Source organism: Mesoplodon mirus (assembly GCF_964341445.2).
Source record: "Mesoplodon mirus genome assembly, chromosome: 2".
Lineage (NCBI taxonomy): Eukaryota > Metazoa > Chordata > Mammalia > Artiodactyla > Ziphiidae > Mesoplodon > Mesoplodon mirus.
This window is the reverse complement of record NC_138977.1, coordinates 104,739,492-104,810,842: the sequence shown is the minus strand read 5'-3', so window position 1 is coordinate 104,810,842 and position 71,351 is coordinate 104,739,492. Positions and strand designations below refer to the sequence as shown.

Genomic DNA, 71,351 nt, shown 5'->3' with positions numbered 1-71,351 from the left:
TGGATTCAGTTTTGCATTAATTTAACAAATAGATTAAAGATTTTACTTTCTTTACCCATCATAAACTTAATGACATGTCTAATTATAGTTTTAATTTCAGTATTTGATATATAATTGAAGAAATAAATGACATCTATCAGCTTACTGAACTTTTTGAAATTCTTATTTATTTTAATATGGTATATCAAAAATTACTTCCAATTTAAAAATAATTGTATCACCAGAACATACAGGTATTTCCTCTAGAATATGTACATAACTGAATATGCAAATAAATTCTACAAATTTTTTGTGAAGGCTGAAAATGTGTTTGTTAAATGTTTTCTTTCTAAAAGAGTGATTCATACGGATACGTTTTGACTTTTACAATTATGTTTCGAGAAGAGCTGTTTGTGTTTGTTCTATGCTCAATTTATTTTTGGTAATTAGAATGTAGCAAATAGCTAAGATCTAATGAGAGGTGGGCTGGCCATCCCTGGCCCTGAACACTGCCCAAGTGCAGGCACCCATTTGGTTTGACTTACTTCAGATCCATAGCTGTTGCTCACCTGATTTCTCCCTTTCTGCCCTCTGGTCATCTACAGGTTTCTTCCTTTGCCTGAGGATCATCAGGAGTCATCTGGCAAAAATTCCTGGGTGATACTAACTGCATTAGCTAGAATAACTGCAGCATATATTTGGATTTAAAAAAAAAGGTTAAGAACAGACTTTCCTTAGCAATCATTCATAAAACTGTTCATTCTAAGATAATAAGGCAGAAACCAAGTCCCATCAGCCAGGTACTTTTACATAAATCTTACTTTCTCAGACCTTAGTTATGATCAAGAGACTGAACTTAATATTTTTACTTACTTTGTTCATAAATATTCCGCATGCCACTTATCCTCTTGTCAGGGTTCTTTACCTGGTAGGATGATCCAAATCTTTCTCCACTCCAAATCAATGTGAAAATATGTCTTGTCTGACTGGTTTACCACAGCTTTCCACTGACTTTTACTATTGGACATCAGAGTATTGAGATGGATACTAGTCATAATTTTGCCTACACTTATCATGTATCAGCAACCTAGTTTATCTTTGGTATTTTGGATAAATTACCACAGCCAGGAGAGTAAACCCTTCTCTAAGTGAATTCTGATGCAGAGGAGCTCAAAATAATTAAGAAGTATGCATGCTTCCAATCTAAGTAAATTATGTCTATATGCCTGGGTGGAATCACTGCTCTCTTGAGAAATACAACCTCCAAACTGCCTGTCTCCAAGTTGTACTAATGAAAAACAAACTTGTCTAAGGGAAATAGGGAAGCATACTTGTTAGAGGATCCATTCCCACTTTCAACCCCTTGATATCGTAACCCATGTATTCAAACTGAAATACAGAATATATCGTATATCAGGCCATAATTTAAAGCATACACTGCCTTCTTTAAGACAGAACCTAAAATATACAAGGTATTAGCCCCCAGCTAAAACTCTGAAAAGCTTTCATTACCTAATGCGGTACCTGGTAAAATCAGCAAATTCCATGTATATTAGACTTTGTGGAATTTCTTCAGCTGTAAATATGTTTCCTGCTCATACACAATGTTGATATCATTACCATGATTTTTTTTAAGATGTTGGGGATAGGAGTTTATTAATTAATTAATTTGTTTTTGCTGTGTTGGGTCTTCGTTTCTGTACGAGGGCTTTCTCTAGTTGTGGCAAGCGGAGGCCACTATTCATCGCGGTGCGCGGGCCTCTCACTATCGCGGCCTCTCTTGTTGCGGAGCACAGGCTCCGGACGCGCAGGCTCAGTAGTTGTGGCTCACGGGCCTAGTTGCTCCGCGGCATGTGAGATCCTCCCAGACCAGGGCTCGAACCCGTGTCCCCTGCATTAGCAGGCAGATTCTCAACCACTGCGTCACCAGGGAAGCCCATTACCGTGATTTTTATCAAGACTATGTCCCTGGTTTGTGATGCTGGCAGAAATACTATAGAGAGGTTTTAAAAGCATTAGTAGGCTCCACAAAAGTCTAAGCCACCTGCAGAGACAATTTACTTGTTTTCCTGGAACTGCTTTGGCCTGTTCTCATATATACTATATCTATTTAATTGTAGAATGTTGCTGCTAATGTTCAGTTATATTTTTGTTATTGCAAAATAATAGTCATCATAAGTAACATGGTCACTTTGGTACCCATGATCAGGTATTCATTCTCAATCAGAGCTCAATAACAAGCCAGGGACTGTTTCTTCTAATGGAGAAGAGACATCAGAAAAAATAGGTCATATTAGTGCTCCAGAATCCTAGGACTTCTACTTTTCTGACACTTATCAAATGCTTATTTAACTCTCTGCTATCTGCTATAAGCACAGCAGGTACACTTGGATATTCTTTCTTTTTTTTTTTAATTGTGGTAGAAAAAAGATGATACCTACCTTCTTAGGTTTTTATATGTACAATACAGTATTGTTAGCTATATGCACAATGTTGTAAGACAGATCTCTAAAACTTGTGCATCTTGCAGAACTGAACTCATACTTCTTGAATAGCTACTCCCATTGTCCCTTCCCTCTAGTTGCTGGCATCCACCACTCTACTTTCTGCTTCTATGAGTTTGATTATTTAAGATACCTCATATAAATGGAATTACACAGTATTTTATTCTTCTATGACTGGCCTATTTCATTTAGCATAATATCCTCAAGTTTCTTCCCTGTTGTAGCATGTGACAGGATTTCCTTCATTTTTCATGCTGAATAATATTCCATTGTATGTATATACCACATTTTCCTTATCCATTCATCTGTGGGTTTACATTTAGTTTGCTTCTATATCTTAGTTATTGTGAATAATGCTGCAATGAACATGTAAGTGCAGATATCTCTTTGAGATAGTGATTTCAATTATTTTGGATAAATACCCAGAAGAGAAATTGCTGCATCATATGGTAATTCAATTTTTACTGTTTGGGGGAATCCCCTTACTGTTTCTAATAGTGGACACACTATTTTACATTCTCACCAACAGTGTATAAAGATTCCAACTTCTGCAGATCCCTGCCAATACTTGTTATTTTCTGTTTGTTTGTTTGTTTTATAATCATCATCCTAAGAGGTATGAGGTGATATCAAACTGGTTTTTATTTGCATTTTCCTAATTATTAGTGATGTTGAACATCTTTTCATATACACATACATGTTCACCATTTGTATATTATCTTTGCAGAAATATTTATTCAAGTCTTTTGCCTATTTTGTAATTAAGTTTTGTGGGGAATTTTGCTATTGAGTTGTAGGAGTTCCTTATATATTTTGGATATTAACTCCTTATCAGATATGTGACTTGCAAATCATTTTTCCATTTCATTAAATTGCCTTTTAAATCTTCTAATGGTTTCCTTTGTTTTGCAGAAGTTTTTAGTGAGATGTAATCTTACTTGCCTATTTTTGCCTTTTTTTTCCTGTGCTTTTGGTGTTGTATCCAATAAATCATGGTCAATACCAATGTCATGAAACTTTTCCTCTGTTTTCCTCTTGGGGGTTTGCAATTTCAGGTCTTACATTTAAGAATTTAGTGCATTTTGAGATAATCTTTGTGCATGATGTAAGATAAGAGTCCAATCTCATTTTTTTGCATGTATATATCCAGTTTCCACAACACTATTTTTTAAAGACACTATCCTTTCCCCACCGTGTATTCTTGGTGCCTTGTCAAAAATCAGCTGACCATATATGTGTGGGTTTATTTTTGGACTCTTTATTCTGTTTTATTGGCCTTTATGTCCGTCTTTAAGTCAAAACCATACTATTTGCAATATGTTTGAAATCAGGTAGTGTGATGCCTCCAGCTTTGTAATTCTTTCTTAAAATTGTTTTAGATATTTGGGGCCTTTTGTGGTTCCAAATCAATTTTAGAATTTTTTTCTATTTCTGTAAAAATTTGCATTTGGATTTTGACAAGGATTTCATTGAATCTGTAGATCGTTTAGGGTAGTATGGACATTTAATTATGTTAGTACTTCCAATGCATGAGCACAGGATGTCTTTCCACTTATTTGTGTCCTCTTTAATTTCCTTTATCAATGTTTTGTAGTCTTAACTATACAGGTCTTTCACGTCTTTGGCTAAGTTTATGCCTAAATATATTTGGCTAAGTATATTCCTTTCAATGTTGTTATAAATGGGACTGTTTTTTTAATTTCCTTTTCAGATAGTTAATTGTTAGTGTGTAGGAAACAATTTTTTTTAATATATTTATTTACTTACTTTTGGCTGTGTTGGGTCTTCGTTGCTACGTGTGGGCTTTTCTCTAGTTGCGGCGAGTGGGGGCCACTCTTTGTTTTGGTGCCCGGCCTTCTCACTGCGGTGGCTTCTCTTGCTGCAGAGCACGGGGTCTAGGCACACAGGCTTCAGCAGTTGTGGCACGTGGGCTCAGTAGTTGTGGCTCGAGGGCTCTAGAGCACAGGCTCAGTAGCTGTGGCTCATGGGTTTAGTTGCTCCATGGCATGTGGGATCTTCCCATGTTCCCTGCATTGGCAGGCGGATTCTTAACCATTGTGCCACCAGGGAAGTCCAGGGAACAATTTTTATATTGATTTTGTAATCTGAAAACTTACTGAATCAGTTGATTTGTTCTAACAGTTTTTGTGGAATCTTCAGTGTTTTCCACATAGAAGACCATGCCTTCTATGAATAGATTTTATTTATTCCTTTTCAATTTGAATGGATTTTATATCTATTTCTTTCCTGATTGCTCTGGCTAGAACATCCAGTACTAATTAGTAGCTGCACTCGATATTCAATATTCAAAATAGAATTTTGAAAAAGGCTGAGTTGGAGCATAAAGATTCAAATCCTTCCTCCTGCTCCTGCTCCCTCTTTTCCCAAGAGGAAAAGAACATATATCTTTTTTTTCTTTCTATTTTTTTAAAAAACATCTTTATTGGAGTATAATTGCTTTACAATGCTGTGTTAGTTTCTGCTTTATAACAAAGTGAATCAGTTATACATATACATATGTCCCCATATCTCTTCCCTCTTGAATCTCCCTCCATCCCACCCTCCCTATCCCACCCCTCTAGGTGGTCACACAGCACTGAGCTGATCTCCCTGTGCTATGCGGCTGCTTCCCACTAGCTAGCTATTTTATGTTTGGTAGTGTATATATGTCCATGCCACTCTCTCACTTTGTCCCAGCTTACCCTTCCCCCTCCCCGTATCCTCAAGTCCATTCTCTAGTAGGTCTGTGTCTTAAAACCAGTCGTTGAGTAAAAGACCAAAAGAGACCCTTGGGAGCCACGCTTTGTTTCCTGTTAAAGCAGAAAAGGGTGACAGGAAGAGGCATAGGCTTTGAATTTAAGGTCTCTTAGTCCTGCCCATTAACAACTTGGCCTAATCAACATACGGTTATGACCAATTGGATTAACAGCTTTCTCAGAGGTGGGGAGGAAGAGGAGAGGCAAAAACTGGAAAGCATGGGGGTAGTCAGGGTTAACACAGAGAAAATTACAGAAGCGCTCTCTGGTAAAATCCTATAGTTATTTTTATGACAGTATAAATCCATCTGAGCTCCCTCACTAGTTGTGAACTACTTGCCACCTTCAGGCATGATCTAAACTGCCCCAAAACAGCCCACACATTTTTTATCTTCTACAGCCTGGAATCAGGCTAACTGCCTTGACAAGTAATAGACAGCCACCTGCCTTAAAAAACAAAATTGCTCCACTAACCTAGGATTCCTTGGGATTTCATCCCTTTGAGAAGTGAGAATTTCAGCGTCCATGAATTCTTTGGGCTGGATATAGCATATTCGATACTTTCTAAATTAGTGTTTTCCATTGTATAAACTGCAGTTAGATCTTCTGAAAGCATAAACTGCTAATTTGCCTATTTTAGCATATAATGGTCAGTGAAAATTAATGTGACATTGTCTTTGTTTAAATTTTATCACTTGTATTATTCTTCAGTTCCTAGCTTTTTATGAAAACGTGTAAAACTGTGCATGGATAACTCCACTCTTAGGAACTTTAAGGGAAAAAAAACTGAGATAATATCTTGAAAAAATCATACTTAAAAGATTATAGGAGATTGGTTCAAGATGACAGAGTAGAAGGACTTGTTCTCATCTCCTCTTACGAGAGCACTGGAATCACAACTTACTGCTGAACAATCATCGACAGGAAGACATTGGAACTCACCAAAAAAGATACCCGACATCCAAAGACAAAGGAGAAGCCACAATGAGATTGTAGGAGGGGTGCAGTCTCAATAAAATCAAATCCCATAACTGCTGAGTAGTTGACTCACACTGGAGAGCACTTATACCACAGAAGTACACCCACTGGAGTGTAAGTTCTGAGTCCCACATTAAGCTTCCCAACCTGGGGGTCCGGCCACAGAAGGAGGAATTCCTAGATAATCAGACTTTGAAGGCTAGCGGTATTTGATTGCAGGACTTTGACAGGACTGAGGGAAACAGAGACTCCACTCTTGGAGGACACCCACAAAGTAGTGTGCACATTGGGAACCAGAGGAAGGAGCAGTAACCCAATAGGAGACTGAACTAGACCTACCTGCTAGTGTTGGAAGGTGTCCTGCAGAGGTGGTGAGTGGCAGTGTCTCACTGTGAGGACAAGGACACTGGCAGCAGAAGTTCTGGGAAGTACTGCTTGGTGTGAGCTCCCCAGAGCCTGCCATTAGCCCCACCAAAGAGGCCAGGTAGTCTCCATTGTTGGGTCACTGCATGGCAAACAATGAACAGGGAGGGAACCCAGCCCCATCCATCAGCAGACAAGTGGATTAAAGTTTTATTGAGCTCTGCCCACCAGAGCAACAGCCAACTCTACCTACCACCAGTCCCTCCCATCAAGAAACTTGCACAAGCCTCTTAGATAGCCTCATCCACCAGAGGGCAGACAGCAGAAGCAAGAAGAACTACAACACTGCAGCCTGTGGAATAAAAACCACATTCACAGAAAGATAGACAAGATGAAAGGGCAGAGGGCTATGTACCAGATGAAGGAAAAAGATAAAACCCCAGAAAAAACAATTAAATGAAGTGGAGATAGGCAACCTTCCAAAGAAAGAATTTAGAATAATGATAGTAAAGATGATCCAGGACCTCTGGAAAAGTATGGAGACAAAGATAGAGAAGATGCAAGAAATGTTTAACAAAGACCTAGAAGAATTAAAGAACAAACAAACAGAGATGAACAATACAATAATTAAAATGAAAACTACACTAGAAGGAATCGATAGCAGAATAACTGAGGCAGAAGAACAGATAAGTGACCTGGAAGACAGAATAGTGGAATTCACTGCTGCAGAACAAAGAAAAAAGAATGAAAAGAAATGAAGACAGCCTAAGAGACCTCTGGGACAACATTAAATGCAACAACATTCACATTATACAGGTCCCAGAAGGAGAAGAGAGAGAGAGGAAGGACCAGAGAAAATATTTGAATAGATTATAGTCAAAAAGTTCCCTAACATGGGAAAGGAAATAGCCACCCAAGTCCAGGAAGCACAGTGAGTCCCATACAGGATAAACCCAAGGAGAAACATGCTGAGACACATAGTAACCATATTGGCAAAAATTAAAGACAAAGAAAAATTATTGAAAGCAGCAAGGGAAAAATGACAAATAATATACAAGGGAACTCCCATAAGGTTAACAGCTGATTTCTCAGAAGAAACTCTACAAGCCAGAAGGGAGTGGCATGATATACTTAAAGTGATGAAAGGGAAGAACCTACAACCAAGATTATTCTACCTGGTAATGATCTCATTCAGATTCAATGGAGAAATCAAAAGCTTTACAGACAAGCAAAAGCTAAGAGAATTCAGCACCACCAAACCAGCTCTACAACAAATGCTAAAGGAACTTCTCTAAGTGGAAAACACAAGAGAAGAAAAGGACCTATGAAAACAAACCCAAAACAATTAAGAAAATGGTAATAGGAACATACATATTGATAATTACCTTAAATGTGAATGGATTAAATGCTCCAACCAAAAGACACAGGCATGCTGAGTGGATACAAAAACAAGACGCATATATATGCTGTCTAAAAGAGACACTCTTCAGACCTAGGGATGCATGCAGACTGAAAGTAAGGGGACAGAAAAAGATATTCAATACATATGGAAATCAAAAGAAAGCTGGAGTAGCAATACTCATATCACATAAAATAGACTTTAAAATTAAGAATGTTATAAGAGACAGGAAGGACACTACATAATGATCAAGGGATCAATCCAAGAAGAAGATATAACAATTATAAATATATATGCACCCAACATAGGAGCACCTCAATACATAAGGCAACTGCTAACAGCTATAAAAGAGGAAATCTACAGTAACACAATAAGAGGGGGGGATTTTAACACCTCACTTACACCAATGGACAGATCTTCCAAAATGAAAATAAATAAGGAAACAGAAGCTTTAAATGACACAATAGACCATGTAGATTTAATTGATATTTATAGGACATTCCATCCAAAAACATCAGATTACACTCTCTTCTCAAGTATGCACAGAAAATTCTCCAGGGTAGATCACATATTGGGTCACAACTGAAGCCTCAGTAAACTTAAGAAAATTGAAATCATATCAAACATCTTTTCTGACCACAATGCTATGATATTAGAAATGAATTACAGGGATAAAAACGTAAAAACACAAACACATGGAGGCTAAAAAATATGTTACTAAATAACCAAGAGATCACTGAAGAAATAAAAGAGGAAATCAAAAAATACCTGGAGACAAATGACAATGAAAACATGATGATCCAAAACCTACGTGATGCAGCAAAAGCAGTCCTAAGAGGGAAGTTTATAGCTATACAAGCCTACCTCCAGAACCAAGAAAAGTCTCAAATAAACAATCTAACCTTACACCTAAAGGAACTAGAGAAAGAAGAACAAACAAAACCCAAAGTTAGCAGAAGGAAAGAAATCATCAAGATCAGAGCAGAAATAAATGAAATAAAAAACAAAGAACACAATAGCAAAGATCAATAAAACTAAAAGCTGGTTCTTTGAGAAGATGAACAAAATTGATAAACCATTAGCCACACTCATCAAGAAAAAGAGGGAGAGGACTCAAATCAATAAAATTAGAAATGAAAAAGGAGAAGTTACAACAGACACTGCAGTAATACAAGGCATCCTAAGAGACTACTACAAGCAACTCTATGCCAGTAAAATGGACAACCTGGAAGAAATGGACAAATTCTTAGAAAAGTATAACCTTCCAAGACTGAACCAGGAAGAAACAGAAAATATGAACAGACCAATCACAAGTAATGAAATTGAAACTGTGATTAAAAATCTTCCAACAAACTAAAGTCCGGGACCAGATGTCTTCACAGGTGAATTCTATCAAACATTTAGAGAAGAGATAGCACCCATCCTTCTCAAACTCTTCCCAAAAAATTGCAGAGGAAGGAACACTCCCAAACTCATTCTATAAGCCACCATCACCCTTATACCAAAACCAGACAAAGATACTACAAAAAAAAAAAAAAAAAAGAAAATTACAGGCCAGTATCACTGATGAATATAGATGCAAATATCCTCAATAAAATACTAGCAAACCGAATCCAACAACACATTAAAAGGATCATACACCATGATCAAGTGGGATTTAGCCCTACCTCAGCATAATAAAGGCCATATACGACAAACCCACAGCAAACATCATTCTCAATGGTGAAAAACTGAAAGCATTTCCTCTAAGATCAGGAAGAAGACAAGGATGTCCACTCTCACCACTATTATTCAACATAGCTTTGGAAGTCCTGGCCACAGCAATCAGAGGAGAAAAAGAAATAAAAGGAATACAAATTGGAAAAGAAGAAGTAAAACTCTCACTGTTTGCAGAGGAAATGATACTATACATAGAGAATCCTAAGAATGCCACCAGAAAACTACTAGAGCTAATCAGTGAATTTGGTAAAGTTGCAGGATACAAAATTAATGCACAGAAATCTCTTGCATTCCTATACACTAATAATGAAAAATCTGAAAGAGAAATTAAGGAAACACTCCCATTTACCATTGCAACAAAAAGAATAAAATACCTAGAAATAAACCTACCTAGGGAGACAAAAGACCTATATGCAGAGAACTATAAGACACTGATGAAAGAAATTAAAGATGATACCAACAGATGGAGAGATATACCATGTTCTTGGATTGGAAGAATCAACATTGTGAAAATGTCTATACTACCCAAAGCAATATACAGATTCAATGCAATCCCTATCAAATTACCAATGGCATTTTTTATGGAACTAGAACAAAATATCTTAAAATTTGTATGGAGACACAAAAGACCCTGAATAACCAAAGTGGTTTTGAGGGAAAAAAATGGAGATGGAGGAATCAGACTCCCTGACTTCACACTATACTACAAAGCTACAGTACTCAAGACAATATGGTACTGGCACAAAAACAGAAATATAGATCAATGGTACAGGATAAAAAGCCCAGAGATAAACCCACGTACCTGTGCTCAACTACTCTATGACAAAGGGAGCAAGGATATACAATAAGTGGTGCTGGGAAAACTGGACAGCTACATGGAAAAGAATGAAATTAGAACACTCCCAAACACCATACACAAAAATAAACTCTAAATGGATTAGAGACCTAAGTGTAAGACCGGACACTATAAATCTCTTGGAGGAAAACAGGAAGAACGCTCTTTGACATAAATCACAGCAAGATCTTTTTGATCCACCTCCTAGAGTAATGGAAATAAAAACAAAAATAAACAAATGGGACATAATGAAACTTCAAAGCTTTTGCACAACAGAGGAAACCATAAACAAGATGAAAAGACAACCCTCAGAATGGGAGAAAATATTTGCAAACTAATCAATGGACAAAGGATTAATTTCCAAAATATATAAACAGCTCATGCAGCTCAATATTAAAGAAACAAACAACCCAATCCAAAAATGGGCAGAAGACCTAAATAGACATTTCTCCAAAGAAGACATACACATGGCCAAGAAGCACATGAAAAGCTGCTCAACATCACTAATTATTAGAGAAATGCAAATCAAAACTAAAATGAGGTACCACCTCACACCAGTTAGAATGGGCATCATCAGAAAATGTACAAACAACAAGTGCTGGAGAGGGTGTGGAGAAAAGGAACCCTCTTGCACTGTTGGTGGGAATGTAAATTGATAGAGCCACTATGGAGAACAGTATGGAGGTTCCTTAAAAAACTAAAAATAGAATTACCATATGATCCAGCAATCCCACTACTGGGCATATACCCAGAGAAAACCATAATTCAAAAAGACACATGCACCCCAATGTTCATTGCAACACTATTTACAATAGCCAGGTCATGGAAGCAACCTAGATGCCCATCAACAGACAAATGGATAAAGAAGATGTGGTACATATATTAAATGGAATATTACTCAGCCATAAAAAGGAACAAAATTGGGTCATTTTTTGAGACGTGGATGGATCTAGAGACTGTCATACAGAGTGAAGTAAGTAAGAAAGAGAAAAACAAATATCATATATTGATGCATGTATGTGGAACCTAGAAAAATGGTATAGATGAACCGGTTTGCAGGGCAGAAGCTGAGACACAGATGTAGAAAACAAACATATGGACACCAAGGGGGGAAAGCTGCAGCGGGGTGGGGATGGTGGTGTGATGAATTGGGTGATTGGGATTGACATGTATACACTGATGTGTATAAAATTGATTACTAATAAGAACCTGCTGTATAAAAAATAAATTAAATAAAATTCTAAAATTAAAAACAAAAAAACAACTAATATAATACTAAACTTCATTTGGGTTATTTGTATGGAAATATGTTAATATAAATATTTCAGACATTACATGAAATTCCTAAAAATCTTATATATTCTGGTATAATATTATAAGTCATAATTCTACTTATTATTTTAAAATGTATTTCTCAGAAATAATTAAATTTCCTTGTCAATTGCATTATTATGAACTTTCATCAAATCTTTAACCGTGGTCATTTTTAAGTCTTTTGTCATTTACAGACAGTTCTGTGTGTACTCTGATGCTTTTGCAAAAATGTTCCTATAAAAGGGTTTCATCTTCAAGGAATTCATGGAAAAGACTCTGACAAGCACAGGTTTCTGGTAACTGACTATACTGCTGAACTGAATGAATAAGCATTTTCTGAACTCTAATGGAAAACTGATGAATTCATAAAAGTGCTAACAAAAGATCAATATTAAAAAAAAGATTAATTACATGGGACTGAATGAACTGATGAGGATGATTATAATTTTTGTGACTTGCTGTTTGAATTAAAAAAAAAAAAAAGAACTGTTAACGATGAAAACTTACTATGCCATGGCTTAGTATGGCCTGACTTGGAAATTTAGTTTCAGAGGCTTTTGTGAATATACCCAAGAAAGAGGACCTAAATGTATCTTATTCCCACAGGTCACCAATAAATATTTGCTTAACGGAGAAAAAATTAATATATAGTATAGGAGAGAACCTGACAGATGCTTAAATTATTGAGTGATAGTAATGCCCAAACTCATCTGTGATTAAACACTATGTAGTATCCTCCTAAGGATAAACTTATTACAAATAAGAAGTGAAAATTCAATTATGGAGATGCTTTCAGTTTCAGCTCTGATATGCAAAAAGCTTGGAATTTTTCACTGTATCTTGACCTTACAAGATAATGCTGTACAAAATGAAAATCAGTGACTTTTCTCAGACGTGATTAATAAAACATGTAACTACGAAAGAAAAAAAATAGGTGTATAGTGGTACCTCATGGTTTTAATTTGCATTTCCCTAATGGCTAATAATGTTAAGCATCTTTTCTTGTGCCTTATTTACCACCATATATCTTCCTTACTGATGTATTTGTTCAACTCCTCTGCCTCTTTTACAAATGATATTTTTGTTTTCTAATTGAGTTCTAAGAGAGTTATTTATGTATTCTTGATACAAGTCCTTTATCAGACATATGATTTGCAAATATTTTCTCTCAGTCTGTGGCTTGTCTCTCATTCTTTTAAAAGTGTCTTTCAAAGAGAAGTTTTAACTTTGATAAAGTCCAGTTGATCAGTTTTGCCTTTTCTGAACTATGCTTTTGGTGTCATATTTAAGAAATTTTTGCCCAACTCAAGGTCATGAAAGTTTTCTCCTAGGAGTTTTATAGTTATAGATTTTGCATTTGAATTTATGATCCATTTTAAGTTAATTTTTGTATATGATACAAGGTATGATTTGAAGTTCTTTTTTTGGTTTGTTTATTTTTTTGGTTTTTTTGGCACATGCCTATTCTGTTATGCCAGCACCACTTGTTGAAAAGGCTATCCTTTCTCCACTAAATTGTCTTTACACCTTTGTCAAAAATCAATTGTCCATATATGTGTGCCATATGTGTGTGGGTTAGTTTCTGGACTTGCTATTCTATTCTGCTGATCTATTTGTCTGTCTTTGCACCAGTACCATACTCTCTTGATTATTTAGCTTTACAATAACTCCTGAAATCAGGTAATGTTAGTCCTTCAACTTTGTTTTCCTTTTTAAAGTTTGATATACAACTTTGGCTATTCTAGGTCCTTTTCCTTTCCATATGAATTTAAAAATCAGATCATCAATGTCTATCCAAAAAAAAAAAATCTTGCTGAACTTTAAAAACAAAACAAAACAAAAGCCTGCAAGGGACTTCCCTGGTGGTGCAGTGGTTAAGAATCCACCTGCCAATACAGGGGACATGGGTATGAGCTCTGGTCCAGGAAGACCCCACATGCTGTGGAGCAACAAGCCCGTGCATGACAACTACTGAGCCTGCACACCACAACTCCTGAAGCCACGCACATAGAGCCTGTGCTCTGCAACAGCAGAAGCCACCACAGTGAAAAGCCCGTGCACCACAATGAAGAATAGCCCCTGCTGACTGCAACTAGAGAGAGCCCACACACAGCAACAAAGATCCAACACAGACAAAAATAAATTCAAAAAAAACCCTGCAAACTTGAAGATAGATCAATAAGATAATACAACTCAAAGAACAGAGAGAAAAAAGAATGAAGAAAAATGAACTGAGGGGTTGAGAATTGTGGGACATAATTAAGCACAGTAACATACACAAAATGAGAGTGTCAGAGAAAAAGGAGCAGAGCAAAATATTTTTAAAAATAATGCCTGAAAACATCCCATAACCTATGTATCCCAATTGTTCAACCAAGTCCAAGTACGATAAACATAGGAGAGCCATACACAGACCTAATGAAATGTTGAAAGCTAAAGACAGAAAATCTTGAAGCACTAAAAGAAGAGTAATTTATCCATACAAGGGAACTCCAATAAGACATCACTTATATCTCATCAGAAACAGTGGAAGCTCTATGGCAGTGGGATGACATATTCAAAGCGCTGAAAGACAAAACTGTCAACCAAAAGTTCTATATCAAACAAAACTATCTTTCAAAAATGAGGGCAAAATACAAATATTCCTCTCCCTCCACTCTCCCCCAAAAAATTCATTGCTGGGAAATAAGCCTTAAAGGAAAAACTAAAAGAAAGTCTTCAAACTGAAGGAAGTAAACCCAGATTGCAATTCTAATCACCATGATAAAACAGAGAGAACTGGTGAGATAAGTAATTATATGACGGTATAAATGCATATATCTTCTTTCTTCTCTTAATAAATATAAAAAGTAAGCATGTAAAACATGTATATAGTTGTAGTCCTAGGCATTGGCATATGGTTAATATATTTGGGGGGGTGAGTGGGATGCAGCAGTGTTACAGGCCCTGAGATGACAGGGTTCTACAATGGTTTATGTCCAGGGGTCCAGGGTCCTGTAGCTGCACAGCCTGGAAATGGTGGGCCAAGATTCCAATTCTGGCCCTAGTAGAAGTCACAGAGCAGCAGCAGTGTGTGCCCAGCAATGGCCTGTTAAAGTCACAAGTCAGGACCCATGGGTTGGGGTGCAGAGCCCCAGCAGTGTGGCCATGGTAATTGTGGATCAGGACCCTGACCCAGGGTGAGGTACAAAGTAGCAGCATTTTAGCCCCAGGAATGATAGGTTAAAGCCGTGACTTAGGCTCCAGGAATGGTGAGTAACTCAGCAGCTCAGCCTAGGTAATGACCAGTCAAAGCCACAACTAGGAATACACAGTGAAATCCAAGAAATAGCAGCATTGCCCCAGTTATGGCAAGACAAAGTACTGACTTAATACCTCTGGGCAGGGCACAGAGCAGGAGCTCCAGTCTCATAGATAGTCAGGCATTGTGGCAACTCAACCAGGGAAAGCAAGGTACCGGAGTGATGGGGCCCCAAGTGTCAGATCTCACCACAGCAACATTTCCAGCCTCAGGAAAGACACAGAAGCAGGGAATCTGGGCAGCTCTGTGTCTGCTGTAATCAGTGTTGGTGAAGACTGTGGAAGTCCTCAGTAGCAAATACTGCAAACCTCTATGATGGTGAAGCTTGCTGAGATTCTCCTGCTCTTCTTCTCCCCATGGGGTGAAATCCATTTGAAGGAATTTCTGTGGGTGCCAAGCTGCTCTGAACTGGAGGATGAGGTGATGGAGGTAAAATCTTTCCCAAGTTTTTTACAGGGCCATCCTCAGTTTTTGCAATCGGCCGGGTTTCTGCTGCTTCTTTATTGTAATCCAGAGCTTTCCCAAAGTAATTTACATTGGTTTGTAGTTGCTCATTTATTGTCTTTGTTGCTTTTGTGGGCGATACAAGTGTTGGGACCTCCTAACCCTCCATCCTGTTGATGTTACATTATCTCTAATTCTGTGTCAAGGGGACTACAGACACAAAAGCCTCTCACTTGCCACTGTTGTTACACTATTTTTCTCTTTTACATAACTGATTTGCGTGTGCAAGGTCATCAACTTTTAGATGCATAATAGCACTGTTGAAATAATATTAAACACCAGTATAAACATGAAGTGTTCTATGCTTTGCCCTGTCACTTGATTTCCACAGCTGTGACTATTCATATAATGTAGTTATTTGAGGCACAGGAGTTATAATTTAACATCCTGATTGATTTCTCCTTGGATATAAGCATGAGCAATGGCAAAAGGATAATGTAATTTTTGAAAAGTATTGCATATGAACAAGATGTCTGTGAAATGCCTCTCACTTCTGCTGCTACTACAGCTGACTTGCTACTTTAGCTCTGGAAGTTGTGGAAAGGTGCTGGCACAGCCAATGAAATACAGTCATTGGATGAATATGAAGACAATCCTGGATGAACTTGTCATGAGGGGTCATAAGGTGACTGTTCTGACAACTTCAGCTTCCATTCCTATTGATCCCAACAAACCATCTGCTATTAAGTTTGAGACTTTCCCTATGTCTTTAACTAAAGATAATTTGAAGCATGCCATCAAGCATTTGGTAGAGAAATGGACATATCTGGCAAAAAATTCGTTGCGGACATATTTTTCATCATTGAGAAGTTTATTTTGGGAACTTTCTGATATGCTTATGAATATCTGTAAAGATGTTGTTTTGAACAAGATGCTGATGACAAAACTACATGATTCAAGGTTTGATGTTGTTCTTGCAGATGCTGTTGGACCCTGTGGTGAGCTGCTGGCTGAGGTACTTAAAGTACCTTCAGTGTACAGTCTCTGCTTCTCTCCTGGCTATTCAGCTGAAAAGTATAGTGGAAGACTTCCATTCCCAGCATCCTACGTACCTGCTACGTTTTCAGAATTAAGTGATCACATGACATTCACGGAGAGGGTCAAAAATATGATATATGCAATTTATTTTGACTTTTGGTTCCAGACATTTAATGAGAAGAAATGGAATCAGTTTTACAGCCAAGTACTAGGTAAATCATATTTTTAGTTGGTAGAATGAAGTCCTAACTTTCCTAGTGCCTTGGAAGGTGAGTTTGTATAAAGTAACAGAATTTTGTCTCTTATAAGTGAAACAATGAAATGAAAATATAAAATGATTTCATAAATATTATCAAAATATTAAATTATAGGGTAAGGTATAACCCTGTTTCCCATTACTCATACAGATTCTCCTCCAGGAAGTCATAAAACACAAACTGAAGCCCTTAGGTCTTCTCCAAGCAATTATATATCCATATTACTAACTTCTTTTTTTAACTTAAAAACAATCTCTAGAAACCTCATAAGATGCCTTGATAAATGAAGACAGGTAGATTGAAGAGTTACACACATATTTGTAGCACAAGTATCTAGGCAGCATTTAGAAATTGTTTCTACTTGTGTAGCTCGGTTTCTGTATTATATGATATGATATGATATAATATGATACAATATGATGTACACTATACACATACATATATATTTGCGTTATTAGAGAACACTTTCACACATCTTTGGCTATATCATTCCAAGCTCCTTTCCAAAAACTACCTACTATATCCACATGGCAATACTATCATTTGATCTAACTCTTTTTGTTTTGGTTTATCCTTCCAGGAAGACCGACTACATTATTAAAGACAATGGGGAAAGCTGAAATGTGGCTCATTCGAACATACTGGGATTTTGAATTTCCTCTCCCACTGCTACCAAATTTTGAATTTGTTGGAGGCCTCCACTGCAAACCAGCCAACCCCCTGCCTAAGGTTACCTATTCCTATTTATTTTGTTTTGCTTACTTTGCATTTTCAATAGGAATAATCCTGTGTTCTTTATTTAGAATATTTAATTACAGTGAGAGAGATGTGGGATGCTAGATAAAGTGACTTGCCAATTAGAAACTCATATATTTATTTCTATACCAACGCAAGTATCAGAATTTCATTATCAATGCCAATGCAGGGGACATGGGTTCAAGCCCCGGTCTGGGAAGATCCCACATGCCACGGAGCAGCTAAGCCCATGTGCCACAACTACTGAGTTTGTGCTCTAGAGCCTGTGAGCCACAAGTACTGAAGCCCGCATGCCCAGAGCCCATGCTCCACAACAAGAGAAGCCACTGCAATGAGAAGTGCGCATGCTGCAAAGAGTAGCCCCTGCTCACCACAACTAGAGAAAGCCCATGCACAGCAAGGAAGAACCAATGCAGCCAAAAATAAATAAAAGAAGATGTGGTACATATATACAATGGAATATTACTCAGCCATAAAAAAAGAACAAAATAATGCCATTTGCACCAACAAAGGCTAAGATAAGTGAAAGTTCTATGCTATCTAACCCTAGTTTTTGAAAGATTTCACCGTTCTCATTGCAGGAAAGTGATAGTGTTAGTAAGAAGGGAGGTTAAGAGGAGAGAAATAAGGACAAAGAAAAGATGAATAGTAGGATAATGATAATAATTAGTAACAGTAGCTGTTGCTATTAAGTTGCAAAACAAGATTTAAATACGTCAATGATTGTGAAGATTTCATTATATAAAGAAACTATTCCTTCAAGCTACTAAATTTTCCATTCATTATTAGGTTCTCAGAAAATTTCTGTAATTTTTAAAGAATTAAGACATTTGTCAAAATGCTTCAAGAATCTTAAAAATGCTATAGCCTTTGACTTCATAATATACTCCTAAGAAACCATGCAGAGAAAATTAATCAAGATGTGCAAAAACAATATTTTGGGCAGTAATTCATAAAAGACAACACTGGAAGTAATGTAAATATTCAAAATTAAGCAATAATTAAATAAATTATCGTGTGCACATCACACCATTACAATTGTTTTCTCAAATAATTTTTTTGTTACACTAAATCAACTATAGTATGAGGTTTAGTTGGAAAATAATAGCTATAATAAGATCACAATTTTCTTGTAGGATAAAAAAATATAAATTAGAATTACAATTTTCAAAATATATGTCACAATGTATATTTAGTTATAGGAGTAAATAAGATTAGAATGAAAGCACTAATTTTAGCATAATGCCATCAAAGTCCATTCACGTTGTCAAACAATGGCAAGATGTCCTTCTTTCTCATAGATGAATAACATTCAGTTCTGTGTGTGGGTGCATGTGTGTGTGTGTATTATATATATCACATCTTTATTATGTTGAAGTATGTTCCATCTACACCCAATATGTTGAGGGTTTTTATCAGGAAAGGATGTTCTATCTTGCCAAATGTTATTCTACATTTATTGAGATGATCAAGTTATTTTAAATTTCATTCTATTAATGCAATGTATTACACTTACTGATTTGGGTACTTTGAACCATCCTTGCATCCCAGGGATAAATCCCATTTGGTCATGGTATATAATCCTTTTAATATGTTCTTGAATTTGACTTGCTGATATTTGGATGAGAATTTTTGCATCTATATTCATCCTGGATAATGGCTTATATTCAAGGTAATACTGGCCTTGTAGAATGAGTTTGGAAGTGTTCCCTCTCTCCTCTTTAATTTTTTTGGAAGAGTTTTTGAAGAACTGGCATTAATTATTCTTTAAATATTTCATAGTATATGTCAGTGAAGCCATCTGGTCCTGGGGTTTTCTGTTGAGAGGTTTTTGAAACTCATTCAATACCTTTACTTATTATAACTGTCCAGATTTTCTAATTCTTCCTGATTCAGTCTTGATAGATTGCGTGTTTCTAGGAATTTATTCATTCTTCTTGGTAATGTAATTTTTGGCATATAATTCTACACAGTAGTCTCTTACGAGCCTATGTATTTCTGTAGCATCAGTTATAATGTCTCCACTTTCATTTCTAATTTTATTTATGTCTTCTTCTTTCCTTAGTTAATCTAGCTAAAGATGGTCATTTTGTTATTTTTTTAAAAGACAGAGAAAGACAAATACTAGATAATATCCATTTTATGTGGAATATAAAAAAGTCAAACTTGTAAAAACAGAGAGTAATATGGTGATTACCAGGAGCTGAGGGGTAGGAGAATAGGAGAGATATCTTTTAAGGGTACAGATCGGCATCTCATAGAAAAATAAGTCCTAGAGATCTGAGGTACAGTACAGTGAATATGGACAACCATATTATATTATAATCATCAAACTTGCTAAGAGACAACATCTTAATTATTCCAACCACAAAAAGAAATGATAATTATGTGACATGAGAGGTGCGAACTACCATGAAAAATGACAATCCTATTACAATATACTGAATATAAATGTATCAAATCAATACATTATACAACTTAAATTACATAATGTTTTATGTCAAATATATTTCATCTTCAAAATGTACATATCTCAATTTAAAAACGCCTTATTGGCAATAAATACTAATCATCTTGAGCCTTCAGTGAATCATAATCTCTTTGCAATAGTAACATCAAAGATCACTGATCAGAGGAAGATCAAATGGTGGTGGAGCAAGATGATTTGGAGCTCACCTCCCCCCACAAACACATCAAAAATACATCTGCATGTGGAACAATTCTCATGGAAAACTAACTGGAAAGTGGCAGAACTCCTACAAACCAAGGCTGTAAGTAAGATACACACATAATTGAGTAGGACAGGAAAAAAAGAACCGGTTTGGGACCAATACCCCTGGGAGGGTACTAAGAGGAAAAGAGAGATTGCACAGATGGACACTCACCCTGGGAAGTGAGTGGGTCAAGTCACAGACTGGGCATCCCAGTTCTAGGGTCCTTCAGGAAGGAGACAAGTTCCCTTGGCTGCTTGGAGAGCTGCTGGGACAGATAGAAAGTCTGGAGAAGCCTAGACTCCACTTGTGTGGAATGCAAGGGTGCTGGCTTGCCAACAGACAGGGTGGAGAGAGGTCAGCCCTAGTGGCTGCTGCCTCACTGGGCTACCCAGTCCAAGCCAAGCAAACACTCCTACACCACCCACTCCACACCACAGCTTGGCCCTGGATCTAGGGAGATTCCCCACCAACTGGGAAAAGATTCAATCTTGGGATGCAGAGGTGACCTGGGGCCTGGGGTGTTTGCAGGTGGGATGGCGGAGGCCGTTGTTGGTGCTTACTAAGACAGCACCCCATAAGCAGCCCAGACTTCTGATGGCAGCACAGCTGCCTGAACTCCTGTGACCACAAGTACACAATCCCAGATGAGCAAATGTTCCAGCCTTGCCCACTTGATGCCACAACCTAGCACTAGATCTGGAGTGACCACAACAGGGGAAGAGATGTGAATGTGAGCTGTGTCTGTGGTAGCCACAGATGCCTACATAAGCAGTGCATCAGACCACTGTAAGAACAGGAGCCCCACTTGCTTCAGTACTCCCCTGCTTTGGGGAAAAGACCCCAGTGCAGGGAGGAGGAAAAACACACACTTAAATGGAACACACAACCAGCTCGAGCCAGATTCTCAACATTCTGCTCCAGCACCTTGGGAGCAGACTCCACCTGTGAAAGGGTAGAGATGGCCACTGAACAGAGTGGAAGTTCCACCTCACACCCTGCACAGGCTCAGGCTTCTCCATCACCAGCCACAACCCCTACACCAAGGTGATAGCTACCATACCAGCACACCCTAAGGAAATGTGTGACTGGAATCCACATCAAACACAGCCCTCCCACCAAAGGCACACAAGGTCTACATAAGGATGCTTCCACATAAGAACACCACTTCAGGACCACAAGAGGTAACTGTTTCACCTATATTCACAGAGACAGGGCAAGTAAAATGAAAAGGCAGAGAACTACTCTCAATTGAAAGAGCAAGACAAAAGCCCTGAAAAAAAAATAATGAACAGAGATAATCAGTCTACTAGACAATGAATTCAAACTGTTGATAATAAAAATGCTAACTGAATTAGGAAAGAGAATTCATCTAAGCACAGATCATTTTAACAGGGAACTAGAAAATATAAAGAAGACACAAACAAAAATAGATGATTCAATATCTGAGATAAAAAGCACTTTAGAAGCAATGAATAAAATACTAAATGATACAGAAGAATGCATAAGTAATTTAGAAAATAGAATGAAAATCACCCAATCAGAACATCAGAACAAAAGACAAATAAATAAAAATAAAGTAACATATGAGGTCTTTGGGATAACATAAAACATGCCAACATTTGCATTTTAGGGGTTCCAGAAGACGAAAGAGAGAGAAAAGTTATCGAGATGTATTTGAAGAAATTATGGCTGAAAAATTCCCAAATCTAGAGAAGGAAACAGACATCCAGGTATAGAAAGCACAGAGGATCTGAAACAACATGAACTCAGACAGACCCAGAATAAGACATATCATAATTAATGACAAGAGTTAAAAATAAAGAGAGAATTCTAAAGGCAGCAAGAGAAAGACAAAGAGTCATATACAAAAGAATCACTATAAGGTTATTATCTGATTTCTCTGCAGAAACTTTCAGGCCAGAAGGGGGGCAGCATGATCTATTCAAATTCCTGAAAGGGAAAAATTTGCAACCTAGGATACTCTACCCAGCAAGACTGTCATTTAAAATAGGAGAGATAAAGAACTTCTCAAACAAGCAATAACTAAAAAAATTTGGCAATAATAAACCTACCCAAAAAGAAATGTTGATGGGTCTTCTGTAAATGAAAAAGAAGTAAGAATCTATAGGAAAGGGATAATCACAGTAGAAATGGCAAATATAAAGTAAGGATTGAAGATCACTTTTTTTCCTGAAGAGCACTTAAATAAGCCAGTACATAGATTAAAAGACAAAAAAATATTGCAAAAGCAACTATAACTACCATAAACAGTAAAGGGATAAACATGAAGATGTAAAATATAATATCAAAAATACAAAATATGAGGGAGAGGAATAAAAAATTAATCTCTTAGAATGTGTTTAAACTTAAATGACTATTAGTTTAAAGAAAGTAGATATAATTATGGGTTAACATATATGAACCCCACGATAACCACAAATCAAAAATGTACAATAGATACACAAAAATCAAAAAGATGGATCCCAAGCATACTATGAAATAAGATCGTCAAACCATAACAGAAAAATTAAAAGAAGAAATGAACAGAAACTACAAAACAACTGGAAAACAGTTTTAGAATGGCAATGTCATTAATAACTATCAAAAATTCCTTTACATGTCAATGGACTAAATGCTCCAACCAAAAGACATAGGGCAGCTGAATGGATAACAAAGAACAAGAGGGCTTCCCCGGTGGTGCAGTGGTTGAGAGTTCACCTGCCGATGCAAGGGACATGGGTTTGTGCCCCGGTCTGGGAAGATCCCACATGCCGTGGAGCGGCTGGGCCCATGAGCCATGGCCGCTGAGCCTGTGAATCCGGAGCCTGTGCTCCACAACAGGAGAGGCCACAACAGTGAGAGGTCCGTGTACCACCAAAAAAAAAAAAAAAAAAAAAAAGAACAAGAGCCTTCAGTATGGTGCCTTACAAGAGACTCACTTCAGGGCAAAACACATACACAGACTGAAATTGAGGAGATAGGAAAAGATATTTTATGTAACTGAAAACAACAAGAAAGCAGAGGTAGCAATACTAATAACAGACAAAATAAACTTTGAAAGGCCATAATGAAAGACAAAGAAGGGCATTATAGAATAATAAAGGGAAAACAAAAAGAGGATATTACACTTGTTAACATATACACACCCAATACAGAAGCACCTAAATATATATATAGCAAATACTAACAGACACAAAATGAGGACTTGACAATAGTACTATAATAGCAGGAGATTTTAAACCCCCTCTGACATCAATGGGCCAATCATCCAGACAAATATCAATAAAGCAACAGTGGCCTTAAATGGCACAATAGACCAGTCGAATTTACTTGGTATCTACAGGACATTACTTCCAAAAAAAATAAGAAATACATATTCTTTTCCAGTGCACATGGAATGCTCTCCAATATAGATCACATACCAGGTCGCAAAACAAGCAGCAACAAACTTATGAGGATAGAAACTATACCAAGCAGTTTTCTGACCACAGTAGCATGAAACTAGAAATCAGCTAAAGAAAGAAAATCTGGAAAAGAACAAACATATGGAGATTAAACCGCATGTTACTACCAAAAATGTGGGTCAACAATGAAATCAAAGAGGAAAAAGGAAAACACCTCAAGACAAATAAAAATGGAAACACAGCTTTCCAAAATCTAGGGGTTGCAACAAAAAGCAGTTCTAAGAGGGAAGTTCATAGTGATGCAGGCCTTCCTCAAGAAATAAGAAAAATCTCAAGCAACCTAATCTATCAACTAAAGGAATTAGAAGAAGAAAAAAGAAAGCTGAAAGTTGGAAGAAGGAAGGAAGTAGTAATGATCAGAAACAAATGAAATAGACATCAAAAAACAATAGAAAAATCAAACCAAGAACTGTTTTTTTGAAAAGATAAACAAAATTGATTAATCTTTAGCCAAGCCCACTAAGAAGAAAGAGAGGACCCGAAAAAACAAAAGAAGAAATAAAAGAGGAGAAATAACAACCAATTCCACAGAAATTCAAAAAATCATAAGAGAATACTATGAACAATTATATGCCAACAAATTGGACAACCTAGAAGAAATGGACAAGTTTCTAGGAGCATATAGCTTGCCAAGACTGAGTCAAAAAGAAACAGACAATTTGAACAGACTGATCACTAGAAGTGAAATTGAATTTGAAATTTAAAAAGATTCCCAGGAAACAAAAGTCCAGGACCAGATGGCTTCACTGGGGAATTCTACCAAACATATAAAAAAGAATTTATACTTATCCCTCTCAAACTATTTCAAAAAAGTGAAGAGAAGGGAACACTCCCAAATTCATTCTACAAGACCACAATTGCCCTGATACCAAAACCAGTCAAAGACAAAAAAAGAAAATTATAGGTGGATATCATTAATGAGTATAGATGCAAAAATCCTTAAAAAATATTAGCTAATGAAAAATATTAGCAAACTGAATCCAACAATACATAAAAAGAATCGCACACCATGATCAAATTGGATTCATTCCAGGGTCACAAGGATGATTCAACATATGCAAATCAATCAATGTGATATACCACATTAACAAAAGGAAAGATAAAAATCACATGAATATCTCAATAGATGCACAAAAACCAACTGATAAAATTCACCCATTCATGATAAAAACTTTCATCAAAGTGGGTATAGAGGGAACATATTTCAACATAATAAAGGCCATTTATGACAAACTCACAACAAATATATTACTCAACAGTGATCAGCTGAAAACCTTATCTCTAAATTCAGGAACAAGACAAGGATGTCACTCTCACTGCCTCTATTTAACATAGTATTTGAAGTCCTAACCACAGCAATCAGATACAAAAAGGAAACAAAAAGTATCCAAATTGGAAGGGAAGAGGTAAAACTGTCACTATTTGCAGATGACATGATAGTCTATATAGAGAACACTAAAGTCTCCACACAAAAACTATTAGAATTAATAAATAATTTCAGCAAGGATGCAGGATACAAGATCAATACAAAGAAACCTGTTGCATTTCTATAAACTAATAATGAAATGTCAGAACAAGAAAGTAAGATAAAAATCCTGTTTAAAATCACATAAAAAATTAAAAAAATACCTAGGAATAGACTTAATCAAGGAGGGGAAAGACCCACAGGCTGAAAACTCTAAAACACTGATGAAAGTAATTGAAGATGATTCAAAGAAATGGAAAGATATCCTGTGCTCTTGGGTTGGAAGAATTAGTATTATTAAAACTCCCTTAGGACCCAAAGCTATCTACAGATTTAGTGCAGTTCTGATCAAAATACCCAGGACATTTTTCACAGAACTAGAACAAATAATACTAAAATTTATATGGAACCCCAAAAGACCCTAAATTGCCATAGCAGTACTGAGGATAAAGAACAAAGCTGGAGGTATAGTTCTTCCAGACTTCAGACTACATATACGACAAAGCTACAGTAATGAAAACAGTGTGGTATTGGCACAAAAACAAACACATAGATCAATGGAACAGAATAGAGAGCCTGGAAATAATCCCACACACCTATGGTCAATCAATCTCTGAGAAAGTCAGCAAGAATATGTAACAGAGAAAAGAGTCTCTTCAACAGGTGGTGCTGGGAAAACTGGACAGCCACATTAAACACAACGAGATTAGACCATTCTTGTATGACATTATACAAAAATGAACTCAAATGGTTTAAAGATTTAAATATAAGACCTGAAACTATAAAACTCCTAGAAGGGAACATAGGCAGAACACTCTTTGACATAAATCACAGCAATATTTTCTTGGATCAGTCTCCTAAGGCAAAAGAAATAAAAGCAGCAATAAACAAATGACACCTAATTAACGTAAAACCTTTTGCACAGGAAAGGAAACCATCGGCAGAACAAAAATACAATCTACAGAATGGGAGAAAATATTTGTAAATTATCTGACTAACAAGTGGTTAATATCCAAAACACACAAACAGCTCATACAATTCATTATCAAAGAAAACAAATAACACAATCAAAGAATGGGCACAAGTCTCAAATAGACATTTTTTCTAAAGAAGATGTACAGATGGCTAACAGGCATTCAAAAATATACTCAACATTGCTACCTATTAGATAAATGCAAATCAAAACTACAGTGAGGTATCACGTCACATCTGCCAGAATGGCTAGCATCAAAAAGTCTATGAATAACAAATATTGGTGAGGATGTGGAGAAAAGGGAACACTTGTACATTGTTGGTGGGAATGTAAATTGGTGCAGCCACTATGGAAAACAGTATGGAGGTTCCTCAAAAAAACAAAAATATGATCCAGCAATTCCTCTCCTGGGTATATACCTGAAAAAAATAAGAACAGGCTTCCCTGGTGGTGCAGTGGTTGAGAGTCCACCTGCTGATGCAGGGGACACGGGTTCGTGCCCCGGTTTGGGAGGATCCCACATGCCACGGAGTGGCTGGGCCCGTGAGCCATGGCCGCTGAGCCTGCGTGTCCGGAGCCTGTGCTCTGCAACGGGAGAGGCCACAACAGTGAGAGGCCTGCGTACCGCAAAAAAAAAAAAAAAAAAAAAAGTGAGACTACAAGCAACGTTGTTTTATTGCACTGCCCTTTAATGTGCTTTACTGATACTGCATGTTTTTTTTACAAATTGAAGGTTTGTGGCAACCTTGCATTGCTAGATGATGGTTACCATTTTTTAGCAATAAAGTGTTTTTTACCTAAGGTACATACATTTTTTTAGATGTATTGCTATTGCACACTTAATAGACTATAATATAGTGTAAACATAACTTAAATGCACCGGAAAACCAAAATATTCATGTGACTAGTTTTACTGAGATATTTGCTTTATTACAGTGGTCTGGAATTGAACCTGCAATTATCTCCATAGTATGCCTGTACATCAAACTAAAAAGCCTCTGCACAGCAAAGGAAATCATCAACAAAATGAAAAGGCAGCCTACAGAATGGGAGAAAATATTTGCAAATCATATATTTGATAAGGTGTTAATATCCAAAATATATTTAAAAACTCATACAACTCAATAGCAAAAAACACAAAACCCCAAAAAAATCCAATTAAAAAATGGTAGATCTGAATAGCTATTTTCCAAAGAAGAGAAACAGATGGCCAACAGGTTCATGAAAAAGTGCTCACGATCACTAAAGCATCAGGAAAATGCAAATCAAAATATCACCACACACCTGTTAGATTGGCTATTATCAAAAAGACAAGAAATAACAAGTGTTGGTGAGGATATGAAGAAAAGGGAACCCTCCTGTACCGTTGGTGAGATTGTAAACTGGTGCAACCACTATGAACAGTATGTAGGTTCCTCAAAAAACTAAAAAATAGAACTACCATACAATCCAGCAATTTCACTTCTGGGTACTTACCCAAAGAAGACGAAAGCACTAATTCAAGAAGATATATGCACATCCATGTTCATTGCAAATTTACAATAGCCAAGATGCAGACATAACCTGAGTGTCCATTGATGTCTGAATAAAGAAAGTGTAGCATACATACTATGGAATATTATTCAGCCATTAAAAAAGAATGAAATCTTGCTATTTCTAACAACACAGATGGACCTTGAGGGCATTATGCCAAGTGAAACAAGTCAAAGATAAATACTGTACAATCTCACTTAAATGTGGATGGAATCTAAAAGAAAAATCTTTAAAATAAAAATTTTATAAAGCTCAAAAATTTTATACAGAAAATAGGTTGGTGGTTACCAAAGGTGGCGGGTGATGGAGGTGGGCAAAATGGCTGAAAGGGGTAAAAAGGTACAAACATCCCGTTATAAAATAAGCAAGTCATGGAGAGGTAATTTTAACAGCATGGTGACTATAGCTAACATCATATTGCATATGCAAAAACTGATGAGAGTAAATATTAAAAGTCCTCATCACAAGAAAAAAAATTACACGTGGTGATGGATGTTAACTAAATTTACTGTGGTGACAATTTCACAATATATAAATACCAAATCATGTTGTACACCTCAAACTAATATAATGTTACATTTCAATTATGCTTCAATTAAAGCACAAATTAAAATGAATTTAAAATTTTTAAATGTTTAAAAAAATATTTTGATATTTTTTTTCTTCATTCCAAATCAACATCATATCTCGACTCTTTTGCCAGATTGCACCAGGAAACACATTCCCAAACAGAGGAGAAATAATCTCTTCCTTCCTCCTCTCAGAAGATTGTGGGCTACTGAGTTAAAACAATGTGGCTCAAAGCCTGACTTTATTGCATACTAGCAATAAATTCTGAAGTGCCTACCAGAGAGAGATGATGTAAAAATTAAATGTAACATCATTAAATTTCTCCCTTCCCTTTTCTCCCTTTACCAGATTTTTACTATAAACTCCAATGTGCTTTGAGCACCTCTTCCCCACATCAGCACTTGGGTCAGATGAGTTGAAGTGCAAAGCATAACCCTGTGTCACTTTTTTTTTTTTTTGCGGTACGTGGGCCTCTCACTGTTGTGACCTCTCCCACTGCGGAGCACAGGCTCCGGACGCGCAGGCTTAGTGGCCATGGCTCACGGGCCCAGCCGCTCCGCGGCATGCAGGATCCTCCCAGACCGGGGCACGAACCCATGTCCCCTGCATCGGCAGGCGGATTCCCAACCACTGCACCACCAGGGAAGCCCCGTCTCACTTTTTCATGAGCTGAAATGTACTTTGTTTTACCAAGATGTTTGTCCATATTGATCCTGCACCCTCACTCACCCTCTGCTTTACTCAGATCTATGACCTCTTCCCAATGATTTTTCCTTATTTCTGTAAATCCTTGACTGTACTTACAGCATCTTTGGTTCAAGGCCTAGTGAAGTAGAAAAGTTCCTCAAAAATTACAGAAATTTCTACCCTATTCTATGATGCAAGACAGAATGGGTTGTCCTATTGTTTGTTGGATTTATCCTTAAACCAGTTCCCTGAAGCTGGTAAAATAGTTAAAACATTTCCACACTTCACATTCACATAATTTAGTCCCAGGAGGTGAAATAGTATCTATTTCAGTGACTCTCCGAAGAGCAGGCAAACCTTTCCCAGAAATTCTCAGAAAACCTCCCATGGCATTTAATTGGTCTAAGTATGGTAAACTGCCTAATTTTAAGCCAAGTCCTGGCAAAAGGAATGCCATGCCCTGATTCATGAGTTCCTAAAGGAATGGGATAACCCTGGCCAATCAAGTCCACTCTCTAAGGATGGGTCCAACTAATCCTGAATCACATGGGTTCTAGCAGGGTGGGATACTTGAGTGATAATTGAAGAACTGTTAGGATGGACAAAACAATGAATGAAGGCTATAAAAGAAATCAGTAACATTCACTATAACTATTATTTAGAATTTATTAGAGTCAATGGATCTGTTCTCAAATTCTCTCTCAAGCTGTATGACCTCACTGCAGTGATGAAAAGCAGCTGCTATAGTACAGATAATGTACGTTTCTAAAGAGGTCTGCTTACAAAGCAGTTCTTGTACAAGTTTTTCTACAACAGAATGATTTTGAAACAAGAAATGACACAATTGGAGATTTAACCTTATCCAAAATCCTAAAAGTTTATATATAGTAACTATTTTATGTGCATTTAGTTTTGAAAACAATAATTTAAAAATTGAGTATTTTGAGCTTAAAATTAATCCCAATAGTATTCTATCTCCATAGACGTCAGTTAAAAACTCTCAGAAGGGGCTTCCCTGGTGGCGCAGTGGTTGAGAGTCCGCCTGCCAATGCAGGGGACGCGGGTTCATGCTCCGGTCCGGGAAGATCCCACATGCCGTGGAGCGGCTGGGCCCGTGAGCCATGGCCACTAAGCCTGCACGTCCAGAGCCTGTGCTCCACAACGGGAGAGGCCACAACAATGAGAGGCCCGCGACCGGAAGAAAAAAAAAAAAAAAAACTCTCAGAAGTTAGAGGAAAAATACGATTACCCCCATGGTAAAAGAAACACCTTTAATCTAAATAGTATGTTCCCATAAAAACCACTTACATTTCCTAATTTTGTATCAAAATTCTCATCCACTTCTGAAAACCACTACAGATGAAGTGGGTAGTCGGAATATTTGCATTCTTATAAGTCAGTTGTTTGCCCATTGATTATTTCCAACCAAAAGTACTGAGCTCACATTCCAAAATCATTGAGTCCTTTGAAAACTATTTGAGGCTAACTGCAGCCTCCTGTCTTTTGCCACGTAATTTAAAAACAAAGTTCCTTTGCGTGAGTTCAGTGGACGCCAAGACCTGGAACAGTTTTCTGACCTGTTATACCCTGAATATCATTTGTAGGATTGAATAGTCTTTCAGATGTCACAGACAAGTTTAGGACATAAAGAAACTGAAAGGGAAACACAAAGACTTAAAAGCATGAAAAGGAGAAAAAACTTAGATGACCCATAATACAGAGGATAGAATACTATGAATTGTTTAAGTTCTAAGATACCTATTCCTACTACAAGGAACTTGAAGTCTAAAGGCTTGGATGAATAGTGTCACGTGCCTCAATTTTTAATATGTACATCAAATTACGTTTGGAATGTTTTCTATCCAAATCAAACAAAATCTTAAAAGTTGAGATAAAATGACCCACGTGTGAACAGTCACCCTTACCTTGCGGTCAGGGAACTCTAGCATAGTCAGTGAAATGCTGGCAACAACTCGTATTTCCTTATTATTACATACATCGATGCCTTAAGATCATAATTTTAGTGATATGACAAAGCAGGATCTATGTCCTTCAGGTGAGTGACCGAGGCATTCTACAGCAGGATGAAAAGAGACATCCAGGAACAGAAGGAAGCTATGCCTACGATGACAAAATACTCTGAGTGAAAAATCAGACATAGCGATGTTAGTTCTATGAGAGAACACGCATTTAACAGCTATCTACTTGTCCATGTCATTTGGCAACTGTCCCTCCTGATGTAATTCTAGTGGCACTGACATATGCCCAGCTTCTCTTGCCTCCAATGCTGGCTAGTCAAAGAACACCATTTCCCTGGACACACACATTGGATCAGAGCTGGCTCCATGAAACCAGCATGGCTATTCAGAGTTCTTTTGTGGAATTGATATGGAAACTTGTTGGAAAAATGGTCTCTCTCCTTCTGACACTGAGAACTATATGGATAACAGAAGCCTGGAGATGGTAATGGCCATTTTTGGAATACTTAAGACTATGCCGGAGAATAAAGTCATTATAGAGGAAAGCAAAGCCAAAAGAGAAGTGACATATACCTGAATTACATTCCCCTCCCTTGAATTCTTACTCCACCTAATAAAAACCCTGTATTTCTAAACTCTGAATAGGGAATTCCCTGGTGTCCAGTGGTTAAGATTTGGTGCTTTCACTGCGGTGGCCAGGTTCAATCCCTGGTCAGAGAGCTAAGATCCCATGCTGCCAAAACAAACAAACAAGAAAACAAAAAGAAAACCACTCTGAATAACTGAATTTTGTTTGACTTGAACATGTTGCTGATGTATAGATTTTTACAGTCAATATTGTAGAATACATGGAAGAAACTATGCTTCTCACAATAAGGAAGGCTGTCATAAATGTCTTCAAATAGCTAATCAAAATTTCCATTTTACACTTCTATTATTTTGATTTCTTTGCACAGGAAAAAAATTATCAATCTTTCACACCACGTTCCTCTGTCAGTTTTTTCATTCAAAAAACTCAGGAGAAAAAACAGTTATTGTGAGGAGTAAATCAGCTAACATTAAGTATACAGAATAATACGTGATAACATAGTAAGAAATCAATAAATGTTAGCTTTTTAGATTAACTGGATACTAAGCATCTTAACACCTAAAATACAAAGCACACGTTAACATGTGATTGGATATTTCTTTTAATAAGGAAGCTTGAAATATGTTTAACATCCTTAGTAGAACCCAGCACCATCATTTAAAATATTTATTATTTTTCTACTTTTTCCAAATGATGAGATGGCTTCTTCAAAAACACCAAACTGGATGAAACATATGGGTGGAATCTTGGCTCCATCAATTACCACCTTTAAAATCTTGAGCAAATTATTAACCTCTTTGGGCCTGTCTCTCCATGTATAAAAATAGAGATGCTATATGAAGATGAAGTCAGTACATGAAAGCACAAAGTGACTTTAAATACAAAGTGCTCAACATGATGTATATTTATTACTATGATTATTTCAGAAAGATGACTTTAATATTACCTACTTATCTCATAAAGTAACATTTTTGGTGATTCCTCTATATTTTAGAAATTCTTCAGAGTTTAAGAACTTGAAAAGAAAACCTTAGATATCAACTTGTAAAACATACTGATGAATACAAACAAAATGTCAGTGAAATGACTTACCATATATTACCAACTGGTTTAATCAAAGGCAATGCTGAAACTAGAACCCAGGTTTCCTAATACAGTTAAATGTTCTTTTCTTCTCTACCACACTGCACAGATTTAAAATAAATCCTTATGCTTTATTTTTGAAATAGGTAAATATACCTACTAATTTTAAGTGAATGGAAAAATATTCTAAACATCAGTGAGCATATGAAAGCAGTAAACAGTTTTAAATATCCTTCAACAGTGAAGTTCCTGTGTTCTTAAGACTAATATAAAGTAAATATAAAACTGTAATCATAATCTGGTACAGAACACAATTATGACAATGTATGAAAACAAAAAAAATGTGGTCAAATATTCAAATATCCCAAATATTTAATATTCAAAGGCCAAAACTATAGGTATAACTCAAAATAAAGTATAAAAAAACTCTCTCATAAACTGTATTTTATACAGCTTGTTACTACTGAGAGGGATTGATGATTAACTTGATTAACTTAAAATAAGTAACTATAAGAGGGTTAAAATTTAAAAGTGTATTCTAAAAGTAAAATAGAAAATACCTAAAGTAGCTAACTTATCAAAGTTACACACAAACCAACACAAAACCTGAAAAAAGAAAACAATCCTATAACCAGAGTAGATCCAAAAATGTCAGCAGATGAACACTTAACCAAAATACTAAGGAAACTCCATTGTGTACCATTAGTTCTTATATTAGAAATAGAAGTAAGCTTTTAATATAATTGACCTAAGTTAATCATTTCTGATAAAACATGCAAAAAAAGACAAATGGGGTTCCCACAATTCCTGAACACAAAGCATTCTTTTATGTCCACTAATATGTAAGGAAACAAACCTGCATCCAGACAAGAAAGAAATACAAGACATAAGTGTCAATCTTTACCAATTTATTTTATACAAAACAGTAGCAATGTAGAATATGGGAATTATCTTCTGCTGCCACACACGCAAAGTTGTGAACATTCCAAGCCAATGTATACAGTTTGGAGGGGAAGGCTAAACAATAGCATCAACCATGCTACTGAACATAGGAATTTTTTATCTAAAAAGACTAAAAATTAGATAGCAATGCCTTCTTAATATTGCTCTCATCATTGAAGATGGAAGAAACATAAAAAGTGACTTTTTTTTAAGATTAAAAAAAAGGAAAAACCAAGAGGCTGCTACAACACTGCCATACAGTCAAACCATCTTATTTCAATATTTGCATAATTGATAGCAGCATTATTTTTACTGAACCGTGTGCACCTACATTTAGAAATACATCAAAGCAAAATATTGTGGCAGTCATCCATCAAGATCCAAAAGAAAGAAAACAAACAAAAAATAACTCTAGGATGAACATACTATATGTAGATGAACATGTATGGAGACTGAATCAATATCTACATTCTTGGACTGTTCCATTCTGCCCCAAATAAAAGTCTCAACTCAAATTGTCAACGGTGCATTTTTTGGAGGATTTGAGTTTTTCCAGTTCTTATTATACTGCATGCTTGGAACAAAGAGGGTCATAATAAATCCTTCTACACAATGAACTTTAAGTAGACAGTTGAAAATAAATTTACTACTTGTAAACACACACAAAAAGAAAAATACAAGATTCTTTTTATTTTTAAACAATCAGTGCTTCCAAAAGCACATTATCTTCTGTATCGACCTCTCTCCCCTCGGTCTCTGTCCCGATCACATAATCGCTCTCTTTCTCTTTCTCTATCACGTCCTCTATCTCGTTCTCTGTCTCTTCTGTTATCTCTAGGGCGGTCTCGCTCTCGCTCCCGATCTCTTTCACGAGGTCTACTTCTCCGACCACTGACAACAGCTTGTGTTCGACGAAGGAAATCATCCACCCTCATATCATAATCATGCTAGAAAAGGTAAGAAATGGGTACGGTATGTCAAAAATCAAACGGAATTTATGTGTCCCTTCATTGTAGAGAAAGAATCTAAATAAATGCCCTATTCATTAATTCACAGAATGTAATCCTGACATTGTTTAGAAAAAGGATTTTGATGTCTTACTAATTAGACACCTACAACAGAGGACTATACAAATCTCATTAAAAAATCACTTCATGCAGTTTTCTATTTAACTTTAATGATTTCTCCATCCAATCCCTTTAGTAAGATTTATGCCAGGGCTTCCCTGGTGGCGCGGTGGTTGAGAGTCTGCCTGCCGATGCAGGGGACACGGGTTCGTGCCCCAGTCCGGGAAGATCCCACATGCCGCGGAGCGGCTGGGCCCGTGAGCCAGGGCCGCTGGGCCTGCGCAACCGGAACCTGTGCTCCGCATGACCTCTCCGGGAGAGGCCACAACAGTGAGAGGCCCGCATACCACAAAAAAAAAAAAAAAAGATTTATGCCAAAATAATCACCTAATGATGACCATCAACCACATGATCAATACATGATCAATACATCAATACATGCTGTCAACTACGCTAAATGTCATCAATGTTTTTCTGCAACTGGTGAGCTCTACTTATTTTTCCTCCTTTGAGTCCACAAACTAAACCAAACCAACTCTGCCCTCTAAAGGTGAAATTAAGAATTCTTCCATTCCTGATTTTTTTTCAAACTAAATCACTGTTAATGACAATTTATGGAATTTGACAGAATTTTAAGAAAATATGTACTGCAGTAAGATTGTAGTCTATTCCACACAGAGCTAATAATACACAAAAGGTTGAGGAGGACGCGAAGGGTAAGATATGCAACTGAGGTGCAAGGTTGTTACCGTGGATATTTCTAAACTTGACCCCTGCTCTAGATTTCTACTCTTAGTTCTCAATTCTTCTTTACTTACTGAACTTGGTCTCTTCAAGAGTCAGCTTAAATATATAGAATATAAGGTTCAAAAACAATTCCACACTACCTTTCACATATAATAAATATGTGAATATTACCTAATTATGAAATATATACATAAATACTAACAAAAAAGCTACAATAGAAATATAACTTGTTTAAAAGTACATTTTGATAAAAGAATCTCAGAAAAACTTCCTTTTTTGAAAATGTGATCATTTACAAAAGGCATTTTTAAAAACACAACCCAGCTAGTCAACTAAGATTTCATCATACATAGGCTGTATATTTCTTCTTCTGTGACTGAAAAACCAAACCAAACAAAAAAAACCACTACTAAATTAAAGTCTATTAGTCAATTAGTATTCTCAAATTGTTTAACCGAACATTAAAGATTTGAAGGATTAGTATCTTTGAGGATAAGGAAATAAATGACAGATGAAAGTATCTCAAAGATAGGCTAGGAAACCACTGCTCTGACTGGTCCTCTCAGATATGCATGCTCTTTATCATGTGGGAAGATAAAAGGATGTTTATGTGGCCCAGCACAGAGAGAGAGAGAGAGAGAGAGAGAGAGAGAGAGAGAGAGAGAGAGAGTGTGTGTGTGTGTCTGTGTGTGTGTGTGACATTTAATAAACTCAGCCCAACTACTACACTGAAGACCCAGAAATCTCAAAGTCAAATATAGTCTGCTTAAATAATCAAAGGGGCTAGCCATTTTTAATAAAAACAAGTTGTGAATTACTTCAAAAACAGCCTTCAATAAGAATATGAAACCGTCTACCACTCAACATAATCTGGTATCCCTCACATTCAAATTATCTACAGAATTCTAAGCAGTTCCCTCATACTTCTGCCTTCTCATTCACTTACTACTCGTTTATCTCTGTATCTTGCTTCATGTGGTACTGGGTGATGTCCTGAGTACGGGGGATGAGCTTGAGGAGGTGGAGCATGGTGCTGATAGTAAGGATGGTGTGGAGGTTGTTCCATTCCAGGATAAGGAGTCTAAAAAAAGAAAACCACTTCCATAAGCATCTACCAAACAATCTTGTAAACAAACCATTCTTAGAATTCCCCTATCCAAACCACCCATCCCAAACAAATAATTTACTCTGTACAAGCCATTTACTTTGATGGCATTAGGATTCTTCAAAATACCCTCTTTATTTGCTTGTTGAAAATGTGTGTAATAAACTCTCTAATTACATATCTTCCAAAATTTAACATTTATACTTTTATACATACAATTTACATACTAATAAAAACAGCGAGCCCTCACTACAGTGATTACTATGGACCAGGCACTGTCCTAAGCACTTTACATGGCTCATTTAATTCTCACAGCAACCCTTCAGATAGGTACTATTTCGTAATCCTAGTTTACAAAAGGGAAACTGAGGCACCAAATGGTTAAGTAACCTGCTTAAGATCACACTGCTGGTAAAGGGGTGGAAGTTAGACACAATATCAGGCATTCTGGCTCTAGAATCAATCATCTTAACCACTATGCACAACTGTATTCTTAAAAAAAAAATAAAAACTCAGGGGCTAATGAACTTTTATATGCCATTATAAAATAATGGAAAATAAAAGGTACTTCTCCCCCTAATCAGTGCCAAGATAATATTATTAAATATTTTAATTTCATAGAATCTAAAGGAAAGAAACCTCATAATTCATCTATCTGTACAGAGTAACTAAGTGAAACAAAAGTCAGATGGAAATGCCACATTACAGGCAGCATTTAAGATAAAAAAGGTAAGAAACAATCAGAACTACTTAAACTTCCAAGTTTTTTATTTTTTAGGGATTAATGCTTCAGTTATCCTCAATACCTTAAGATATATTCTAAGAAGAATATCCAGTTTTTTTAAAGAAAGGAAAAAACATTAAAGTTTAGGAACAGGGTTTAATTAACCTTATTTAATATAGAGAATTTACTGAATATTAGGGTCAGGCACTATGCTAAACTTAACTTGTATTTTGTTTATTTAGCTTCTTGACAATCCTGAGGTTGACATTAAATGACATTAATGACTACTCCATTAAATTTTAAGCCTTTAAAGGATAGACATAATGTTCAATTTATTCACCAACATACACCCAGGGCAAGCACAGTGCCTGCAACGAGTAGGTACTAAATATTAGTTTGATGAGCCAAAGAATGAATGGATGCTTATCGAGTTTTACAGATAAAGAAAACTATAAGAAAAAAAATACATTATGAAACGTGTCCAAGGTCAGAGTTGAGAAGGGAAGGTATTTGAACCCCGAAGAGTTTGCACTACTAGCCACTACAATAATAAATCATAATACTCATCAATTAAGCGGGTACTATTAATATAAATCAAATCATTCATTAGCCTTTAGTTTTAAAAACAGCATGCAAGTATATATCACCAAAGATATGTATTTTAAGTCTCCTAATGGGTAACTGTAACAATCATATTCCAAGTAAGCACTCAAAATGTATGGAACTGCAAATGAAGTTAAATAACTTGCAAAAACAGAATAATACAAACCATTCCTTGCCAAGGTGGTGGTGGTCCCATGTTATGAAATTCCCTCACATAATCATTGTAGGACTAAAATGAAAGATGATAATGTTAATAAATAAATAAAAAGCCCAGAAGTTACAAAATAAATCAGATACAGATTTTATGTACATTAAATTTAAAAAGTGAGATGCTTACCCCATTTAAAAACACATCTCGGCGAACTCCTGAAAACCGTCTGTTGGGAATAAGATTTGTGAAACTAAATTCAGGTAATTCATAAACTAGTTCCAAGAATGTAATTCAAAACTAAGCAAGAGTGAACCCAACTTACCTATCTACTTCCTGGTATCGTGGATCCTTTAAATACCCTGTTTAAACATCAAGCATTTTAGTATATCAAATATATGTTTTTTATTATGGCATTATAATTAAACCTTCCTTACCACTCAATTCAATTCTTCCCATGAAATAATAATGATGCTATTATTGTATTATTCCACTTTCAGATTTTCTTCTCAGATTACATGATAGAAGTAACTAAATAACTTACTGATATCACAGAATTATAAACTGCTAGAGAGATTTTCATATGGATCTTCTAAATTCACACCCCAATTCTTGCTAGACAGAAACTTCTTCATGCTGCACCGTAAGGAAGGTAACGGCAGAGGAATTATCTTGAGGACACCGTAATAGGTCTTAAAACAAATGTTTACCTCTACCTTGAGTATACACAAGCCTTGCTAAGTCAACCATAGTTTTAAAAAATGCAAACGTACAGGGAGAAAAGCAAAATTAACAAAAGTTGCAAAAATGAAGATATATACATTTTATCAATAAGTGAAAGAACCATGGTAATAAGAGAAATATTCTACCTCCTTCTTTTCATAAGTACTCAGTAAATTAAAAATGTAAAAAAATCTGAGTGGCCAAGTTACCGGGGAAAAATTTAATTATATTCTCTGGAATATCCCATTTTGGAGAAGAATGAGGCTTATCAAGCCACCTGTCACATACAGTGCTTTAATGCTAACACCAACTTCCAAATTGCCTAATTTTTATACGTGTATCACTGACTGTTTTAAATATCTTCTCTTAAATACACTTTGCCTTTTTCAATTCCAGTAAGGGAAAGACTAACTGAAAAGCTGCTTTTAGATTAAACCAAGCATTCCCCATTCCTCTCTAAAAAAATGATGTCAAAGGTATTTTTATTTAGAAAATATAGCGTAATTTCCGTTTCCATTTAAAGCTGTATACACATGAAATATTAAGTATCAAAGGGAATCAAAAGCTTAATAGAGTGTAAGATCACTGCTTTCCCTAACTACATTTAATCTTAAAAGCACAAGTGCAGTTTCCATTTGTGCAATGATAATTAGTAATTTCAGATAATTAACATTATGATAATGAGTCACACTAGAATAAACAACCTTAACAAAGTAGAGGAATTACTACGTGATTAATAATTTCCTAAGGTTTAAGTAGTCACATCCTAAAATTTTCTCACTTTTAAAACTATAGGGTCATGATAGAAGTTTGTGTTGTTGTTGTTGTTTTTAATAATTTCAAGTCAAATATCTGCAGGATTATAAAATATTAACCTGGTCTCTGATGAAACTCAGGGGCATAGTCAATCCTTGGTTTCTTTCTGCTGTTATGAATATCATAATCTTCTGGTCGACGCCTACACAAATTAGACACATTAGAAATTAAACCAAAAACTGCTGGGAGAACAAACAGCAAAGCAAGTGTTTCTGACAGAAATAAGCATACAAAAAAGCTCATTATTTCCTTTAAAAGAACACCCTCATTTTTGGTGAGCAAATATCTTAAAATTTCTAAATTCTAATTTCTCAAAGTAATTACTATACACCAATCCTTAGATGAAGCGCTGGAATAGATATTCTGTGTAATCCTCATGCTATGACGAGGCACTTGCAAAGAGTAATCTGCTCAAAATACGTAAATCACATTTTAGTAATCTAAACAAAAGTAAGTGAGCTGCCCTCAAACTAATATAAATATCCAGTTTAACAATTAAAACACTTTCCCAAATAAAGTCTCCATTCAGGTAAAAGAAAGGGGGGAAAAAACTATCATCATTACATAACAGGTAACTCTAAAATCTATATATTTATACGTATTAATGTCATTTTAGGCTAAGTCTAAAGAAAATTAAGAATTTCTTAAATATTTTTCTTCTGCTTTGCACAAAATTACACTTTTCACATGATCATACAGAAAATTTGATACTTATTAAACGTGACTTTACAGAAAAGTTTTGAAAATCTTAATACTTTGAAAAACCAATTTCTAAAGTTAATAACATTTAGGAATTATGGGAATGTTTTCCAGAGACAATGCCTTAAAATAAAACTGGCACGTAATGGGGCAGAGTTTTAACAGAGTTCATAAAACGAGTTCAAAGTGTATTCTTTAGAAGGTGACAACTTTACTATCTGAAGAGGGCTGCTCTTCACTATCTTCCATAAATCTCAATGGTTAATGTAAATACATCATTACACTTCATTTTACTTAGTATTTAATAAAGAGCTACATAAAAGAAAAACAAAAATCCAAGTTTTTAAGGTAATAATAAATACACCTTTTTACCCTTAATGTAAAAAACTCCATAATAACCTGGTATCACTAGTTTTCCAGCTATTTCTCTGCATATCAATTGCTATCATTAACTTTTGCAACACAAGTTCACTCAAACTACGAAGCTGCAATAAACCCAAGCCCCCCCAACAGAATAAAAACAGTTGCATCTACAATAAATAAGACTAAGAAAATTAAAAGCTGGTTTAAAAAAATAAACATACCGCTTTCTTGTAGTTTGGGGAGTGCATTTACGACCGGTATAAAACATGATAGTAACAGTTCATAAAGTAGTCCAACTACTGACTTTAAGCTGTAAGCCACATACAAATATGGAGGCCCTGGCAGGCTTGAGAGAAGGTGTAGTGTAAGTATAGTTTACAGTCCATTGCAAAACTGAGGTAAAAACTTCACTTGTATGTACTGCATTGCACTGGAAACCTCTTAGCTTAAAACTTCAAAAGACATCTTGGTGCTCAGTCCTTTTAGGCCAAAAATAAGGGGGCTCTGCCAGGTTTCCTCCTACCTACTTGACAGTGTCCTTCTTAAGCTCAAAGAAATGGGGACTCTTGTTGGATTATCTGTACCTACCACAGGATGTTTCCACCAAAAGGAAACTTAACCAAAGGTTTCATCCCATCAACCACACATCCAACAGTCTTTAGCAGAATATTTTAGATTTAGCTGTATGCAAATCTATACAGGGGAAGGTGTTGGGTAGAAGGGCATAAATCAGTCCTTTGCAAAGACTTCTCCAATTCTGTAACAAGTTAAACCCCCTTTTCCTGGAAAATGCTGTTTAGTTCATAAGTAGTGATCAATAACCATGGCGATCCTCTAAAAAACACTTTAAGTCCACAGGTACTGCCAGCATCTGGAAAAGCTGTAAACAGACACAGCAACAGCCCTTCTTTTTGGTTTGTTGCCGGGTCTCCCAGGGCCACTTGATCCCCTTTGGAAAGAACCTATTGTGTTCAGAAGCTCAGCAAGATGTGTGAATTCACTGGGTACAAGTTAGACAATATTTGACAATGGGGTTAACACATCACGATGGTAAAATCTGAAACAGTCCCAATAATGCTCCTCTTGAATATCAAAATAACTTAAAATATTTTATCCTCTAAATGAGGCGTCATCTTCTGAAAAAATATTAGTGATCCTTTAAAGAAGTCCCATATCTGATAAGGCTTATCCAGAGACACACCTGAAAGAAAAGGCTTTTTACAAAATATTAACAATTTTTGCAAATAAAGACTTCCTCCTCTTCCTCCTTTCTAGCCTGTTCTTAGCAACAAAGGCCTACCTCATTTCAATGGTATACATTGTATTATCAGATTATTATCTAATCTAAACTGGTTATCACTCTTTAGCAGATAATTTTTTCTGCATAAGGAAAGATCCCCATTTTCCTCTTGAAAAATGACTGAGACCAAGGTGACCATGTGAAATCCTCAATGAAGCCACAAACTAGTCCATGCAGCTTGATTTGAGGATTTTCTCTTTCTTCTTTACCGCAGGACAAACTTTTGACGAATCACATTCCTCCATCATGTTATTCTGATACATGTGCCTATTATCAGTCCAAAGAACGTTTCTAACCTTCCCACATCCCGGACTGGTTCTCGACGGGATGGACGTCCTCTTGACCGGGGCTGAGAATGCATTCTTCTCTTGTGACGCATTTTATGAATGACCTGATACAAGTCAATACTTTCATCAGGGGGAAATAGAAGACAAAGCTGGGTTCCACATTCAAGTTCAATTTCCTAGAATAGGAAAGTAGTAATTTACAAGATGAAAAAAAAGGAGAAACTTTCAATAGACTTGTATTTTCCTGATGTACAAGAACAAAAACAGATTGACTTGGAGGCTTCCTTCCCAAGGCTGATGATCGTATGAGATTCCGATAAATTTCCTTGAAAGGTTTTAAAAAAACCTTTTAAAAGTGTTTCACGTATTTATATAAGGGGAAAAATTAAAAGTGTAGAATCTCCAAAGTTAACTACACAAAAAACTCTGTGACAATCACCCTCTGCAACAAAGGAATATTTCTTTGTGCAAAACACAGAAGTATCAGGACAAAGTCATCCATCTCAATACAGTGGAGGAAAAACATATGTTAGTGTGTCAACAATTTTCATAATCATAAATTGCTAAATGCACTTAAATACATTATATTAACTAGAAAAACAGACTAATCTACAGACTTTTTAAAATTAAGTTTTATTTTCAATTACCAATATTTTCACTTATGAGCAATGAAAACCTGGTTCAAAATTACATGTAGAAACCGTAAGGTTCACAGGTTTGGGTTTAAGTCACAGCACACTTTTAATTTCACTTGCAGACTTGAAAACCTGACTACACATACTTATCTCCTTTTCATAAAGCTTCCTTCTCCTCAGAAAACTTCAGCAGACATTAAATGGCATTTGTAAAATATACAAAGTTCAGAATCTGTTAAACAGTAGTAACATAATGAAAAAGCATGTAAAAATCATGTCAACTCTCTTTGAAAACTTTTCCTTCAATTGTATTAATGAAGTACCATATAAAGCTACCTATCTTTCAACATTAACGGAGGTCAGATTAATCAATCAAAATCACAGTAATCACAAACTCCAAATAAGAATATTTTCCCTTAATCTTTCCCACAAATTCAATCAAAATGGTTTTAAAATATCCTTCAATAAAGATCTCTAAAAGGGTTGATTAAATGTATGTTTTTTAAAGAATCAATTAAAACAACAAACCTGTCCATCACGTCCGATCTTTACTGGCTTATGTTCATTCCAAGGATTGGTGAGATGAGCCGACTTAGTGAAAGGTAATTCACGCCTAAATACAAAGTAATATTAATTATATTACTTTGCAGAATCCTTATACTACTTTAGTAGTGAATTCCTGTTAATCATGATTTAAATATGACTAAAATTTAAGATTGATAGAGCTTATTCCCCAGAAAGGGAGCCCCCTTCAGAGACACACTCTTTCTACATTCTCACGTGTTCTCAAAATTTAAAAAACCTAAATAATACGCTTAAGATAATGAGCTTGAAACCAAGACAGTTTGGAGTTTAATCCCAGCTCTCTCTCAGCTTCTCTGAGCCTGAGTTTCTTCATCTTATAAACAAGGATATCACCACCTTCTTCATACTTGTTTTAAGCAGTTTGCATATGAAATAACATATCAAATGTTTAGCATATTTCTTGCTTCTGTGTACTGAAAATCTTGTATTTTTTTAAAAAATAAATTATTTATTTTTGGCTGCGCTGGGTCTTTGTTGCTGCGCACGGGTTTTTCTCTAGTTGTGGTGAGTGGGGGCTACTGTTTGTTGCCGTGAACGGGCTTCTCATTGCGGTGGCCTCTCTTGTTGTGGAGCACAGGCTCTAGGCATGCTGGCTTCAGTAGTTGTAGCGCACACGCTTAGTTGCTCCGCGGCATGTGGGATCTTCCTGGTCCAGGGCTCGAACCCGTGTCCCCTGCATCGGCAGGTGGATTCTCAACCACTGCGCAACCAGGGAAGCCCCTAAAAATCTTGTATTTTTAAATAACTGATCAACAAAGAGATGAAGCTTAACCAGGCAGTTAATACCAAATGAAAATACACGCCCCCTATCCTTGGTTCAGGGCTGCTTTCCCAGATTCAAATGTCCTCCCTCCTTTTGATAAGGCAATATTCCCCACCACATATGGAATGGCTCTTGACAACACGTTTTTATTCATAAATTCCTATATTTGTATGTATTAATTATGCCCTCCACTTACACTACAGTGCTATACCTAAATAATTTAAACAAACTCTGGCTCTAAGTTGAGCCATAGGGCAAAATGGTCTCACCAAGTTAAAAAAAGATACCCTGTATTTTTATAGTTCTTTATCAACCCAGCACAACACTGAACACAAACATGACACACAATAAGTATTTGTCAAAAAAAATCGAAAATTAATATCATTCAATAAAGTTTCATCTATTTGTGCATAAGGTAATACCAAATTAAATAAATGCTTTAATTAAAGATTATATATATATATATATATACAATACAAATGAAACTGCTCAAAGGACATACAAAGATGAATAAAATAAAGAGCTTGAATTCCTAACCTTTCTTCCACAGCTTTTATCCGAGAGTAAACAAGCACACACAATTATTTTGTAAAAGAATGGGTACCATAAATAGAGTATAAAAGTTTTGTTTTTAATGTGCATGGTCATATCTATTTTGGAAAGAAAGAAAAAACAATCAGAAAATGCTTCCTGGAAAAGGTGGCATATGGGATAAGCCTGAAAGAAAAGTGACTCAGGAAAAGCCATATGTAGAGAGGTAAGGCAGGGTTACATTTGAAGCAATGAAAAGGACCTGAGCAAAGATATAATGGAGAAGAAAAAATACAAGCAAATAACCTGGTCCAGTGGACAAGCTATATAACCATTTATTCTAACCTTACGTGAATTTTCTTAAAGATGAATATTAAACGCCCAAATTTTACACAACTATTTTTAAACCTCAGAAAATATTTCAACATTTACAGGAAAAGAGAAGTATATATCTAAAATTAAAGTATCAAGGTGGCATGATCTGTGGTGGTGGTGATGTGAATGTATGGGAGAAGTGGGCAGAGTGTGACAGAAATGCCTACTAGGTACTACTACTTGATTCCTCATCTAAAAGACATCTTACCTCACACATTGAGAGTGGTTCAAGAGTGTATGTACATACATAAAAATATGTGTGTATGTATATATATCTACACACACACACACACACACACACACACACACACACACACACACACACACCCTTTACAGGGAAGGCAGGGGGAAAGAGACTATCATTAAGCTAGAGTAAGTCCATACCAAAGGCCTAGAATATCCAGATGCAGATCTATAGTTAAAACTGTACTTTAATGGCTTCTCAGATTTTTCCTCAGTTGCCAGTTAAAAAAAGGTTATGGAAAGGAATCAATAACCTACAACTACGAAAGTGCAGGACGGTTACAAGTTATTATTGCACAGAGTTACCACTGTTATTTAAACATTAGCAATGGAATACCCTAGGTCCAAAAAAAGGCATATGTTGAGCTGTTTGAGTCACTTAGGGTTAAAATTCTTTGGTGGCACTGATTCTAACTAGATTCTAGAGACCTCTGCCCACTGTTTTGACAAACTAGTTAATCCCAGACTGAAAAGCACAGAGAACTGTAAGGCCTTAGGAAAAACAGGGCTTAGATTAAGACTAAGAGAAACTGCACATCTGTGGTCATCACAATTATAGAGCAGGGATCCTAAAAATGAGCTTTTGAGCAGACATGTAATGAAAAAGCCTACAGATGATTATCTTTACTGTGAGTACCCTAGGTAACATGGCAGTGATTCTCTGACTTAAGGAGCTTAGAAAATGGGGCATATTTATTAACAAAAGAACATGAAACTCTTCAGAGGCTCTTATGTACTGACAGCTGTTTTGGTTATTAAAACTAAAAGGAATAATATCGAGAAACTATGAAAGAAAAGAGAAATGGGTTATCTGGAATGGACAAGAAAGGGGTGAGATTAAAATACAATATAGTCAGTAGATTTAATTCTGGTTGAATGACATTCTATAGATTTTAGCCTTATTTTGATCTAACTCCCAGCAGCAACTTAAGTCACTTTTTAATGCTTCCTTTCATATCTGCTACCATGCACCATCTAGTTTTAAACTCCAGTGTGCCTACAGGTTTGAGGTGCATGTAAGGATTCTGCATTTTAATAATCAGATACTACTGATGCAGGTGATCCAGGGGCCACACCTCAAAAAACTTAAGGCTAGTTATTATTAAATCCAAAAGGTACTTAAATAAAACTCTAATAACTATCATATCTGAAAAGAAAATATATTAATAGCAGTTACTATTACTGATAGCAAAGCCTTCAGGGTTTATATTAAAGTTTAATCCTTTTAACACTGAAGGTCAAATGTAATTCTCATTTCACACAGAAAACTTAGAGTTCAAGTGACTTACTCAAAGAAATGTCAATGTAATAAGAACACGTGCCCCCTCAGAACTCTGAAGTATTTTAATATTACTCTTTAACGCACTTATGAGTATTTAAAAAAAAGTGACTTTTTTTTTTAAATTAAGAATATTCTTTCCAGGTAAACCTAAAACTTACTTAACAGTAATAAAAAACATTACTACCCAAAATTTTACACAAAATCTTAGCAGAATGGACTATTTGGGTTTGTACCTCTTCTGATGCTAGCTATATATATTTCAAATGCGTTAGTAAAAGAGCCAGTAAGTCAATGAAGAAGAAAATGAAGATGATAATCTGTGAATAAACTCATCTTCTAAAATTAAGAAACACATTTCCTTATCAATAATCTGAAATGAAGGTTCATAAAACAAGTAACATTCTAAAATTTGCTACCACCAATCTAAAACTGGGTAATTATTTTCCTCCTAAGAAAGCATCACCTCCAAATATTTTCCAGTAACACCAGTAATGTTTCTAGTCATAAAACCATAGACTTAACAAATCTCTCCTTTGGCCTTTACAGTTATCCATCCAAAAAAATAAGTAAAAATGTCTATCTCTGCTAAGAAATAATTGGCACCTTGTCTTCACTATAAACTGCCACCAGATTTTTAAATTTTATAATTTTGATTATGATTTAACTTTAGAAATTAAGAACTATAAATCTATATTTAAAAACCCTGGGTACAGGGGAGTATGGGAATATCATCGATAGTCTCACCACCCTGACAATGCATTCCAACATTATAATTATGTATCCTTTCATTTGTTGTATCTTTCCATGTTACTACATGGACAATTATTTTTGTGTATTACATTTAAGTGACAAATCATAATTTACTTAACCAATTTCCTATGAGAGAATTTAGATTGCTTCTAATTTTTCCCTATAGAAAGTAATGACGGGGGGCTTCCCTAGTGGCGCAGTGGTTGAGAGTCCCCCTGCCAATGCAGGGGACATGGGTTCGAACCCTGGTCTGGGAAGATCCCACATGCCGCACAGAAACTGAGCCCATGCGCCACAACTACTAAGCTTGTGCTCTACAGCCTGCAAGCCACAACTACTGAGCCCACATGCCAAATCTATTGAAGTCTGCGCGCCTAGAACTCGTGCTCCGCGACAAGAGAAACCACCGCAATGAGGAGCCCGCGCACAACAAAGAGTAGCCCCTGCTAGCCGCAACAAGAGAAAGCCAGCATGCAGCAACGAAGACCCAACACAGCCAAAAATAAAAATAAATAAAATAAATTTATTTAAAAAAAAGTAATGACGGGATGAATAATGGTGATATATTTATATGCACATATAGCTTTTTGCTACTCTATTAAACATCAACCTAATACACTATCTCTGCTGTATCACTGCCCATTTTCATAGTTCCTCACTGTCCCACAGCAAAGGTTTATTAACTCCTTAGACTGGCCCGCATTACTACCCATCTTTGCCTTTTGTTCTTCTCTTTACTGACTATCTGCTTTATTAAAAAGGTGGTTCCCTATCCCATCCACAGACCCCACTCAAACCCCCCACCCCATGGTTTCTGATTTCATGTTTCTTCTTTGTGCTACTTTGCCTCCTGAATATGAACAGCATTTTTCTTTCTTATCCAGCTCCTCTATCCTCATCAAAAATCCACCTAAGCCGACTTAATGATACAAAAAAATCCATATGGTCCCTTTCAGGTGATTCTTATTTAGCTAAAGTTAATTTTACAGGTAGTAGATTTGTGCATGCCATATAAAGTTCACTTAAATAATTAGCTTTTCATATTGTTGAAATAGCTTTCTAAGTCCAAGATGGAGCCACTCCTGCCCAAGGTGCTAAGCCAGCAAACTGAAACTTAGATAACTTTCACATCCCTGTAAATGCTCCACTTGACCAGAAATGCAATATATCCAGTCAGTCAATCCCCAAACGCCAAGCCAACTCTGGGCTTCCTCATCCCAAACAAGGTTGACTGTGTGGCCCCATCCAATCAGCTATTTTCTTATTTGTCTGTTTCTTTATCCTATGAAAGTTTTCTGCCTTCTGCCCCATTTTGCAGTTCTCGACAAGAGATTATCCACTTGCTGAAGTGTTAAGTCTCTCTGTATCATCTAAATTGACTTCTTTAATCATTTTTTTAAACAATATACAATCGTTCAGTAAGGACAAAAAAAGTGGTAAATAACTCGGATTCAAAGTAAGTCTACGTTTCTAACAAACATTTAAATCTTAACTACTGCAGTTTCAAAAGGTCACAATGCCAACTAACATGATTTGCTAACTTCCTTAAAAAACACTAGTTGTTCACAACTAAATTAGTCACCTCCAAAATGTTATATTAGCCAAGTCAAAGGGTGACTATTTTCCCACTCCACAGTAATAAAATGGCATGTTAAATCACTAAACGTAAACGTGTGCTAAATAACATAAGCAACTGTCTGATTTGTAAATTTACTGCCATAATACTAATGCAGAGAACAAATGAAATACATAAAACTCCTGACTAAATAAATCTTTGCCCCATGCATTCTATATTAATTATAAAGGTGGTGAACAATACAATCTAAGCATATTAATGTTACTTTTACTTTTTTTTAACATTGTTAAATAAACTCTATAGGTCCCAATCAGCCTAGGAATGACACCAAAAAAAGGGGGACAATAATTAGAATAAATTAAAACTAAATAACTGTGGAGCTTTAACATTATTCTCAACTGGTAGCCCATTCAAAACAAGAGCAACTTTAATTATCTACACTGAAGTGTGTAATTTACCTGCAAATCCAGTCAATTTTAAAGACACCTCCGAGCATTTTAGCATTCATTCCTGCTGGAAGTACCCAATGTATAGGAGATCCTCCATGGTGTGATTCTGAAGAAAGTCTTGCAAATCCTAGGGGAATAAATCACAACATAATATATAGATGCAAATATAATTAGTGTTTTTACATATCCAAATTATTTTTACTCTTACCTTGAAATTTTCCACTCTCTCTCACAGAAAATATTAAGATAACACTCCTTGCCGATCTGAATGCAGCATTTAATTTCTTCTCATTTACTGGCAGTGTAGACCATACACCCTATATAAATGATGTAAAGATCAAAGATTGAAATTAATGTAAATATTTTATGTTTCCAATTACATTTGCAGGAAACCAAGGTTACCAATAAGCTATAATGAATAAATGTCCTATTTATTCGTAGGACATTTATGAATAATGTCGTATGTCAAAATAATGGAATAATCTATTAAAAACTTGGGAAAAATATGGAGAAAATTACCAACCTTAACAAAATCATTAAAACAATTAGTAAACAAACACATGGGGGCAGGGGGCAATCAAATCATATGGGCTAGAATTTTAGATAATAAAAACAATCACCTACAATTTAAAATCAGAACCATTTACTGTGGTAAAAACATTCTGTTTGAAGGTGAATCACAATGTGTACATTTTTTTTCTTTAAAAACTGTGACTAACCAAATAATTAAAAATGATCATGTTAGTAAATCCGTAAGTGAAGAATTTCTGTCAAGTTTCTAGCATTTCTCTCTTCTTTCTATTTAAGTTCAAATTTTCATGTATCAATAGTTTGACTGAAGAGACCTGTGTTTTATGTAGAGCTGGAACATAGTTATTATTTCCAAAGCATTTTAAACAATTCTTTCGTCATGAAAGATTCAGAGGCAGGAATGCTAATGTAAACCAGAACCTCTAATTCAGTTTAATCTGCTGATACATACTAGACCTCATTCTCACTAGGTGCTTAACTACTTCTGCCTAAATCCACTCCAGCTAAAGAACAGAATAAACTTCCACTATTTAGTGTATTATTCCTTCCAGCTGTAAAATTTAGTGGGTAACCCTCAACTTAAGTTAGAAATATAGGATTATTAATATTGACAGAAATACAGTTTAAAAAATGCTTAACTTTAGTTTTAACTTTCTCAACGTCAGTAGAAACTCTCTTAAAACAAAAATACAAAAATGTTAGAATAGTTGGTATAAAAAGTAGATGCATTTTTGTAACAAAAACATTTTTTAAAAAATTAACCTTACAACATCCTATAGCAACTGGGCATATCCCTTTTGTAAAGCCCAGGGTGGGGCTTTAAACTAAAATGAACTCTTCCCTTTTCTTCTAAATCCAAGTGATCTTACTTCTAAAAGTAAAAGAAACTCTCCGTAAAAGAATGATTTCTTTTCAAGAAAATCTCAAGGTGTAAAACAAGCAGCAATATAAAACAAAACTGGTTAACTAAAAAAACTTTATAAAATGTATTAGTATAATAAACTAGCAATTGAGTATAGAAACACAAAAATCCAAAGAAACACGGCTTTTGTTGTACAACGTATAATTATATATTCTTCAAATATTGAACATTTTTATTTCTAAACTCATCTTCAAAAGATTTAAAAGAAAACTCAAATTACTACTAGGTTGCCTAACCAGTCAAAAAAGCAGACCCTACATGTCAACTGGACTATGGATCTCTAAAGCTTTAATGAAAATTACAGTATGTCATGTACTCAAGTGATACTCAAGTCTACCTTCACATTTAAATTTTCAAGATTAGGATATTTCAACAGAACTGATGCTAATACCTTAGCTTTGGCAAGGGACACATTCTCATGGTTGTTACTCTTTATGAGAAAAAATCTCGCATCCTGTAGGACATATTTGAGTTTACTGGTTTGATCTGAAAAAAAGAAATCCAAATTGATTAAACAGAAGCCATTATCACACAGAGGGAAATAAGTTGTACTAACTGAAATTAGCCCTCCAAAACCCAGCTAAACTTTTAAAATTCATAATCACCCATTCAACCTAGAAAGCTAAGCCACAACACATAATAAAGCAAAGCTAAGAAAGACACCAGCATTTTGCAAGAAGGCAAACCTAATATAGTAATGTTCTAATATATCAGATCCATATTTTTTAAGTGTAAAAATGGCTATAAATTTTATAGATCTTTATCACATTAACCATTTAAAATTTGCTAATAGACCATTATGCTACTAAAATAAATATAACATCCACTCTGTCCAAAAACTGTTAAGATGTCCTAAAATGTCTGCTACTGTTCTAAAAGATACCCAGTAAGAAGTGAACATGGAGCTCTGTGTAAGACTAAATTACTTTTTTCCCTTAATGTAATATATCAGAACATTACTACATTAAAACCAACTATTAATGGAGAACCAATAAGGCAAAATAATGACTTTTAAGGAAGCATGCAATGAAAACAATTTCAAATTTAAATGATACCTTTTCGGACAGCACGAACGGAAGATGATAATTTCTCATGCTTCTTTTCTGAACCTGTATTTAGCCAAAGTACATTTGTTCAGATTGAGCTTTAATAGAGATAAGACAAAATTTCTACAGTCTTGTCACATAAAGTTCTCATTCAAGACAAATTATTCTTCCTGGCGCACCCACACACACAAAAAAAAATACTTCTCAATGTGTACGAGTGTTTTGCTTTTTGGGTTGTTTGGATGTTTTTAAAAATATTTGAACAGTTTCTCACTCAGAAAACTAGTCACTGAATCATCATCTTCCAAGAAAAAAAAAAGTGAAATTCCACTTAAGCAGTAACAGAACAGGATTAAAATAATAAGAAAAAGCTTAGTTTCCTCTAGATTTATTACACTGAACATGCCAGAAATCAATACTAATGAATATTAACAAGTTCACGCTAAACTACAGCCTTCACACACTTTTTACAGCAGATTACATTAGAATCAGTCAGATATTATCACAAATAAAAGTAAAATGAGAATACCTGCATATGACTCTGATGCAGAGCTTCCACTTCTATCAAAAACAATAGGAGATATTCCTCTAGCTCTCTTCCTTTCCTTCTTTTTCTCATCTAAAAAAGAATTCAGACAAGATTTTTAAAAACATTACAATAATATAGGTACAGTTAATCAAATAAGAATGTATCATCATGCATCTGGATTTTGCATAATTCCTAAGTATTATTCATTATTAATCCTTCCTGACCCCCTCAATTTCCTAACATGTTCCAATTCAGACAGTGTTCAAAAACTAAGGACATTTTGTTAGTTCTCCCACCAATTTTAATCAAATAAAAATACACAGCTATAATTAAGAACTACTTATCCTATATATAAAAGGTCTTAAAGTTTTAAAAGGGAAAAAAATTTTGCAAAGCAAACACAACTTTTCTTTCAATTAAATTTACGGTGTTCCCTTCTACGAACCAAGTACCACTGTTTTAAGTCCTCTTTTTAAAAAGTATACTATCATTCTTCATCACAATTCCAGCTCTATCTTAGATGTCTGATGAACCGCAGAACCCAAAGCCTTTCAATTTTTTTTTTTTTTAATTACACTATAGTAAATTAGCAACTCCCTTCTGGTTGCCACTGCTTGCTTTTATATCTTCAATTCCATTCTTACTGACCACTTCCTTCCTGAATTACTGCTTATTTTCAAATTCAATTTAAAATTTATCTCTAAAATCTCAGCGACAGTCTATGTATTCTATTAAAAAGCTGGGAATCTTCAGTAGACAGAAGAGGTTTGCATTACCTATAAGAACCATTTCAGGCTTAATTTGGAAGCATATAAGTGAGGGCCTAAAATGGAATTAGACTCTCCTATTTCTATTGGTATTTTAATTACACCAATATAAGCACCTTTACTTTTCAGTTAGAAAAAGGAATATGATGGGAGAAAATGCATATACTTATTTTTATAAAAGTTAACAGAATGTTGAAAAATAATAATCAATGATCTTTCATACAAACTCCTATTTTAAAAGCTTTAAATAAATTATTTCCCTTAATCCTCATAACAAACTCATGAGATACATAATACCCATTATTCTCATTTACAGAACAGGAAACCTCAGCTTAGTGGTGTGGTTAGGCAACTTGGCTAGGGTCCCACAGTTCCTGAGTGGCAGAACCTAGTTTCTAACTTGAAAGTACAAGCCATGAGCAAGAGAATAGAAAAGATATTTTACTTCTATTCTTGAAAGGGGATTCTAGGTTTAAACTAGCTTAAAGATGGAAAACTCCAAGGACAAAAGTTCCTTTTCTTTTAGTTTAAGCATTTTTCCCTTTGTAATTTACTACTAATTCCTTCTCCAAATAGATGTTAACAAGAAGCTTGTAAATGATGCTAATTTTCCTAACTTAAGGCAAAAAGGAAGGGCAAAGCAGTACATATTGGCACAACTACAAAGCCAGGCCCATTTAAAGCTAGCAGCTTGGGAACATAATGAAATTTATATAACTAGCTATAGAGAAAAGCATTTATTTACAGGTTTGTTGGCTTTGAATGATACCTGACCTTTAAGTTTTAAAATCCTCTCCCTCAGAGTAAACTATAAGACTTCAAGAGAATAGACTGAAGCCTTTTAGTGTAAAATGAGTGAGAATCTCTCCCAAACAGATAACAGGATTTTTTGTCATATCCCAAATCTCTTTCTCATCCATGTCTGTTTTGTTCACTGACTACACATTCTTATATAGTGTTTGGCACACAGAAGGAACTGAATTCATTGAATCAATGAGTATGGCATGTACATGAAAGAGATTAGAAAAATAAAACTGTTAAAAAATTTTTTTTACATTATTTCTTTCAAAAATTCTAGCATGTTTCTTTTATTATTTTCCTCTTTGAAAAGTTAGGGATCTAAGCATTATAAATTGATCACAAAGGTAATACATCTCTTGCTGCTGTTTAAAAATAATACTTTATGGTTCTAAGTACTAAAAGAATCTCTCAACAAGATGATGCAGGGACTTCCCTAGTGATGGAGTGGTTAATAATCCACCTGCCAGTGTAGGGGACACAGGTTCGAGCCCTGGTCCGGGAAGATCCCACATGCCGCGGAGCAACTAAGCCCATGTGCCACAACCACTGAGGCTGCGCTCTAGAGCCCATGCGCCACAACTACCGAGCTCACTCGCCTAGAGCCTGTGCCCCACAAAAGGAGAAGCCACCACAACGAGAAGCGCATGCACCACAATGAAGAGTAGTCCCTGCTCACAGCAACTAGAGAAAGCCCGCACGCAGCAATGAAGACCCAACACAGCCAAAAATAAATAAATAAATTTATTTCAAAAAAAAAAAAAGGATGATGCAGGAAATATAATAGAAGCAGAAGTAAGATCTCGCCCAACAATTTTTATGTAATGTTAAATATAGCATTACCATGAAAAATCTCCAAGGATTTTTTATCTTTTTTGTATAAATAACTTTCACTGCTGTTAAGTTTATGATCTCCTCTCCTGACTATTATTCTCAGGTCAAAAAAACAATTGAAAGTTATCTAACAAATAAACCTTTAACAACCACCAAGTGTGTCACTTTTCTAAGGAAATTACTGAAATTTTGAGAAAAAATAAGGTAAAATAAACTGGAATCTAGAAAGTTCATGACACAGAAACTAAACTGTGATCCCTTGTATTTAAAACTCTTGAAAAACATTTTTTACCTCTGGTGGAGTTCCAGATCCACCCCATTTTTCTCTCACACATTATTATAAAGAGAAACCACTCCAAAATAAAAATAATAATGTCCTGCATACTAAATACAGTCTTTAAAAAATGTTCCACATAAGAGCTCTTCCAAAGAAAAGCCACAAATTTTCCTTTAATATGGAAAGTAAGAGTTTCAGGCAGGTATCTCTTTTATAACAGTAAGTCTCTTAACAGTTTTAATATCCAAGTTTTATAAAACTATTGGCTACCATTCAATCTGAAATGTCTAATCCACAAAAAACATAAAGTATGAATAAGTATCTTGCTAAGTATCAGCATCTAGGAACTTACTAAAAATATACATTATTACAGGCCCTACGTATTTATATAAGTCTCCCTCGTTTGACTTAAACAGGATAAACGTTCAAGTCTAAGAAATATCGTTCTTAACATGGACACCAAAAAGAAGATTCCTATAATAAAATGTTCCCTACTTTTACAGGTTTCACACATTCTCCACAATAAATGAACATTCATTCATATTGCCAATGCAATTTTTGTTCTCTATCCATTATCATAAATTATAAAATGTATATCCCATCAGTTTGCAAAAAGTATGATGGGATAGTAGAATTAAAGATTCCACAAGTTTTTTTTTTATATCAAACCCAACTACTCATCTATTCAGTTTAACTCTTTAGCCCCCTGTCAAAACCTGTCTAAACTCCCAAACCTAGAACTCTAGTGAGCAAAAGGCTAAAAGCACTTCAGCTGACAATTAGAAAATACCTGGTCATTTGCTCTTATCATTTACACTATATCAAAAATATGATTTACTAACAATGTACTACATTAAATGATAAAATTCTATAATAATGACATTTAACTATCATATACATCAAAAGAATAGAATTTTTCTTGTATTCCAATATTTAGTACATTTGGCCTATGTAGGAGATCTGGCTGCATCTTTACATAAGACAGCCATGAGAGTATAATCATCAGAGTGGCCAGCAGTCTCTAAGTACCCTGGCCTCTCGTTGCTCTACCCTCTGAATTTCCCCCCAAAAGAGGGCTCCCTCAGCCTAATGACTGCAACTATCTACCATTCTCAAATTCAAGTCTCATGGGTCAGATAAAGTGGCAGGGCATGTAGTACTGAAGGAATGACCCAAGATGCCTCTTACCCAGTCTCTCCACAATAATTTTATACTCTGATTTTCCATCTGGTACCTTTACACCCAGCCCTCTGGAGACCCTGCCCATCAGTCAACCCACAGGTACAAAAATGAAAGAAAAGTTTGTGCTCCCAAGAGAAAAAGAAAGTTATTTTGGTTTCTGTTGCCACATGATGGAAATCTAGAGGCATTTAACATGAAAATATTGTAATACCTAGCAGACAGGTTCCATATGAATATACTTCAAGTACATCAGTGTTTAAATAAGCTGTTGTTGACTAGTATGGAAATCTAAAAATTTATAACATTAAAACCTCAAATACATTTCCTTATAGAGAAACAATCAGACTAGTGTATTTATAATACACTCAATTTGTAGCTGGGAAATGCCTTTACTAAGACATGTAAATCTTATTCAAGTGCACTTATAATACTCAAAAGCACACTATAAAAAAAAATCACAGGACAGTCGTACTAACATCCCCCCCATTGCCTCAAAAATTTTATAATTCAATTTAAACATGTTCAAGAAAAAAAAAAATCAGGTCAATTAAAAAAAAAAAAAGACAAACCTTTACACATAAAAATTAGTACCTGATCCATCTGTTCCTGAACCAGATCTGACAGACCCATCCGTGAAGGAAACAGATTCAGAATCAGAGTCGCTAGCCTCACTTCTGGTGTCATAATCATTTCCCTCTTCCTTCTGGTCTCTCTCATCCTGCTCATATTCTTCTTCTTCTTCCTCCTCCTCTTCCTCCTCCTCCTCCTCTTCCTCTTCTTCCTCCTCTTCCTCTCCTTCGTCATCCACCTCTTCATCTTCCTCTGCATCTTCTTCTACTTCTTCATCTTCCTCCACATCTTCCACCCCTTCCTCCTCATTCTCAGTATTGTTGCCTTGCTCATCAGAAGAACCACTGCTGCCAGTCTCATGGTCAGAGCCATATTCTTCAGAGTTCACTTCCTCCTTAGAAGACTGGCTGGATCTGCTTGCACGTCTATCCACTTCAAGCCCAATTCTCTGATGTTTAAAGAAAAAGGGAATCAGCAGTCATATAACAGACAAGGTCAGAGTGAATAAACAGTTCTAGCCTCAAAAAGAACTGCCTTCTGTATTATATCTGCAATAATATTTACTACCTCAGAACCATCTGGTGTAGGGGATTTGACCCTCCTTTCAGGATCCCTTTTCCGCAGACATGTTTTCTCAGGTTGACTCTTATAAGCTTCTCTGGAGGCACTACTTGACAAACGAATCTTCCGATCAGCTTCTAGACGTTTGTTTCTTTCAGATCTTTGATATTCCTCATTTTTATACTCTGTGACTGACTTTCCTTTTGCACTAACCATTCTTTTGTTATTGCTAACTGATGAGCTCAGTGGCTTAGAAATCAATTGTCTTGAATGAACAGAAGGCTTTTGTCGCTTTGTGTCAGTAGATTCCATTCGGTCACTTTTTCTTTTTGAACCTTAAAAATACAATGAAAAAAATATATATAAGAATTTGGGTATTAGACTTATTTCACCAAAGTTTAACAGGTAAATATATCAGAGAATAAAAGCCTCATTTCTTTAAAATGTCTTCTGAAATACCTTTACTCCAAAGTTAATCATAAAGAAAACACAGCTTTCAAACACTGGAATAAATACATGAGACATTTCACACGTTTGGAAAAAAATATATTACTCTCATTCATATGGAATTGGGTACCACTGCTTCCTATGATTGTGCTTTTGGTGGTAAGTGCCTCAAGGAACAAGTACAAAAGCAAAGACTCTTTCTTAAGAAATTGATCTCTACTTTGCTATTTTAACAAAAATAGAAATCTTACATACCCTTTTTCTCATTTTTATCTTGTTCACTCTCTGGATTATAGAGTTCATCATCTTGTTCTGGTACTTCAGTCAAAATATCATCTAGAACATTAAGTTCTCCATCTGGAAGCAAAAGATTAAAAAGTAACAGGGAAAAATCATTAACATTAAGCATTTATTTTTGAGTACTTACTGTGTTGAGGTTACGGAAGTATGAGAACATAACCTTCAAGGAGCTTTTATTTCAGGATCAAGACACAAGAATAATTCCTATAAAACGATATAAAGTAAAGGATACGATGCACAGCTCTGGTCTACAAAGCCAGGAGTATATATCCCATAGGGTATGAAAGGATATACTGGGGTACAAAAAGAAAAAGTGAGACCTTCTGTATTTGTAGCTCATCCTTTAATGTCTAATTTTTGTAACTGCTTTAAAATGTGCACAACAATAAAAATACATGTGTATAATTTTTAAATAAACATACATTTATCAAATATTGTGTACTCCGGGCAGAATACTTATTACCATTTTACAGTCGAGAAATCTGGCAGACTCCAGCTTAACCAAGTAATCAAGGTTAACATCACTAGCAGTGGGTCAAATCAACAACATGGACCCCCTGGAATGATGCACTATGAATAGAAAAATTCTGTGATATTCCTATGCAAAACCTAAACCTATACATGAGTAAACAAACATCAAACCAATCCAAACTTAGAGGCATCCAAAAATGTCACAGTTCATTCATGAAATACAAACACTAAGGAAATACTTCAGATTAAAGGAGACTAAAAGATACAATAACTGACACAGCACATGATCTGAGACAACTGAAAAACTAGTGAAATCTAAACAAGGTCTGTAGATTACAAGTATCAATGTCAATTTCCTGATTTTGATAGTACTACAGTTAAGTAAAAGAGAATTCTACTTTTTAGGAAATACATACTTAACTATTTAGGGGCAAAGAAGCATCATGTCTATAACTGACAAAAGAGGGAGAAAGAATGAATTAGAAAGACAAATGTGGTAAAAATGTTGACATTTGTGGAACGTGGCTGAAAAGCAAAAGAATTCTTTGTACTATCCTTACAGCTATCCTGTTTGTCTGAAACAATGTCCAAGTTAAGTTAAAAGAAGAAAATTACTGACGGGGTACACAATCAAAAACACTTGAGGCTGCTGGCATGGACTATAAAAGTATAACTTGTTCAGACAAGGAAACTATTGACTGTAATTGATACAGTCAATGATCGTGAAAATTTAGAACTCAGTTTTATCACCCCATCACCTTCCCTACACCCAACCCTGTCCAACTGGACAAAATAAGTCTTAGAAATACATGCAACTATGTATTTACTACTTTAAACTGATTTTTTTTCAAATAAGGCACTAAAGCTAATGGTAAATGTTTTGAACACTAAATATCCTGGCATCAAAAAATATCTTTCCAAATCTAAGGTTCCGTAAAGAGAGGTATAAAATCATAAAAACTGATGAGATAGGACAATTGTATCACGGCTCCAGCCAAAAAGCAAAGCCCACTAAAGTATAGCAAGGATTATTAACCTGAGGTCTATGAATAGATTAGATGGAGTTCAAATATCCCCCAAGAGGGACAGAAATCAGTGACTCAAGAGAACTAAAACTGATAATATAGGCATAATAAGAAGGAAAGCAAGGTTACACAGGATATGGAAAAGGTAACAATGCATCTTCCTCTGTGCTTGGAGTCATTGCTGCTACTTAATAACACTGACACATACACACTACTATGTATAAAATAGATAACTAATAAGGACCTACTATATAGCACAGGGAACTCTACTCAACACTCTGTAATGGCCTATATGGGAAAAGAATCTAAAAAAGAGTGGATATATGTATTTGTATAACAGATTCACTTTGCTGTACACCTGAAACTAAGAAAACATTGTAAATCAATTATACCCCAATAAAAATTAAAAAAAAAAAAAACACTGAAAATTACCTGTGCTTGGAATAGCATCGTAACTGATTTCTTTGAGTGGTAAGAATGCTTTTCTGTACTTTACCATTTTTCTAAAATGAATATATACTATACAGACTGTTATCATTTTTGCTTACTTATTTTTTTAAATGGTACTGAAAATCAAGATACGCCAACCAGAAAGGCTTCTCTCATCCTCTGGGTTCATGTTTTCACTGAAGAAATTCCCTCAAGACCTGAATGGTGGCAAACACAATTTCTGGATGCTATATTGTAAATAAAAAATAAAAACATACAATTTGATTTTTTAAAAACCCAAGCTTTATGAGATATTCAATGATTCTTAGGTCAAAGCTCTCTAGTCAGTAAAAAAGTGGGTCCAACAGATCTTGAAGAATAAGAGATCTGTAGAAGCAAAAGAAAAAAAATAGAACTAGGACAGCAAAATAGGCAATTAAGTAAATACAGCGTTACACAAATCTTTTCATGAAATCACTAGTTCCTGATTAGAAATATCCACTTCAAAAGCCTGAACATTCACATGAACTTTTATACATGCTAAATCTAGACATGCTAAACACAGAATGAAATAACTGTGCAGGTTAATTATCAATTTAAATTTCAGACATGCCTAAATCATGGTTTCCCTATAAAAAGGGTATTACTGCCTTTTAAAAAGCTTTAACAAATAATTTTATTAGTCAAATTCAAAGATTGGTTGCAGTTTTAGAAAGCATCTACAGAATTTTAAAATAATCAATACTTGCTTTTCTAACATTTTATCACTTTCACACATATCATACATGACACACACAAGGTATGTTTTAGATCCAATACTCTGCAGATAAAGAAACAGAAGCTCAGAAATTCAAGTTGAGCAAATTCACTCGTCTAGAGTTCAGGCTTTCTAAATTTACGGTTAAATTAGATGGGGGACATTAAAAGCACCTTTTTTTTTTTAAACATCTTTAATGAGGTATAATTGCTTTACATTTTGTGTTAGTTGCTACTGTATAACAAAGTGAATAAGCTATACATATACATATATCCCCATATCCCCTCCCTCTTGGGTCTCCCTCCCACTCTCCCTATCCCACCCTTCTAGGTGGTCACAAAGCAGAAGCTGATCTCCCTGTGCTATGGGGCTGCTTCCCACTAGCTATCTATTTTACGTTTGGTAGTGTATATATGTCCATGCCACTCTCTCACTTTGTCTCAGCTTACCCTTTTCCCCTCCCCGTATCCTCAAGTCCATTCTCTATGTCTGCGTCTTTATTCCTGTCTTGCCCCTAGGTTCATCAGAACCCTTTTTTTTCTTTAGATTCCATATATATATGTGTTAGCATACAGTATTTGTTTTTCTCTTTCTGACTGACTTCACTCTGTATGACAGACTTTAGGTCCATCCACCTCACTACAAATAACTCAATTTCATTTCTTTTTATGGCTGAGTAATATTCCATTGTATATACATGCCACATCTTTACCCATTTATCTGTCGATGGACACTTAGGTTGCTTCCATGTCCTGGCTATTATAAAATAAGCATCTTTAAACAAAATATAAGAAAACAAAACTACAAAGTATCACTGAAAGGTCATGTGCACTAGTAGATTAATTCCAAATTAGTGCACCAGAGAGCTCCATATTACCAACATTATAGCACCTTAAATTTACTTTAAGATCAACCATAACATCCTCACTTGATGGTCTACAAATTTTTATCCATATTATAGTCTATGACATCAAAAACCTAACTGTGATTTTATCACAATATTAGCCAACTAATAAGACCTGCAGGACAAATTCAGCCCATGGCCTATTTTTGACTGGCAAGATATGAATGGTTTCTGCATTTTCAAGGTTGTGTTTTAAAAAAAAAAAGGAAAGAATATATGACGAAGACCTTATGTGGCCCACAAAGCCTAAAATATTATTTTCTATCTGACCCCCTGACATAAAAGATCACATTTTAATTTACTTCCCTCCACCACTGAAATCGCTTATATATTTGCTGAAATATGATACATAGGAGCAAGAGATTTGTATTTGGAAGCAAGAAAATCCAGGTCATCATTTAAGAGCTAGGTATCTTTAGGAAAGTCCCAGTCTGAGCTCCAGTTTCTTCACCTCTGAAAAGAGGCATTTAGAATAAAAAGATCAGTGTTTGGGGAAGGGAAGGGGGTGGACGGGGCAGTTATTTGATGCTCTTGAACCTTTTGTTAATGACTAGGGTACATGATACACAAAATCTGGCCCAGCACATAAAATAAAATCCTCTTTTCTCAATAAGACAAATGCATAAATGTTCCTACTATCTACTGCCCTAAGTTTAACATGCTACCCCCAAAACTTGGTGACTTAAAACAATACAGTAATTTACTATTATTGCTTATGGTTCTGAGGCTCAACTTAGGGTCTCTCACGTGGCTGCAGTTAAGGGTTAGCTAGAATCATCTGAAGGCTTGCTTATTCACATGCCTTGGCTGGGAAGACTCAAAATAGCTGGGGTTCCTACGGCACTCCTTTCTATGGTCACTCTCCCCCATGACAGCTTCAGCATAGGCCAACCTCTTTCATGGTGGTTTAGAGCTTCCATGGTGGTTTAGGCAGAAGCTCAGCAACACTGCCACAGTATTTTATTCAGAGACAATCACAGAAGTCTACTCAGGTTCAAAGAGAGGAGCCATGGACTCCACCTATTGTTGGTTGAAATGTTAAATACTTGATAGATGTTTTCAAAACTACCACCACCTGCTTAGTTTTGCTTAAACTTAAGGATTTTAATTATAAATGTAAGGAGTACTCTTAAAAACCAAAATCTGGTTTAAAAAGGTGAGAGATTTTTTTCTTAAATTCTATATATATGTGTCAGCATACAGTATTTGTCTTTCTCTTTCTGACTTACTTCACTCTGTATGACAGACTCTAGGTCCATCCACCTCATTACAAATAGCTCAATTTCATTTCTTTTTATGGCTGAGTAATATTCCATTGTATATATGTGCCACATCTTCTTTACCCATTCATCTGATGATGGACACTTAGGTTGTTTCCATCTCCGGGCTATTGTAAATAGGGCTGCTATGAACATTTTGGTACATGAAAAAAAATGTCATGAAGAACATAGGGGTAAGACAGGAATAAAGACACAGACCTACTAGAGAATGGACTTGAGGATATGGGGAGGGGGAAGGGTAAGCTGTGACAAAGTGAAAGAGCAGCATGGACATATATACACTACCAAACGTAAGGTAGGTAGCTAGTGGGAAGCAGCCGCATAGCACAGGGAGATCAGCTCGGTGCTTTGTGACCGCCTGGAGGGGTGGGATAGGGAGGGTGGGAGGGAGACGCAAAAGGGAGGGGATATGGGAACATATGTATATGTATAACTGATTAAATTTGTTATAAAGCAAAAAATAAAAAAATAAAAATAAAAAAAAGGTGAGAGAGTTCATAGTATTGGGTTATAGAGCTAACAAGCTGCTTCCTCTGACCACTTCCTTCATTGGCTAGAGAAAGGAGTTTGTATATTTTTTAATTCATGTTTTCAATTTAAAATAAATTAGTTATAAAGAAAGATTATTTTAGTAGTCTCAGAAGCTACTACTATTAAAGACTAATCTATCACTGGCATATCCTTTTCAGAAAGAAATAACTATGTCCTTAAGAGATAAAGTAACATCCACCGGTTCTCTAGGGTGACTCTCTTTAAACTACTTTAATGTTTTAAATCACTCACTTGATCCTGAAATTTAGCATTATTATTCTGTATAGTGATATGTACATATACAATTTCTTCACAGTAGTTTGACAGCAGCACCTTAAGAATATTAGCAATAAAATGAACAAAGGTTAGCAAATGCCAGGTTAAGAATTCTATATAAAAAATAATTCAAATGCATTATTTCCACAGTTAAAGCACTTCATTTTTTTTGAGAAGTCTAGATAAAGAACTATACAGTCTTTTTAAAAAAATCCTTTTAAAACCCTGAAAATTGTGTTTTAGATGCCACAACAAAATGAATTTTTCCACAATATGTCAGTGCAACAAATTAACTCAAATGAAACACAAATAAACAGTATTTCCATTTACAGCTAAAGTTCAAATCCATTCAAAGTTATACACTAACAGCCTATAGGATGAATCTAGCTCTTGGATGCTTTGTTTTTGAAAGAGCCAAGGATTTAATATAAAAATCCAGACCCTACATTTGTAAAAAAAGACTATTTGATCACTAGGGGCCCAGACTCCCATCTGAAAAAAACCAGATGGAGCAGTCCTGATAGTCTTCTGTTAAGACACAGAGAAGGTAACTTATGTCAAAGTTTTGCATGAGACAATCTGGGTTTATGCCCCATACATCAGTGTATTTACTAATATTGCCTGAACATATACCATGCTTACTCCTTTATTCTCTATAACCTAACACTCAGCATTACCTACTGTACTAAGTAAGTACTTTATCTGCCTGACCCTAGAATGCATATAAACCCACAACTCCTGAACAACACTGATGTTAAATAACTGCAAAAAAATTTAAGGTTCAAGACACTGAGGCACAGGGACACCAAACTTCAGTTTTAGTATATATGATACTTTGTGGAAGAGTAGGAATGCTAAAGTGAAAAAGCCTACTCAACTCCAGTGGATTAACTGCCTTGACAGAATGCAAGTGCCATGTCAGATCTTACAAATTTTCAAGAGGATTCCCAAATTCAGATTTTTATTTGAAATTATCTGACTTTTAAATGCTGCCTCAATTAAAAACAAAACAAAGCAGGCTGCTGCTTGATTCGTCTATGGAAATGCAATAATCTGTGAATGTTTTGCATTCACAACATATGATGTTTTTATATGGACTTCATTATCGTTAAGCAAGCATAATCTTAGTTATCATCACAAACTATCAATATTATTAACAAACTGAGTTTTGGGAAAGAGGTACAGATCCATGGGTATAGGAAGCAAAACAAGGAAATAAAAAATATCCCAAATGAAGCCCAAAGAATTAAAGTACTGTGACTTAAATCTCACAGTTCTGAATCCAAATTTAATGCTCTTTCCACTCACTCTACCAGAATTACACCTCAACCTTGAAATTCCTGGCCCAGGAAGGCCACAAACCTTAACTCCAGGGCTATCAGTGTAGAAAATTAACCTTTATCTGAGATGCAGTTCATTTTTTTGACCCTGGAAGCTTCTGGGTCAGGAGATACAAAGTACTATTTATTTCAGGATCCAGCATCAGACTAAGTCCTGAAATATTTAAAGAAAAAAAAAAAAAAAAAAAACTGGGTACTTAAATATACTACTTATTTTGTTTTCCAATACAGGGCACCATAACACATTACAGTTTTTATTTTAATTCACTTAATATAGTTTTAGTCAGGTTTGGCAATGTAGCAAGATTTCCTGGAGGCTCCCCTTCTGTTGTGTTTTACATTAGACCAGTCTCAGTTACTTTTTTGTCATTCAAAACCGTCATTCTTCAAGAAGTGTAGAGACTTGGATTTCCTATCCCATCCAAATTTCCTGTCTTCCAAAATGCATACAATTGAAGTCTAAGGAGGGCATTTGTAATTTTTTGTCCTACTTCTATTATGGGTAAAACAAATATATCGGAATATCAAATACATACTCTATGCTTTACAAAGCCCTAACTAAAGTGGATCAAGTCAATCTAACCCTAAGGACTTATTATAGTGAGGGCTACAGTGTGTATATACATATATGTGTGTATATTTAACCATGCATACATACTTATATGTATTTGCCTGCATGAGTGTGTGTACGTATATAATTTAAACTGGGAAACTCTTAACTTTGGACATCAATAGCAAATATCACATAACTAGTCATAACTAGTCAGTCATTAATGAAGTCCAACCTTGAGCTAATGATTTACAATCTTCTAAATCATTTATTCGAGGCACTGAGACATAATTACTGTACACCAGGAACCTGGTAAACAAGACAGACATACTCCTGGCCTTCATGGAGCTTTCAGTCTGGTAATGCAGAAAACATGTTACTTTCGAAAGTGGTACCTCATTATCCACATTTTAGATACATTAAACTTGTATAATTGTTCTTCAGAGAGAACTTTTTAAGAGCTTAAGAAATAAAATATAAACCAGGTGTTTATAATAGAAAACATAGAAAAATGGCAATTAACACTAGTTAATACCACCAACATTCCAACATCTTCCACATCCACTTTTTGGACAATCACCACAGGAATCAGGAAGCTGGCAAATTCTCCAGTTATAGGCTTCACTTTCTAGGTATGGGTATTACAGAAGCATTTATAGAAGGTAATGTCTGCTTATTACACAGCTAATGTGCAAAGCCCGATAATCCAAGGACTTTATGACTGAAAGTTTTGTAACTGCTCTGTGATTTATAGCAAATTTCTGCAACTTAAACTCATTTCTTATCAAGATCTTACACAACTTACGGAATCTTTCAAGAAAGGACTTAAGGTTTGTGACATGTCTAAAATTTGTGACAGGGCTTACCTTTATAATTTCCTAGTGTTTCATATAACATAACTGATGACAATAAGTACTTAGCTTCCCATTTTTCCTTGTTCAACATGATAAGAAAGAGTCAAGCATTAATTCTAATTCTGGCTATTATTCTAGCTGTTTGACAAAGATCAAGAAAGCGAGACACCCTAGGCCTCAGTTTCCATACATGCAAAGTGGGTTATTCTAGAAATCTGCTCATTCCAAAATTAAATAAGCAATTCCAGTAGGTATGTATCTGCTAGCTTTCCCAGTAAACGAGAGACAATCTTAAACTATAAGTACTTACATCATAAATTCTGAAATGAAGCTGAATTATGAAAATTAATTTTTAAAAAACTACACAAATGTGAGGCCTTTCAGAAGCTGGACAATTTAGCTGGACAATTTATCCTAAGTACTGCTAGTAGGTGGCATTACTACTTCCCAATAATAGTTACAAAGTTTATGCATTTAGACGTTTTCATCACTAAATCCATTTCTAAAACAAAATTTTTACAACATCACCTACTTTTTTTCCTCCGTGTACAGTATTGTGTCTACTCCATAACTGACTTACAAATATGTTCACCTTAACAGACACTGAACTCTTGAGAAGTACTGAGCTTTTACTCATTTTTTATCTAGTTCATCTCACCCACCACAACCACCACCCACTCCCATACACACAGATCATAGATTACACTCTGAAACAATCAAATGTTGACTGAATTAATTCTTCCTGATTAAAATCATCTACTTAATACTACTTTACTACTAATTAAAAGCAGTTTCTTTTATTCACTAACACCATGCAATCCTATGAGCACATTCCTTCTGGACTTCTCAAAAGGAAGGGAGAGGATTTTTAGGGTTCGTTTAAGGAAGGAAAATTAAACTACTAAAACCTAATCACCGAGCTGCTTTGAGATAGGAGCCATGTCCTAAACATATTCCCACCCACTCCGTTTCCCAAACTTGTCCCTATTATTGAGCAGTTCGCTGATTCATGAAGACTCTACTTTTAAGGAGAAAAATTAGAGGTCACAAGTCTAATGGAACTTGACTCTACAGCCCACTTAACAAATCCCCCCTCCCCCAAATCAATTAGCCACACAAAAGAGTAGATCCGTAAAATACAGGACAGCAGCTGGCCAGATTTTTATCAACTATAACCTTTCCAAATCTATCATGGTAATCTTAGGGTTGTAAAAAACCTTAACGTACCATCCAATCTAGACCACTCTCCAGACTTGTACTGATTCAGGATCTACATTAACATTTCCAGGGTTTGGAAGGTCGGTATTTAAAAAGACATGACATTTCATTCTGGCAACATCAGTTCTTCCCATATTTCAAAGTAACCGTAGCCCTCCGACTCTCTACAAATTATATCCATTTGTTCCTGGTTGTACCGTCTAGGAACTACGCACAACGTGTGACTATCACAATAGTGGCCAGGATTTTTCCTGCCTGGCCTAAATCACATAATCATCTTTTCAAACATCAAGTTTTCCAAAATAAGTATCTGAAGAACCAAACAGGCCATTCTTGCCACTTTGCCTATTTAACAGAACAGCCAGAAGTTTACTCGTAGACATTTCGCGAGATTATCTACCTATACCACTTCTTAAATATGCTTACTTAGTAGATTACCAGCTTTAAGGGTATTAAGGGTTTTCGAAATTCAGCCTAACAGAAAAGCCTGTTCTGAAGATACGCATTACATCAGCATACCACTACCAGGAAATAAACCTAAGGGCCTGCAACTCAGAACAGGCCTTCTCTCAGCCGCGCCCAGGACAGATAAACGTTAAGTGAAGAAGGGAATTAGGATCAAAGGAAAATCCAAGGCTAGATGAAGTGTTAGGTTATATGAAGACCGAGGACGAAAGGGCAGGCCTGGTCTTTTCCAATGAGTCCAAGTGTCTCGATGGGGAGACCGGCTCCGCGCGGAGCAAGCTAACCTCCCCTACCCACAACGACGACCACGGCTCCGTCGACCCACTCCCGAGCCCCGCCTCCGCCCATCACCTTTCTCCGCACTAACCTTTCTCCTCTCGGCTGTCGGCCGCCATTGCTCCCCTCTTGTTTCCGCTGCTGCCGCCGCAGCCGCCACCGCCGCTTCGACGCGACTCGCGCGGGCGCCGCAGCCGCGGCAGCAGAAGCACAGGGGCGTCCGTCAGTCCGTCCGCTGGGCTTGCGCGCTTCGCACGTTAGCCTCTACCACTCACCCTTCCCGACTCACCCTTTCTCCCCACTTCTTCCCTTTCTCCCTTTTCCCCTTTCCTCCTTTCACTCCAGCCTCCCCCACCCTAGGCCCAGCCTTCCCGCTGGGGCTTAGGGACGGGAGGCGGTAACGGGGAGGGAAGGGAAACAGATGGCGACAGCGGGCGGCGCTAAGATGGAGCCTGCTTCCTGCGTGAAACAATCCCGCTCCCAAAATGCCCTGCGCTGTTTACGCTTCGTTCCTCCCTGAGAACGTCCCAGTGCGGAGAGGGCGGGGTCGCAAGTCAGGCAAGAACGTGACGTAACGTCAGCACGTCGCCCCGCCCCCCGCAGCCCGGAAGTCCCTGGAATGAGTTTTATTTCTAGTGATAAAGGTCTCCCAAGTTTGCAGGGATCCTGCCGCGCTGGGTATTCCCAGGTGGCTCAGGTTTTTCACCTGAAGCGCCTATTAACGGAGCTTCCAGCCTCAAGGCAAAGATGCTTTCTGTCGCTCCGCGGAACACCTGATTCAGTTCTGGAAATTGGAGACTTATTTAGGACAAGTCTGGGCCAGTCCCTTTGCAGCCACCACTTTCTACTCTAGGTACCGGATGTACTTTCTTATTTGGTACTACAGGCTTACCCAAAGGCAGCACAGGACACAACCAGCTCACTTGTCACAAAAGCCTACTAGTTTCGTTTTTAACTGGGGAAGGGAATTATATTGTATTTTAAGATGGATTTGTAATTCACGTAAATTTTATTGAAACATTTATCGAGGTCCTGGGGTACACAGTTGATTTAAACAGACTATTGAGAAATTAAAACTACAGAAGTGACGAAAAATTATTTTACATGATATGGTAAGAGATATCTAAGAGGAAACTTGCTTAAAGTTCATTGTCCAACGAATGAAAATGTAATTTTGCTTCACTGCTCCATAACTGAGTTTATAAGGGGGAAAAAATTTGAAGAACAAAAAAAACAAAAAAAAAGTAACAGTGTTATAGACATAAAAACAAACTACAAACTTATGGCAAGTTTAGAGAAGGGCAGATCTATGGTGTCTTGGTCTTTGATTGCCCTTTTAACATAGAGACCAAACTGAAGGCAGTGGGAAGATTTTAAGTAGTGGGAAAACACGAATAGAGATTCGTTTGGAGCCATCAGGAGGGCTTGAAGGGAGAAGAGAGAAGGAAATCAATTCAGTAAATATAAAACCCAGCTTTGTATCAGATGCTTAGGAATCAAGAGTGAATAGGACAGTATTTCTGCCTTTCAGGAATTTTCAGTATGTATAAGGAAGAGACAAGTTAACAGGAAGTTACTGTGTAAAAATAATAGCTAAAAATTGTGTGTTCTTACTGTGTGGCAGGAACTGTTCTGAGCACTTGACCTACACGATCTGATTTCATCTTCCAAGAACACAATTAGATTAGTATATTACTAGCTCTATTTTACATAAAAAGAAAGTGAAGTAATATGAAATTAAAGTGCCCAAAGTTATGAGTAGTAGTAAGTAACATGGCTCAACTTCAGGCAATTTGGATCCAGCCACCACCTAACACTGCCTTATATGGAGTAAGCTCAGAATGTTATTGGAACTTCTAGGGGTATTTCACTCAGACTGCTGGAGGGTACAGAGTAGAGTAAAGGAAAGCTTTCTGGAGAAGGGAAAATAAAGCCTAGTTGAGATCTAAAAGCCTGCTAGCCTAGGTAAAGGGGAGAAAAGACAAGGGTGGTGGGCAGAAAAATGGTTTTCATGTTAAAAAAAAAAAAAAAAAAAAAGGTCCTAGGTGGCAAAATTGCCCATGGTTCAATTCAGGTTGATATTCAATGGTTATGTAAGAAGCTGAATCAAGAAAAGCATTATATATGTTCTACTCACTTATTATTTCAGTCAACTAGTATTTATTAAATTCCTATCCTGCCCCCAATGTTGTAATAGGCTCCAGAGTTAAAAAATATACATGGTATAGAATCTGGTTTCTCTTTTCAAAGAGTTCAAGTTTATGTTCTAGTGAGGGAGACAAAGAAAAGTAAACAAATAAAAAGTCATGACGAATTCTATGGAAGAAACAAGAGGCTAATATGGCAAAGGGTGGGGGGAATGGGTGGAGGCTTTTTATATAGAAAAACTAGTAAAGTCCTCTCTGAGGAGGTGAAGTTGAGACTGATACCCAGGAAAAGGTGGAGATAAGGGTCTTCCAGGCAGAGGACAGCACACGCAAAGGCTCTGAGGGACAAAGAGGCCTTGGTGTGGTCAAGGGTCTAAGGAGAACACCAATGAGCTGCCACCCAGATAATGAGTGAGAGAGCAAGTGGCTGAGATAATGCTTGAGGGACTGGCCACACCTTAGGAGAGTAAGGGCCTAATCAGGACCCAACCCTAAACAAAAGCAGTATAAGGTCTACAGAGAAACAGAATTTCAAAGGTGAGCCCACTGGAGTGTGAGGAAGCAAAACACCTTTGGCTTTCTACAGATCCACACCTGTAAAATGTGAAAATAAGCCAACACAAGTTCAAGATGATCAGCACTCCTCAGAGG

The 71,351-nt window shown here is 36.0% G+C and overlaps 2 protein-coding genes across 5 annotated transcripts; one reads left to right on the top strand and one right to left on the bottom strand.

Moving 5' to 3' along the window:
- Window positions 1-15,981: 15,981 nt before the first annotated feature.
- On the top strand, window positions 15,982-20,981 carry LOC309798647 (UDP-glucuronosyltransferase 2B4-like; the record flags this gene model as incomplete). The annotated part of the gene is made up of 3 exons (XM_082611153.1): window positions 15,982-16,842; window positions 17,468-17,616; window positions 20,697-20,981. Exons 1-3 carry the CDS (start codon window positions 16,113-16,115, stop codon window positions 20,979-20,981), a joined length of 1,164 nt encoding a protein of 387 aa, XP_082467279.1. The 5' UTR covers window positions 15,982-16,112.
- A 12,610-nt stretch (window positions 20,982-33,591) lies between these two features.
- On the bottom strand, window positions 33,592-69,050 carry YTHDC1 (YTH N6-methyladenosine RNA binding protein C1). Of its 4 annotated transcripts, none has more exons than XM_082606621.1 (17): window positions 68,645-69,050; window positions 58,133-58,234; window positions 57,437-57,765; window positions 56,891-57,317; window positions 52,442-52,531; window positions 51,922-51,975; window positions 51,258-51,352; window positions 49,622-49,730; window positions 49,423-49,540; window positions 43,388-43,472; window positions 42,234-42,400; window positions 39,635-39,717; window positions 38,362-38,398; window positions 38,226-38,289; window positions 38,055-38,117; window positions 36,403-36,537; window positions 33,592-34,589 (listed from the first exon to the last, which is right to left on the bottom strand). In XM_082606621.1, the coding sequence occupies exons 1-17, from the start codon at window positions 68,670-68,672 to the stop codon at window positions 34,365-34,367; spliced, it is 2,211 nt and encodes a 736-aa protein (XP_082462747.1). In that variant the 5' UTR covers window positions 68,673-69,050; the 3' UTR covers window positions 33,592-34,364. The 4 variants fall into 4 exon arrangements, with proteins under 4 accessions (XP_082462747.1, XP_082462748.1, XP_082462749.1 ...); XM_082606622.1 differs by having other exon boundaries at window positions 38,226-38,265; XM_082606623.1 differs by lacking the exon at window positions 51,922-51,975.
- Between the last annotated feature and the right edge of the window lie 2,301 nt (window positions 69,051-71,351).

Excerpts from the sequence above, each read along its gene's own strand:
- YTHDC1 (XM_082606621.1), bottom strand. The coding sequence starts at position 68,672 with ATGGCGGCCGACAGCCGAGAGGAGAAAG. Across the intron at positions 58,235-68,644 it reads CGACAGCCGAGAGGAGAAAG|ATGGAGAACTTAATGTTCTA; the intron begins GTTAGTGCGGAG and ends TTTTGCTTCCAG. Across the intron at positions 51,976-52,441 it reads TGCATCAGAGTCATATGCAG|GTTCAGAAAAGAAGCATGAG; the intron begins GTATTCTCATTT and ends GGCTAAATACAG.